The following is a 72,089-nucleotide window of genomic DNA, read 5'->3' as shown; positions in this document are numbered from 1 at the left end:
AAGATCTGCATTTTAATTTAATTTTAAATGAAGCTTCTTAAACGTTTAAAAAAACGTATTTACTTTACATACGACAATAGTTATATAGTCTAGACATATAGAAAGATACCTTCTAAAATCGTTAAAATGTATTACTGGCACACAAAACCTTAAATTAGAGTGAATAAATGTAGACTTGGCACACCACTTCTGAAAGGTTGCTGACCCCTGATTTAGGTCCTTAGCTGCTCTTGGATGTAACAAGTATGGCCAAGTACCTTCTTTTTCCCCTGTGCCTGCCAAGAAGGATGTGGACCTTGTTACAGTCATCCATATCTTTTCCATCCTTGAACCTTAGTAAAAGGTGTCCAACGTGCTGCTACATCTTAAATCCATTTGGAAATATAAAGTGGTGCAGAAGTTATAAACTGGCACACCATTATAGCGTGTGGTGCTTCATACAGAGAGCACAATACACTAGTGTACTGAAATCTGCCCTGGTTCCCAGTTTGCTTCCAGCTGGAGTTTAAAGGGTTGGTTTTGATGCATAAAGCTCAGAATGGTTTAAGACCTGTGTAGTGAAAACTTGCCCCTTCCCTGCATGACACTAACACATTTGTGATGAGAGGATACACTTGAGCTAACAATTTGGTTTTTACAGAAGCTGGCAAAGCAGTATTTTGTTTGCTATCCTGGACTTTGGAATTTACTTCTTCCTCTTGCAACAGTAGGAGAGACCCTGGAATGCTTAACCATTAAAGCTCTTAGAGCGTAGGATAGGCACTACATAGAAATCTAAATAAATCCAGTGTGAATGAGATGGAGTGAGTATGTCAGAGTAGCTGGGCATGCTGGCAGAAGTGTCCAGGAGCTACCTTCCTCTTAGCTCCTGGTTTGTGGCTAACTCTCAAGGCTGATTGGATACAATTTATTTCTGTTTGAGCTGTAGCCTAGTTTGTGTTTCAGCTATGTTTGAATGACTAATCTTCCTGCAATCTATATGTACTTTGTCATGAGGTGAACTAGGGCAGCTAATGTAACTGTGGAAAATGTTCGCAACATAGTTCATTAAATGATGATAAATCAGTTCAGAATTCCTGCACTCCCAAGTTCATTTCAAAATGCCCGCTGAAGCAGCCTCCTTGTGGAGAGAATCAATTTGTAAATGTCTGTCTCCCTATTTCTTGTTGTTTTTGGCGGCCTTCAAGACAAGTTTTAAGTCTTCAGTAGTTCTAGAGCTGTATTAATCCAGAAATGCTTCCATTTCTAAAGCTGCTAAAAGTTTAAAGGGAGTTCCTTGTTTCTGAAGCAATTTGATCGGAACTAAAACATTTTTGTGCTCACATTTCCTAAATCTAATTTACTGTACTCTAAATCATTCTTATCTCTGTTTTCTTCCCTACCTGTTATACCTGTGATTGGTTGCTCATTATCAGATACTTGCTCTATACATCTCAAGCTTTTATATTTATGCATCAGTGTAGTCTCTCTTTTGCTTTTATGTGCATGCATACATACAAGTCCATGGAGAGAGGGAGTTATGATGAAGGACAGTAGGACCTCAGAGTTATGAGCACCAGAGTTATGAACTGACTGGTCAAGTCACCCACCTCATTTGGAACCAGAAGTACACAATCAGGCAGCAGCAGGGACCAAAAAACAAACAAACAAAAAGAATACACAACTGTTAAACATAAACTAATGAAAAAATAAAGGGAAAGTTATTAATTTTTTTTGACAAGGTAAAGAAACTGTTTCTGTGCTTGTTTCATTTAAATTAAGATGGTTAAAAGCAGCATTTTTCTTCTGCATAGTAAAGATTCAAAGTTGTATTTAGTCAATGTTCAGTTTTGTAAACTTTTGAAAGGACAACATCAATGTTTTGTTCAAAGTTACGAACACCCTCCATTTGAGATATTAACTCTGAAGTTCAAATGTAGTGACATAACTGGCATCTCTTCAATTTATGTTAGTAAACAGGAACCATGGGATTTTTTTTCTTGAGCCATTTCAAAGCCTCCAGCTCTGCTGAAATCACCACTTCCATCATTGCCAGATCAGTGCAACTTTTTCATTATGAATGATGGAGACAGACCATCTCCAGGAGGTTTGTGGTTTTATTGTTTGTTTGTTTGGTTTGGTTTTTTTGTGATCAACAGCTGAGATTTAATGTAATCCACAAATACTACATATTTCCTTAGAAGTGAACAACTTTGATTAGCTTTCAAATAACTCTGGATACTGCCCTTTCACTTATCCTCTAGGTGGTATTTGTGGTCATTCAAATTCCTTCAGTCCCAATTGGTAGCTCTAAAGATACAAAGCCTCGAAGTATCATGTTTTGAAGTTGGATTATATCAAGTTACATCCCCTGGACTAGGTTTGCTGGAGGGTCTGAGTCACATACAGCCAGGGCTGGGGCAGAATTTCTGTAAGACACCATAACCTTAACTTGGCCTTAAGTTGCTTCAAAAATTGACAGGGCTGGCCTGGAAGGGGATGCGACTGCGGAGGCTGAGGGGGTGTGCTGATTCAGCCCATCTCCATTGCAGCTGCCACGCACAGTGCTTTTATGGAGGGCAGGTAGCAACCTCAATACCTGCCCTCCTCCTGGTGAATCTCTCTCCATTGCAGCAGGCACAGCAGTGCCGGCAAGAATGAATCTGTGCACCTGCTCTCTCCATCAACAAGTTGCCAAGAATCCAGTTACAATAGCTGGACTTAAATTGCATGTGTAATGCACATTACTGAACTCGAGGCTCGGAATGGGCTCTCTGCGTTAAACAGAGAGCCTTTAGCTAGACAGGGGTGGGGATTGGTCTCAGATACCACACTGCAGGTGAATGCTTCAGTGCCGATTGCAATTATGTTCTCTCTGGCCACCCAGCTGCCAAGACATAAGAAAGCACACATTTTTTTATGAGCAGCTGTAGTCCAGCTGGGAAAATCAATGAAGTTTTTACAGGTAATATCCTGTCCCACAAAACCCCAAAATATAGTTGTGTAAAATGTCTGACTTTCAGACACACTCTTTTTCTCTCCCATTTGATCATACTTAATAGAAGCTAAATGTGAAATGAAAAGCATGTCGTAAGTCTCTGGGACCAGATGAAACATGTATCCTATAAAACAAATACACAGGGAGCAGCTTTTCTTGAACGATTCATCATTAGTGCTCTACTGTTTACATTCTCTCTTTGCATGGCAAAAAACTCAAGTGGAAAAAAGACCTTTGATCACAACTGGGCCCCTAAACTCAGCCTATAAACGTCATTGCTCAAGGTGCGGCTCCACTTCATTCAATGATGTTGGCATCTGTGCAAAAAGGAAGTAGGGCAATCGCTCTTAAAAAAAAAAAAAAAGATTCTACATTAAAGTTCACGTGTCAAATCTATTCTGAAAGCTTACTTTCAGAAGCCCTGCATAAGTTCTGTTTTTTCAGAGCAGGGGTTTCTGTCACAACTTGATCCTGTTATGTTTATCTAGCTTGATGGTTGCTCTAAGGTGAAGGGCAAAAGTTTTCAGGAGCGAGGATTTGGATTTGCTGAATGCTGCTGTCTCTTCCTTGTGCACCTTTCAGAGATCCACTATTTTCACAATAGTCACCAACCAGGGAGGGGGTGCGGAACTCTGCACTTCTCTTGCTCAGCTGCAACTGCGGGGCCTGATTGACCTCTCCCACCAGTTCTGCACTGGTGCTTCTGTGTTGGTGTTAGACCTGCTTTATGTTGAGTGAAGGAGAAGAGAATCAGGCCCACCATCTATTGTATATTCACGGCTTGAATTTTTTGTAGCACTGGGAAGGACACAGCATTTCCTTCCACAAAATATATGTCAAGAACCACAAGAACAATTACAATGCATCTTCACCTTGGGAAACTGCTCAGCAGAACTGCTCTATAGCATTTATGTCTGTATTTATGCTTAATTTCATCTTGCTCATTTCTCAGCTGTTTGCAGGAGAAGATGCTGAGCAGATGACTCAAGAAAAATCCTATAGGAAACAGGTGAATTGCAGCAAGAATACATATATAATGTAGATTTTTTTTTAAAGTGGTTTTGAAAATGAGTTCATCTGTTATAGGGGGCAGTGGAGTAACTGGCCAAATATTGCCCTTATTTAGAAATCTGAATCCTTGTTTGAGTTTGATTTATTTTATTTTGGAGACAACAAGCCAATAATCTTTCTTTTCTTTGCCTATCAGTACTACTATGACTGCTCGCTGAAGACCAACATGTGATTTATAGTGAGTTCTTTTTGGGTGCTGAAAATTCTGTGGATTGTATTTAAAATCTGTCCTAGTTACAGCATGAGCTTCTAGATGACTCCTAGTTCCTCTTGTGTGCATCCTTTTGGGGACAGGTTGCATTATATTCACCTTTCTCTGGGTGGAACCGCATGGTTCTACCACTCAGACTGGATCTCTGGGCTGCAGCCCCCTTGTTTACTAACCATATTAACCTGACCGGTCCAAATGTGTTTGGTGAGCCCTTTTCTTCCAGGAGACTGTGACAGCAACTGGATTTAAGTGACTCAAAACAGCTTCTTCAAAACAAAGCATTATTTATTCAACCAAAGGTATATAGCAAGCAGAGCTAAAGGTAAAAACCAAAAAGACCTGTACAGATGGGTATTAAATACAAGCTTGAAAGGAAAGACCAAAGTGTAAGTTTCCCTTTAGCTCAGTGCCTCCCATCTCTGGCTGGGAGACACTGAGTACCTGCTTGCTGCAGTTTCTTCTTTTCTGTGTGTGTGTCTGTCAGCATCTTCCCTCCTGGGCAATTGCTGGAAATCCACTCCACCTCTTCTTTCCTAGGCCAGCATTTTTTAAGTGTTAGTATTTCCTTTTGATCTCAGGATTGGCCCTGAGAAAGATAATCATGGCCAGCCTTGCTGGAGACATGTAGGGGCTATTCACTAATTAATAGCTTCACTACTGTCGCCTCAAGGAACATTGGTGGCATTTGATGTGTGTTTCTACCAATACAACACCATAAGGATGGCCATACTGGGTCAGACCAAAGGTCCATATAGCCCAGTATTCTATCTTCTGACAGTGGCCAATGCCAGGTGCCCCAGAGGGAATGAACAGAACAGGTAATCATCAAGTGATCCATCCCCTGTCGCCCATTTCCAGCTTCTGGCAAACCGAGACTAGGGACACCATCCCTTCCCCTCCTGGCTAATAGCCATTGATGGACCTATCCTCCGTGAATTTATCTAGTTCTTTTTTGAATCCTGGTATAATCTTGGCCTTCACAATATCCTCTGGCAAGGAGTTCCACAGGTTGACTGAGCATTGTGTGGAAAAAATACTTCCTTTTCTTTGTTTTAAACCTGGTGCCTATTAATTTCATTTGGTGACCTTTAGTTCTTGTGTTCTGAGAAGGAGTAAATAGCACTTCCTTATTTACTTTGTCCACACCGGTCATGATTTTATAGACCTCTATCATATCACCCCTTAGTGGTTTCTTTTCCATGCTGAAAAGTCCCAGTCTTATTAATCTCTCCTCATACGGCAGACCTGCATGCCCCTAATAACTTTTGTTGCTTTTTTCCAATTCCAATATATCTTTTTTGAGATGGAGCAACCACATCTGCATGCAGTATTCAAGATATGGGTGTACCATGGATTTATATAGAGGCAATATGATATTTTCTGTCTGATGATCTATCCCTTTCTTAATGATTCCCAACATTCTGTTTGCTTTTTTGACTGCTGCTGCACATGTTTTCAGAGAACTATCCACAATGACTCCAAGATCTCTTTCCTGAGTGGTAACAGCTAATTTAGGCTCCATCATTTTATATGCATAGTTGGGATTGTTTTCCAATGTGCATTACTTTGCATTTATCAACATTGAATTTCATCTGCCATTTTGTTGCCCAATCACCCAGTTTTGAGAGATCCTTTTGTAGCTCTTAGCAGTCTGCCTGGGACTTAACTATCTTGAGTAGTTTTGTATCATCTGCAAATTTTGCCACTTCACTGTTTACGCCTTTTTCCAGATCATTTATGAATATGTTGAATAGGGCTGGTCCCAGTACAGACCCCTGGGGACACCACTATTTACCTAAAAAGAGAAGGAGTACTTGTGGCACCTTAGAGACTAACCAATTTATTTGAGCATAAGCTTTCGTGAGCTACAGCTCACTTCATCCGATGAAGTGAGCTGTAGCTCACGGAAGTGAGCTGTAGCTCACGAAAGCTTATGCTCAAATAAATTGGTTAGTCTCTAAGGTGCCACAAGTACTCCTTTTCTTTTTGCGAATACAGACTAACATGGCTGTTACTCTGAAACCTGTCACTATTTACCTCTCTCCATTCTGTAAACTGACCATTTATTCCTACCCTTTGTTTCCTATCTTTTAACCAGTTACCAATCCATGAGAGGATCTCCCCTCTTGTCTCATGACTGCTTACTTTGCTTAATAGCCTTTGATGAGGAACCTTGTCAAAGGCTTTCCAAAAATCTAACTATACTATATCCCCCTTGTCCACATGCTTGTTGACCCTCTCAAAGCATTCTAGTAGATTGGTGAGGCATGATTTCCATTTACAAAAACCATGTTGACTCTTCCCCCAACAAATTATGTTCATCTATGTGCCTGATGGTTTTGTTCTTTACTATAGTTTCAACCAGTTTGCCGGTACTGAAGTCAGGTTTACCGGCCTGTAATTGCCAACGTAATCTCTGGAGTCCTTTTTAAAAATTGGCATCACATTAGCTATCCTCAAGTCATTTGATACAGACACTAATTTAAATGATAGGTTACAGACTACAGTTAGTAGTCCTGCAATTTCACATTTGAGTGCCTTCAGAACTCTTGGGTGAATACCATGTGGTCCTGGTGACTTATTACTGTTTAGTTTATCAATTTGTTCCAAAACCTCCTCTGACACCTCAATCTGGAACAGTTCCTCAGATTTGTCACCTAAAAAGAATGGCTCAGGTTTGGGAATCTCCTTCACATCCTCAGCCATGAATACCAATGCAGAGAATTCATTTAGTTTCTCCGCAATGGCCTTATCATCCTTGAGTGCTCCTTTAGGATCTTGATTGTCCAGTGGCCACAGTGGTTGTTTAGCAGGCTTCCTGCTTCTGATGAATATAAAATTTCTTTTGCGATTATGTTTTGAGTCTTTGGCTAGCTGTACTTCAAATTCTTTTTTGGCCCCTAATTATATTTATGCACTTCATTTGCCAGAGTTTGTTCCTTTCTATTTTCCTCACTAGTATTTAACTTCCATTTTTTAAAGGATGTCTTTTTGCATCTCACTGCTTCTTTTACTTTGTTGTTTAGCCACAGTGGCACTTTTTTGGTTCTCTTACTGTTTGTTTGTTTGTTTGTTTTTGTTGGGGGGGGTATACATTTAAGTTGAGCCTCTGTTATGATGTCTTTAAAAAGTTTCCATGCAACTTGCAGGGATTTTATTTTTGGTGCTGTACTTTTTAAATTTCTGTTTAACTAACCTCCTCATTTTTGTGTAGTTTCCCTTTCTGAAATTAAATGTTACAATGTTGGGCTGCTGTGGTGTTTTCCCTGTCACAGGGATGTTCAATTTAATTATATTATAGTCACTATTACCAAGCAGTCCAACTATATTCAGCTCTTGGACTTGATCCTCTGCTCCACTTAGGACTAAATCAAGAATTGCCTCTCCTCTGGTGGGTTCCAGGACCAGCTGCTCCAAGAAGCAGTCATTTAGGGTATCAAGAACTTTATCTCTGCATCCCGTCCTGAGGTGATATGTACCCAGTCAATATGGGGTTAGTTGAAATCCTCCATTATTATTGAGTTTTTTATTTTAACAGCCTCTCTAATTTCCCTGAGCATTTCACAGTCACTATCACCATCCTGTCAGGTGGTTGGTAATATATCCCTAATGCTATATTCTTCTTATTTGAGTATGGAATTACTATCCATAGAGATTCTGTAGTACAGTTTGGTTCATTTAAGATTTTTATGTCATTTGATTCTAGGCTTTCTTTCGCATATAGTGCCACTCCCCCATCAGCGCGACCTGTTCTGTCCTTCCGATATATTTTGTACCCTGGTATTACTGTGTCCCATGGATTATCCTCATTTCACCAAGTTTCTGTGATGCCTATTATATCAATATCCTCATTTAATATGAGGCACTCTAGTTCATCCATCTTATTAATTAGACTTCTAGCATTCGTATATAAGCACTTTAAAAACTTGTCACTTTTTCGCTTTACCTTTTTATCCTTTGGTTTAACTCAATGCAATTAGGCTGGATAATATCAAACAGATAAACTGAGTTACATATGATAAAAATAATACACCACTCTCTCATACGCCACAATATGTTACACTTTGCAATCAAGATATCAGACCATTAGTCTTATGTAAGATACTAAATGTTTTGTGCAGGGATTGAAAATGTTCAGCCAAGAGACTAAAAATGGTTGACCCCATTTTGCTGACCCCGTTAGCAAAACTGTAGAAAATAGGAAAGAAACAAAGAAATAAAGTTGAGTCCAGTTGGTGGATTTGGATGTGGATTTGTCAAATGGAAAAGGTCAGAACTAGCAAAAGAGAGAATGTATCTTCAGGCACCGACTACTTGATCAGTTTGTTTTTGTTTATTTGTTTGTTTTTAATATTGGACAAGTTAACCTTTTAGAAAAGATACATATCTATACAGGTTATTACAATATTCTAGTACTGCCCTATAACCCAGACTCACTATTCAAATCAAGAATCTCAAAACGCTTTACAAATGGTTAGTAAAGCCACACAGTACCCCTGAGAGTCAGGTGAGTAATACCTATGTGGACACCTGTTTTTCTGCTGAGAGAGGACTGAGATTAATAGCTTCTCTGTTGATCAACCTGTTTCACAATGATCACTGAATAGCATGGCAATAACTTTTGGTCATTCCTCACCTGGGTCCAATTTTGTGACTGAGACCTGGAGGTAAAAAGGCTAGAAATAGCCAACTCCCAGTATTCCATATTTTACTTTATCACGTTCAACATTTTTGTACTCCACAGAAAACAATTCTTAAGGACTAGGGTTTTCCTTCCTATGGCCTTTAATTCAGCTCACCGTACAGGCTTGTAAACTTGGCAGACTTTCTAAAATGAGTCTCCATCCAAGCTGTGATGAAGATGATTTCCCGGATCTTAAACGGGACTTCATGCAACCAGAGTAGAACTGGAGACCAGTTTGAAATTCAGTTGCTGTATCTGCGGTACAGTAATTGTCATGATAATTGCTTTGATAATTAAGGATATATTTTCTTCCTCTGGGATATACATAAAGTGGTAATTAGAACTAACGATTACTGTTAGAGTTCCTAAATCTGTCTTTTTATAAATAGATATTCTATCTACTCCCACAATTTAGCTCCATAAATATCTTTATAGTAGGTTTGTATACTGTGTGTACTTAAAGAAGAAATCATTTCTTTTATGGGGAATAAAAGGAATGATAAAAAAATTCTAATGCATGCATGGGGCCTAACATCCCAAAGTGGCTGCTTAAATTGTATTCATACATCCACTATGTGTGCAAAAAGATTTAGGCACGTATAATATTGCTTGTGCTATGTACTTATGGACCCATCTGTAGGAACAAATGTAGGATTTCCATATGGAGTTTAAGGGGCCAAAAATTGGGCCCCTTGTTATAAACTTCCCCTTAAAAGGAATTCTTAGACTCAGATGGTTTGTAACTTAAAAAATATACTAAGGGCCAAATTCTTCTCTGATATGGCCATTGATAATTAAGGCCTCTGCAAACAGAATTTGCCCATTTAAAAAAACAAAACAATATTGTCATTACTTCCCCCCCCCCATTATGCCCTTTCTAAACTCTATTCAAGAACTTCACTATTGACCCTCACTTTATTCCCTTTGTTGCCTGCTTGCAGTTATAATGGCTGCTGTCTAATTCTGCCCAGATGTAAACTGTAGTCCTTTCCACTGAATTCGGACATGTCAGGGCAGAGTTTAGACACTAGATAAACTTCTTATTAGAAGTGCAAATGCCCATGGGGCTATTATGAGCAGATATTGTACTGAATTGAACAATTCACTACTCTCTTTGGTGTGTGTTCCCTGTTTATAGACCATTTTGTAAGCTATCTTTACTGAAAAGAACAAGGAGTACTTGTGGCACCTTCGAGACTAACAAATTTATTTGAGCATAAGCTTTTGTGGGCTACAGCTCACTTCATTGAATGCATAGAATGGAATATATAGTAAGAAGATATATATACACACACACACACACACACCCCATGAAAAGGTGGAAGTAGCCATACCAGCTGTAAGAGGCTAATTAATTAAGATGCGCTATTATGAGCAGGAGAGAAAAACTTTTGTAGTGATAATCAAGATGGCCCATTTAGACAGTTGACAAGAAGGTGTGAGGAGTACATTATATGTAAGAAGGCCTATAAGCTTTCTAATCAAAGTGGAGTTGTGGTAATAAAAGAAAAATATGTTTGTACCACCTTGTACTCACTAGATCTCATGAGCTTTGAATCCTACCAGCTTCATTTATTGTTACAAATAACACTTTTTAAAAAAAATACTTTTGTTAGCACTGCAGGGTTGTTGAGCTGTATTCTATTTCTTATGTACTATCAAAAGCATTGTGTCTAGATTCTACTGTTCGAAGTAAATGACAAAACTCCCATTGTGACATTAAAGGGGCAAGACTGGACCCTAAATTTCAGCTTCCAGGCCAAGTTGTGCTCTCTGTTACAATCCCATTGAGGACTAAAGGATTGCACAGTTGAAACTGAGGACAAATTTAGCCACAGACTCTTTATTAGTACTGGTGATGCATAATCGCAAAGAAAATCCTTCAAATCCCTAAAAAATCACATTTTCGGTGTACTGTGAATTCGTGTGAATGTTGCGCATTGAGACACAACACTCCATAATGTTAATTTTCCAAATTCACTTTTGGTCATAGAACCTCACTTTAGACTACTCTTGTGTGTACCCTACATCGGAAGGTAAGGTGTTAGCAGTGTATAACAAGTGAAAAAAAGACTCTTCTGTTTTTGGGAAGTATTTGTTTTACTGTCACAAATTATTAATTGTGCTCAAAACATAATATCAATTTCAGGTAAAGATTTTTATGACACAAACCTCATATTATTCTCTGCTTTCTTTGGCTGAATCAAGGTGAATAATGACTCACATTTTTGTAACTGAAGAATTTGATTTTTACTCTATTTTTTTTACTCTAGAGCTCTACAGTTTGACACTATCTTTTTTAGTAAGTCAATAATTTACTGAGTAGAAATAAATAACAGTTGCTTCATTCATGAGTATAATTTGAATGATTTAATTATGTGGATGGAAAATTTTAGTTTTTCAACTTTGCTGTTTACTTCCTTTTTGAATTATTTAAAGATTATCAATCTATCATCTTTTTGGCAACTGAGGAACGAACAAACAGAGCTTGTTAACATGGGGATGCTCACGAAAATTAATCCAAATTAATTAAATTCACAACTTTAAAGAGGATTAGTTTAGTTGCATGAAATCTCCTGTGTGGCCTTTCTCAATCAGAATTAAAGTGGCTTTAATTTAATTTAGCTGAATGTACTTTAAAAAAAATGACAGAAGTGAAGCCTTATACTTCACTACACATCAACTGGTCATGAAGCCGTGAGTGCTCCCTGCTACCCTTATGTGTTGTGACAGTGAAAAGTTATATTGCATGCATGTATGTTCTTGATTGTCCCTGGATAGACAAACCCTCTGTCTTTCTCACCAATCTACTTACTTTGAAATCCAAAAATTTGCTGGGTTTATGCTTATCCTGGCACAAAGGAGGTGAATCCAAGGGTTCTCAGAGTGCGGCCACCAACTCTTGCTGGTGGCCGTTCTCACACATATTCCTAAAACACTTAATTCACTCTAGGAAAAACAAATAAATATTCACACAGACATGTCCAAATCATTGTAATTTATTTATTGCTAGTCTGTTGTGAAAAGTGATATTAACAAACATACAAGTATCACTTTTCACAGCAGACTTATTCAGCCCTCCCAAGCCTGGGGACAAATAAAACCCTGGATGAGGGTTGGGAGAGGTAGCAGGGGGCTGATATGATGGGGGAGAGGCAGCGGGGTGCTGGAACCTGAAGCCCTACAGCCCGAGGACAGAGGAGAAGCCATGCAGATGGAGCCTGGGGCTGGAGCCTGAAGCCCCATGTCCAGAGTCTGCCACCCCAGGGCTAAAGCCCAAAGTCTGAGACCCACCAGCCCTGGGAAGGTGAGGAACTAACTAGTTGCCTGCTCCTCCAGTGTTGTACCCCAGGTGGCTCCAGAGGGGTCAGGGCCAAACCCCTGCTGATGCCCCAGCAACCAACACCAAGGTGGTGCATCTAGGAGGATGTAGGGGCAGGGAGGAGTACTACCAGGGAGGAGTAGGGGCAAAAAAGTCCCTGGTGGCCGCATTGAGAAACGCTGGACTAGAACACACACATAGTACTAGGACAGACTCTCTTATTGCCAGTCCTGGAAGCCATTTCGACCATCTGACTATTTTCATTGTTGTAAGTTGGCATAATACCACAAATATTTTTGGGATTTACCCTTTCCTAATGATATTGTTAGTGCCCTTGGGTTTTTTATAGCTCAATAGAGCATGTTATGAAACTATACAGCACAGAGGGAACTTTTTTCTCCTTTCTTGGGGAGTCATCTTTTCTCTGTTGGAAGAACACATATCCCTTGAGGTTCAGTGCAAGAAGAAAGGCCTTATGTCTCACTGCACAGCAATCCATCTTCAAGCCCTGAGTGCCTCCCCCCCCCCAATTACTTGTATGTTATAACACTTAACTTTTATTTTTTTAAAATTCAAGCATAATCTAGGACCAGTAGTGTACATTTTTGGGTGCCCAGAAATAAGAAACTCTTTACTTTTAGGCATTTTAATCTGTATATGTGGTACAGACAAATTAAATGTATTACACTGTTGTAACCCCTTGTATATGCATAGGTTCATATGCATCATGATGACTTAGTGGGTAAGGTGCTAACCCGGGACATGGGAGACTCCACTTCAATTCCTTGCTTTTCCACGGGCTTCCTGTGTGACCTTAGGCAAATCACATAGTCTCTCTGTGCCTTGGTTTGCTATCTCCAAAAATGAGGATAATAGCACTTCCCTACCTCATGGGTACAGTCAGGATAAATACATTACAAATTGTGAGGCACTCAGATATTATGGTAATGGAGGCTCACCCCTGCATCTTCTCATTATTCCCCAGAAGATGCAAGTAATCTTCATACACAATCTTTTAAAAACACCATTAATGTTGTTTGTAGGCCACATCTTTGAGAATAGCCTATCTTTTACTTTCCAGAAAAGATCCAAATATTTTCTGTATCCTACATCTTTAGACAAAGAGCATTGAACAACCTAAATAGTACTATGGGATCATTAGAGTGTTTTACACTCCCTTTGATTTTAACTATTTATTAATTAAACTAATGAATAAATAATAGCGAAAGCCTTCCAAGGAAGAAAAGTTTGAGAGAAATGCCAGACCCACAGTAATTTCTACTTTGAATTCCTCGGGATCTGATTGTGTGTGTGTGTGTGTAAGTCTGACACGAAGGTTGACAAAGTACAAATTAATAAGAAATGAAGCATAGTCTATCCAGTAGAGGCCACAAAAGACTCACTTCTAGAGGTAGGCTGATATTCCTTTCAATTAGCCAGTCCTTGGCTGTTGCTTGATGAATAGATACATTAGCGAATATTTGCTAAAAGTGGAATTGCTTTCCAGGCCAGAGGAGTGGAAGCAGGTGCCTTTTCCAAGCTGCTCTAAAACAGAGTGCATGCACAGTCAAAAACTCACCACTTTCCAGGACATTAACTTTATTAACAAAGAAAAGAACAATAGCATAAATTTCAGTTCAAGATTTCTCACCAGTTCACTTCCTGGGTATAGCTCAGTCCACACTCAAAGACCTCTTTCTCTAGACAATCACTCTGATCTTCCTTATATCTGGATAGAGTAGCAAGCCACCTGCTTTAATAAGTCAGCAGAACTCACAAGAACCTCCCCCAAGAGAATGAACATTTATTAGCAGGTTAGGGTGTTTCAGCGAAACACTGCCAGACTTTTACAACACCCATCCATTGGGTATTTACAACTGGAGTACGCAAAGGGCTAAAATATGTAATAATGTAGAGAATAATCCTGCATGGACATGGTGCCATAACAGATGACCCAAGTAGGTCTTTTCCTTTATTTCTTTAAATGTTTGTAGAGACTTGCCTGAACTAATATGCCAGATTGCAACACCAGAAAGCTGGCATAGTTATCTTACGTGGGATGCCTGCTGGTATACAGAAGAAATGATACCTCACACAGTGGCTTCCCCCTTCTATGAGACAGGTGGAGCACAATTCCCACTTAACATCTACTCATAGGATTCCTTGGACCTGGGGAAGGAAGGCTGAGGGAAACGTAGAGGCACTCTTTGACGTGGTTCTATGATCCAAGGAACAGTTGCACTAGACCGGGGTGCCTTCTGATCACTTAAGGAGACAAAATGTTCTCTCTATTCACGTGTAGCATCTCTTTATCCTAAAGATTCACAAATGTATCTGCCCGTAACAGGAAACACTCCATATGCTACTGAAATGGAGCCCCTTCTGGAGCAATGTGACAGCTATTTAACAATGCACAGTAGCAGTTTGGGACACAACTGAAGAGCATCTTGTCCAATTGAAACAGCAAAGATAATGTGGTAGTTAATCTGAGTAGTTAGATCCTGGAGTTGTCCAGACACCAGTACCAATATTCCTACTCTTCTCAAAAGTGCTACAGGATTTTTAATTGCCACGAGGATTTCTACTTTCCACCTTATACTGATCATCTGCACAAGCCATTACCTCCCATGAAGGAAGGAAAAGAAAGCAATAAGTCTTGATTTGACTGGTCCCCTGGGGGTACAGCTCAGCATTTGGAACTTTCCTTTCACCAGTCTTTTGATAAGAACAGGTTTAGAACATGAAACAATTGAAATCAGGATTGGAGCTCATTCATCCGGTTCCCATTGCTTAAATGCTGAGGTGTCCCAAAGTCTCTGGTTTCCATGGTAAACAAAGCTGCAGTGTTTTTCTTTTGTTCCGGTTCAGTGCAAATATTTGCACACTGGGAAATGTTCAGCTCCACAAACCTATACATCAGCCAGCTGCTTATAAAAGCCAACACCCTTTTTGCTCAGAGACGGATATAGGGGAGTACTTCGTTCCGTCAGTTTCCTAATTCCTAGGCCTCAGTTCTTTGACTTTTAATGAACTTGGACTTTTAAACCTTCCCTATTCAAATTACAGCTGATAAGTCCAGAAAGGAAAATGTGTGAGAGGCAATAGAGGCTGCTGTCACAATGAAGCAAGTCTGTAGCAGAGCTAGAAGAATGCCAATGATGTAGATGTGTCCTCTTACACAGCCTTATAATATACATGTACACTCTTTCTATATATATATACAATAAGCCTGTATAAAAGGACACGTCTACATCATTGGCCTTCCTGAATGCTAGCTCTGCTATACTGCTATTACAAACTGGATTCAATGTAAGAAAAAAAAAAAAGGCAGCTTTTATTACCTCTTTCTCGCTCTCTCTCTCACACTCTCTCTGTTTTTCCTTCCTGGCCTTCTCAGCTGTAGTCTAAACAGGGGAGACCAAACAAACCTGGACTTTCTTATGTCAGTGAATTGTGGTGTAGGAATAAGGAACTTGAAGGAACAGGATCCCCCCCCATATCACAAGAGAAGGAAATAATAAGAACATTGATAAATCGTTGTCTGCAACAAATACAATGAATAAGTAGAAGACGGGTTGGTAGAGCAGCAGCCAAGAGAGGGGAGGAGAAAGGAGGGAGCTTTGTCCCACTTCTAACTATTCCATCCCTATCTTTTCAGGGCAGCATCAGGGGGGGAGGAAAAAGGAGGAGGAAGACACTGCTGGTCATGTCATGGACTACCATGTTGTTTAGCTTAAAATACACATCACTGAGAAACGACATAAATCTGAGATTTCAGCTTCATGTTACAGCACCAAGTACATGGAAAAGTAAGTCTCAAGGGGGGAGAGGGACAGGTCAACTGTTAATTTAAAACTGAAGAGAGAGGAACACATTGAACTCTACAAATACACAGTGTGTTTGTTCTCTTAATACATAGCTCCACCCAATGGCCTGCCTCTGAAATCTCATTATCTTAAGGCTCCTGAAGTCTTTTCTTTTATGCCACCATTTCAGGTCTCTAAATCCTCTCTTTCTTTTTCTACTGCTATGCTCCCTCCTAGACCCTCTAAGTCAGAAGTTAAAGAAGTATGGGCTGGATGAATGCACTATAAGGTGGGTAGATTGTCGGGCTCAATGGGTAGTGATCAATGGCTCCATGTCTAGTTGGCAGCCGGTGTCAAGTGGAGTGCCCCAGGGGTCGGTCCTGGGGCCGGTTTTGTTCAATATCTTCATAAATGATCTGGAGGATGGTGTGGATTGCATTCTCAGCAAATTTGCGGATGATACTAAACTAGGAGGAGTGGTAGATACGCTGGAGGGCAGGGATAGGATACAGAGGGACCTAGACAAATTGGAGGATTGGGCCAAAAGAAATCTGATGAGGTTCAATAAGGATAAGTGCAGGGTCCTGCACTTAGGACGGAAGAACCCAATGCACAGCTACAGACTAGGGACCGAATGGCTAGGCAGCAGTTCTGCGGAAAAGGACCTAGGGGTGACAGTGGACGAGAAGCTGGATATGAGTCAGCAGTGTGCCCTTGTTGCCAAGAAGGCCAATGGCACTTTGGGATGTATAAGTAGGGGCATAGCGAGCAGATCGAGGGACGTGATCGTTCCCCTCTATTCGACATTGGTGAGGCCTCATCTGGAGTACTGTGTCCAGTTTTGGGCCCCACACTACAAGAAGGATGTGGAAAAATTGGAGAAAGTCCATAGAAGGGCAACAAAAATGATTAGGGGCCTGGAACACATGACTTATGAGGAGAGGCTGAGGGAACTGGGATTGTTTAGTCTGCAGAAGAGAAGAATGAAGGGCGATTTGATAGATGCTGTCAAGGTTCCTCCCCCACTCTGAACTCTAGGGTACAGATGTGGGGACCTGCATGAAAAAACCCCCTAAGCTTATCTTTACCAGCTTAGGTCAAAACTTCCCCAAGGTACAAAATATTACACCCGTTATCCTTGGAATGGCCGCTACCACCACCAAACTAATACTGGTTACTGGGGAAGAGCTGTTTGGACGCGTCTTTCCCCCCAAAATACTTCCCAAAACCTTGCACCCCACTTCCTGGACAAGGTTTGGTAAAAAGCCTCACCAATTTGCCTAGGTGACTACAGACCCAGACCCTTGGATCTTAAGAACAATGAACAATCCTCCCAACACTTGCACCCCCCCTTTCCTGGGAAATGTTGGATAAAAAGCCTCACCAATTTGCATAGGTGACCACAGACCCAAACCCTTGGATCTGAGAACAATGAAAAGCATTCAGTTTTTACAAGAAGACTTTTAATAAAAAATAGAAGTAAATAGAAATAAAGAAATCCCCCCTGTAAAATCAGGATGGTAGATATCTTACAGGGTAATTAGATTCAAAAACATAGAGAACCCCTCTAGGCAAAACCTTAAGTTACAAAAAAGATGCACAGACAGAAATAGTTATTCTATTCAGCACAATGCTTTTCTCAGCCATTTAAAGGAATCATAATCTAACACATACCTAGCTAGATTACTTACTAAAAGTTCTAAGACTCCATTCCTGTTCTGTCTCTGGCAAGAGCAGCATACAGACAGACACAGACCCTTTGTTCCTCTCCCTCCTCCCAGCTTTTTGAAAGTATCTTGTCTCCTCATTGGTCATTTTGGTCAGGTGCCAGCGAGGTTACCTTTAGCTTCTTAACCCTTTACAGGTGAGAGGAGCTTTCCCCTGGCCAGGAGGGATTTCAAAGGGATTTCAAAGGGATGCCCTTCCCTTTATATTTATGACAGATGCTTTCAACTACCTGAGAGGTGGTTCCAGAGAGGATGGTTCTAAACTATTCTCTGTGGTAGAAGAGGACAGGACAAGGAGTAATGGTCTCAAGTTGCAGTGGGGGAGGTTTAGGTTGGATATTAGGAAAAACTTTTTCACTAGGAGGGTGGTGAAACACTGGAATGCGTTACCTAGGGAGGTGGTAGAATCTCCTTCCTTAGAAGTTTTTAAGGTCAGGCTTGACAAAGCCCTGGCTGGGATGATTTAATTGGGGATTGGTCCTGCTTTGAGCAGGGGGTTGGACTAGATGACCTCCTGAGGTCCCTTCCAACCCTGATATTCTATGATTCTATGATTTTGATCTACTTGTGTTAATATTTGTGGCATATGATCTGATTCTTATCCACTTTGTTTTCATTAGGGTGACCAGACAGCAAGTGTGAAAAATTGGGACGGGGGTGGGGGGTAATAGGAGCCTATATAAGAAAAAGACCCAAAAATCGGGACTGTCCCTGTAAAATCAGGACATCTGGTCACCCTAGTTTTCATGTCCAAGGATGCTAAATTATCAGCAGTGACCATATTTGTGATACTGCCTACTTCTCCACCATAGACTGCTGTGCTGGTGATTTGTTTGGATTTATGCTGAGTTTTAATTTTCATATTCAAACTGTTCAGAGCAGAGAGTATGCATTCTTATATCTTACACCATTTAGCAGATATGCAGGTGTTGCTGTAATATGAATATTTATAATAGCCCAAAATCTTGCTTCCTGTGTAAAGTAGTCCCATTACATATAGCTGACAAATTTTAATGGACATCTAGTCTCATGTCATCAATACATGATAGAATTAAAGATCAAATTCTGTCCTTGGCTGAAGTTAATGAGCTTGCAAGGCTACAACAGAGGGCAGAATTGAACCCAATACTTAGGACTGAAGAAATGAGAGAAGGAAGAAGGTGAAATCAGAGTGGGATCTTCAAGCTAGTAGGCGCAATAAAGCTAATCAGATACAGAACTAAAAAGTTAAAAAATGCTTCATTTTGTGTTGATCAAACCAAAAAGTGTTATTTTAATTTTTTTTAATAAAAGCAAGGGACACCCCAAAATTAACAGTCTTTCCAAAATAAGACATCAGAACCTTTTCTTTCCTTCAACATGTCTTTTTTTTCTTTTCCTTTTTCTGCAAAAAAAGTTAATCAAAATGGACTCGAAATCATGAATTGCTTTGGTTAACCTGAATCTGTATTTTTCTGCTAAAAAGTTTTCAGATGAAAAGTTTTGTCTAGCTCTAATAAAGACTTATTTCAGTTGGGTGAAGTAGGGCTGAGAGAAGGGGTTAGGGAATTTGAAGAGTTATTCAGAAAGGGAGGAATGGCTTTATACCTAATGAGATGCACCTATAACAAAAATAATCTGTTTCATAAAGTGCTTTTAAAATACAACAGTAGGGGTTGCAAGGCACCCTAACCTGCAACATGAGTGGTTATTGTTTTAATAATCATGGACTGGGAATAGATGAGCTTGTTAAAGCTCAGGAAGCCCCTCTCCTGTGTCATGACCCTCGAAAAGGCCAGTCTCACTAGGATTTTTTGCATTCAGGGAGCATAGTCTCTGCACAGCTGCCATCACTAGTAGCACTAGCCTTCGTAAAACGGGTGGATCATGTCCGTGTCCCACTCCCCCAAACTGGCCAAGAGCACTGGCTTGGAATAGAGGGGAGCAGAGATTGCATCGTTTCCAGTGGTGGTGCACTGTCTCCTGGAGAAGAACCTGCTTTAAGCCCAGCCCCTGCTAATGCTCCTTGTGAGTCACCTGACCTCCTCCCCCACTTCCAGCATGGGGCTGTTACTATAGTCCATAAACCAGTCCGAGGGCTGTGCAGCTGAAATTTGTACAAAAATATGTGTAACAGCAAATGTTAAGCACTTGGCTGCATTGCATGTTTGTGCTATTAGGAAAAACCTTGCTGTGACTAGTTCCATTCTTAAATTATAATATAAAACATACAAGGTGTGGAACGTAGCTGAGTTAACAATACAAGTGGAGTCTTAATTGGTGCAATTATTCTTGAAACTGTCCAACCTTAATGTTGCATGAATTCCTTCGTGTATGCATTGGATTTGGGCCCCAAATGTTTGCTGGCAAAAGGACAGATGTAGTCACAGTGTCCAGAGCTAATGCATATTTTTAGGGTAAAATTATACAGATCCCTGTCTCTAAACATTCCATGTATGCCCCAATGGAACGTTTCTTCCCTGCTGCGGAGTGCTCCAGCTACGGGTGCCTGACTGAAATGACGTGTTTATGGTTGACTAGAGCACTGAAGGTGTCGGGGAGGGTTGTTTTTGATGGTGTTGTAGCAGTGTTGGTCCCAGGATATAAGAGGGACAAGGTTGGTGAAGTAATATTTTTTATCGAATCGGCTTCTGTTGGTGGAGCGGACAAGGGGAGCATTAGTAGTCAAAGGATTCATGTTGCAAGGTCTTTGATCTTTGACTATTTGTGGGGGGGGGGGGGGAGCTTTCTGTTTTTTAGTGCTAGCTGTTGTAGCTTCAGCCCTTGAGAATGAAGCTGGCAATGCCATTCAGTTTGTATTTAATGGCTCCAAGTACTTGCCCTATAGGACACATAGTTATAAAAATGTTACCAAAGATGAAAAAAAAAAATTGCCTTGTTTCGACTTAACATCCTTGTATTCTTAAAACGGGCTTTTAATGTAGAACCCGAGGAAATCCCTTTTCTCAGGATTCTGTTTTCGTTTTGGAATTATGCAAAATTCAGTATGCACCAGGTAGGCCTGATTCTCCTTTGACTGAAAGTGGTGATTTGTATTTTAACTCATGGCAGAGTTGCTTAGAGCCAGATAGGCACTTTAAAAAAAATTCTTTATAAATTAAAATAAATAACACCATTGACTTCAGTGGAGTTAGTCCCTGAGGAAAAAGTGAATAGATAAGTGTCATCTACCCTTTCCCACAATAGAAAAAAACAGGGTTCACCTGATGAAATTAATAGGCATCAGGTTTAATGCAAACAAGAGGAAGCACTTTTTCACACAACTTACCTGTTGAACTCATTGCTATGGGATGGTGTGGACCAGAAGTATAACAGGGTTCAAAAAAGAACTAGATACATTGCTGGAGGATAGGTCCATCAATGGCTATTAACCAAGATGATCAGGGATGCAACCCCATTCTAAGGGCAACCCTAAACCTCTCACTGCCAGAAGCAGGGAGGGGAAGACAGGGGTAGATCATCCAGCTGCCCTGTTCTGTACACTCCCACTGAAGCTCTGGTTCTGGTCACCATCAGAGACAGGATACTAGGCTAGATAGACCATTGGTCTGAGGCAGCTTGGCACTTATTATGTTCTTATATTCTGAGTAACACTGGTGTGACCAAATTCAGGTTCTTTGGTTTTCTTCTTTTAAGTTACACCATTATAACATTTGGTGGAGATGTCTGGGTTTATTTTCAACATACATGTGTTTTGTATTTTTTCCAGCAAAAGGCCCGGAATAGAAGGTTCATACATTGTATAAACTCGAAGCAGTCTTGCAGCTCAGTGTAGCTGTTTCCTTTATATTACTGTATGTATGATGAATGCCCTTTCCTTACTACAAGTTTTATGCAGTGTCTGAATACGTAGAGTACAAGATGAATGTATGAGTCTTTTATGACCAGCCCTGTCACCCTTACATGTTATATATACCAGCTTAAGGGTAGGCAAGGAAATAAGATTTCTTTTGTTCAGACTCTTAAAATGCAATAACATCAAGTCTTCAATACTTGGTTTAAGAAGCTTTTTCATAAGAAGCCATGCTCTTCCATTTATTTCATTCACAGCCTTTCACTGTATTTCCAGTCACTGAGGGAATGGAAATCATGATGATTGCTAGGCATATTTCTTGAAGTCCTCTGGAATGGTAGGTGGCTTTTTGGACTTGACCAGAAAATGTAGAGTATTGTTCTGCACTGAGAAGTCAGTCCTTGATACATGAAGGACACCAGGACTCACAGCTAGGGTTGATTAAAAAATAAATTATTATAGATTGAAAATTTTCAATGAAATTTCAAGTTTTCACCAGGGGGACCCACCCTCCCCCCGTTCTGACCAGGTCTAATCATGACACTTGAAAATGACAGCAAAGTAATACCACTTTAGACCCTCGTATTCTGGCTGTTCTCTGGATTTTCTATGCTTCACACAGAATTTGAATTGTGTATCAAATGAGTAAAACCAAACAGGGTTAGGAGGGACATATTTGACAGTTTTATTTTATTTTCAACATCTTCCTACAGGTACAAAATTCATTTCTCTGGTTGTCAAGATAATATACTATTAGTGGCTGAAGTAAGAAATTGAATTTTCTTTAAGCATACAGATCATTTCTCTCCAAGTCTCTCTCAAACTCTGTTATAACAGCAAATCTCCTTATGAACAACATTTTACTTTATAGCTAGGAGTAACTTAATTACTTCTTAACAAATGACTCTGTGACAGCATTCAAAAAAGAACTAGATAAGTTCATGGAGCCATTGGGCAGGGATGGTGTCCCTAGCTTTTGTATGCCAGAAGCTGGGAATGGGCGAAAGGGATGAATCACCAGATGAATATCATTCCCTCTGGGGCACCTGGTATTGGCTACTGTCGGAAGACAGGATACTGGGCTAGATGGACCTTTGGTCTGACCCGGTATGGCCATTCTTATGTCTGGGTGTCATGGCCCTGAAGTTTATGTTGAAGCTGAGAATTCCTTCCTTCTACCCCATTGCATTAGTGTATTTTCCTCAAAGTCAAAGGCCTTTTATTTAGGTTTTGCTGAATTTTACTTGACGGAGCCCATACTGTGCACTTAGCTGCATTCGTTGTATATTCAGCATCAAAGTATATGTTCTGCTTTTAACAATCACAGAGTCGTACAGAAGAATGCTGGACACAAAGACGAGCCACTCCTACACTGCTAACTGACCTTCTCTTGAAAAGTTACAATGAACATATTATCCTTTTCTGCTCCAGCCTCTCTAAGCAATGTCTTCTGATCTGATCCTCTCATCAGAGGTTATTAACTGGTGCAGGCTACCAAGCAGTCACCAGATGGAATGGGTTACAATTTCTAGTCAAGCTTTCCTGGACCAGATTTGAATCAGTGACCTAGAATTCAAAGATTTTTTTGCATCTTTTTACCATTCCCCTGAATTTATCTCTGCAGCTAAGGTTTTACATGTTTTAAATATTTCCGTTCATCCTTTCTAAACATTTATTTCACTTTCAAAAGGGTTATATATACCTGGAAATATATTTTTTTCATATGAAATTCTGTGTACCACAATTGATTGCTATAAGGTTTAAATGCTAATACAGACAAATCAGCTAATGAGTATATTTCAGATGTGGAGGGGTTTCTTGTACCACTTCACCTCGTAGAGGTTATGGTGATTTCACTGCCACAAGTTACAGTTCGGTCTGAATGAGGCGTAATGCTTTCTTCATGTTCTCTATCACTGAAAGAAGAATAAACCGCAAATTAAAAAATATTTGAAGTACATTTCTATCTGAAAATAAAATCTCAATTTATTAAAATGTTTCGCCTATGAATTAATTGATGTATATTGGGGCACAAAATATATTGTAGATCTTCTATTGTGGGATTTTTGGCACCCTTTACTGAAACTGAGGGTGTAGCGTTTCATAGTTCATCACTACTAAGAACTTGATAAGCTCCAGTTCATCACTTTTCACTTCCTTTCATTTTTCATATTTTAAAACTGATACTCAACAGTAAATCTTATAATCATATATGAAGAGCTAACACACAAATCAATGGTCTTCATTACATTTAATATTCTATTGGGGTAAGAAAAATGCATTCTGATAGATGTTGTGACATGAAAGGGACAAGGTCAACTCGAAAAATTACTTTTCTGTCTGACAATGAATAATCCTAGGTTGTACCTAAGTAACTCTAAATTTAAAAAGTTGGTAGAAAAATATTTTCTCAATTTTTTCCCTAGGTTGTTTACTTTGTGCATTTGACAGCCCTTTTGTGGGTAGTAATTTTCACTGTTTCAGTTACACCCTGGTCCTGTAAACTTTTGCGCACATACTTAACTTGACTCACATGAGTAGTCCTACTAATTTCAGTGGGAGTATTTGCGTACTTAAGTGCTTTGCTGGATCAGGACCATAGTGTTCGACCTCTTGTAGGATCAAGCGCATAATCATATTTTTATAGACTCTTTTAAAGAATTTCCCTAGGTATTTTTGGGGTGGGGAGCAGGAAGGACAATGAAATGCTGTCTGATCTTCAAGCACAAGTCAATGGGTAGGGTATGTCTCATTGGTCACAGTGTGAAACGCAAAACATTCACAATGTGGATACTTACACAATGGTATGTCTTGTGGTTCATAAGTATAGAGTCGATTAGAGTATCTTCCCGTGATATCAGCTCTTACTGTGAGAGAGGGGTCTGAAAAAGGAGACATATTATACAATTATCCCATTGCATTCGCAGTAACAGCATCTTCAATATCTACTGATTGTGAATATGAGGCTGAGTCAACTTAAATATGATTTTGGAGGATACTAATTTAGAGCAAATGGAATAATGACATTGTTTTCCACCCAGAGTTCTAATTACACTGATACTTACTGAACGAGTGAGATATTTATTTTAAGTATTATGTATTAATTGTTAAATAGGGCTATATGTTATGTTCACCAGCATGTATATTCTATTGCATGTTTAAAGGAAAATATCACAAAAGGAGGCTAATTTGACTGAATGTATATTCAGTAGGGCTGTCAAGTAATTAAAAAAGCAATAGCGATTAATCATGTGATTAAAAAAATTGTCATTAATCGCACAATTAATCACATGTTAATAATAGAATACCATTTATTTAAATAATTGTGGATGTTTTCTACATTTTAAAACATATTCATTTCAGTTACAACATAGAATACAAACAAGTTGGTTTACATTTGCAGGAGATAATGCTGCCCGCTTCTTGTTTACAATGTCACTTGAAAGTGAGAACAGGTGTTTGCTTGGCACTATCGTAGCCGGTGTTGTAAGATATTTACATGCTGGATGTGCTAAAGATTCATATGTTCCTTCATGCTTCAGCCATCGTTCCAGAGGACATTGGTCCATGCTGATGACGGGTTCTGCTCGATAACATTCCAAAGCAGACCGACACATGTTCATTTTCATCATCTGAGTCAGATGCCACCAGCAGAAGGTTGATTTTCTTTTTCGGTGGTTTGGGTTCTGTAGTTTCCACATTGGAGTGTTGCTCTTTTAAGACTTCTGAAAGCATGCTCCATCCCTCTCAGATTTTGGCACTTCAGAGTCTTAAACTTTAGGAGAGTGCTGTAGCTATCTTTAGAAATCTCACATTGGTACCTTCTTTGTGTTTTGTCAAATCTGCGGTGAAAGTGTTCTTAAAATGAACAACACATGCTGGGTCATCATCCAAGACTGCTATAACATGAAATATATGGCAGAATGTGGGTGAAACAGAACAGGAGACCTCCAATTCTCCCCCAAGGAGTACAGTCACAAATGTAATTAACACATTATTTTTGTAACGAGTGTTGTCATCATGGAAGCATGTCCTCTGAAATGGTGGCTGAAGCATAAAGGGGCATATGAATGTTTAGTATATCTGGCACGTAAATACCTTGCAACGCCGGCTACAAAAGTGCCATGCAAAAGCCTGTTCTCACTTTCAGGAGACATTGTAAATAAGAAGAGGGCAGCATTATCTCCTGCAAATGTAAACAAACTCATTTATCTTAGTGATTGGCTGAACAAAAAGTAGGACTGAGTAGTCCTGTAGGCTCTAAAGTTTTACATTGTTTTGTTTTTGAGTGCACTTATGTAACCAAAAAAAAAAAAATCTACATTTTTAAGTTCAACTTTCGTGATAAAGAGATTGCACTATAGTACTTGTTTGAAGTGGATTGAAAAAATACTATTTCTTATCATTTTTACAGTGCAAATATTTGTAATAAAAATAATATAAAATGAGCACTGTACACTTTGAATTATGTGTTGTAAATGGAATCAATATATTTGTAAATGTAGAAAAACATCCAAAATATTTAATAAATTTCAACTGGTATTCTATTGATTAACAGTTTGATTAAAACTGCAATTAATCGCAATTAATTTTTTTGAGGTAATTGCATGAGTTAACTGCGATTAATCAACAGCCCTAATATTCAGTATGTAAAACTATGCACATACTTTTGGTAAGGCATTCATATAATTTATGTGGAGCTTTCAGAGCCAGAATAATGTATTACTGTGATTCTCAGACTTTTAGTTTCTGAGGGCCAACTTTTATTATCCTCTCTTTGGCTCATTTCCCTTCTCAAGCTTTCTGGCGAAGATTCTCATAACTTGACTTTTATGGCCCCATCACCATAGTATCTGAGCATCTCACAATCTTTAATGCATTCATCCTTCCCAGAAAAGTAGGGAAATACTATTATCCTCATTTTACAATAGGGGAACTAAGCCATAGAAAAACAGTGATTTGCCTAAGTCACTTAAGGAGTCTATGATGGAGGAGGGATTTGAACTCAGGTCTCCACAGTCAAAGTTAGGGCTATAGCCACTGCACCATTTTGAGACTTGAAAATTATTCATTCTGAAGACCACCAAGAAGAACACTTTGGATTCCTGGCGGTCTACATATCAGGGGTCTAAGAGCCACACTGAGCTCGTCCATCATTGATCCTACATGATTTCTCCCTCTTTGTGACAGTTTAAAAAAAATGAAAATTCCACATTTGCCATGAAGATACAACACTGTGTGTTTGTAACTGTTGGTTTATATCCCCTCATTGGTCCTTTCCTGAAGGAGGCAACTTGTTTGAAAATAATGACTATCGGGACCTGTCAACAATACCTCTCATCCCCCATCTCTCATCCCCCGCATGGGCCTTACAGCGGCTGTAAGGGCTGGCACTTAGAAAGAGAGGGACCAGGATTGATGCGGGTGTGTGTGTGTGTGTGTGTGAAACACTCACTTACATAATTTCCCCATTTACAACCGCTTCTACTTGAGCAGCCCTGGGATTGCATTGTAGCTTCAGAGCATCCCTGCCCCCATGTGGCATTGGATTCAATTCTTTTTGGGATCAGCTGGCCTGGTGCAAATCTGAGTTATATTGCAGGCTGACATATCCCTTTTTTACCAGCCTAGTGACCAGTGCATTAAAAATACACACTGCACCCACCATGAGACTATTTGCAGGGACATACTATTGCAATGCTGTATGAACAATTTATTAGACATTCGTGGAGATGTCTTTCCAGTTAGGCAACTCAGTAAACTCCTCCTCTTGCTACACTTGCCAATAGCTGAGACTCTGCTTGGTTTTGGAGGGTCAGGGGACTATGTATATAGCATTGATTTCTTTTGTAGACAGATCTGTGGCGAGCTGCCTTGGTAGACTGATTTTAAATCCGAGTTGATTAAATCATTTTTTTCCCCCATAGCTTGTGGATTCCTGCCCCCGCTGCAACATCTGCCAGTGCTGCACCTTTCATTTATTATCCCCTTTACCGTATGTGGAACCATTGGCTCCTGCCATCTCCCTCAACCCAGGGGCCCAAGGATTCTACACGAAGTGGCGATGTTTTGACAATGTCACACCATGTTCAAGCTCAAGCCAGGAGTGGGAAGAGCCTATGGGAATGGAATTCTAAGATTGAAGGGGGGACTCAAACCCAAACTACTTTCACATACACTTCACCCCCAACTCTCACCTATCCCTTGCTCCTCTAGTCTGCTGGAGGAGATGAGCCTTGTTCTCTCTGTGTGCATGTGCGTATCTGTCTGTCCGTGCTGTCCCCTGCTAGAGGGGATATTTAGTTTAGAGAAGGGAAGAATGAGGGAGTATCTAATAAGTCTTCAGATATGTAAAAGGCTGTTATAAAGAGGAAGAGGATCTGTTTTTCTCCATGTCCGCTGAAGGTAGGACAAGAAGTAATGGGCTTAGTCTGCAGCAAGAGAGATTTAGATATTAAGGAAAGCGTTCTAACTATGAGGGTAGTCAAGCTCTGTAATAGGCTTCCAAGGAAGGTTGTGGAGTCCCCATCATTGGAGTTTTTAAAGAACAGGTTAGACAAACACCTGTCAGGGATGATCTCGGCATATGTAATCCTGCCTCAGCGCAGGTGGATGGACTAGGTGATTTCTCAAGATCCCTTCCAGCCCTACATTTTTATGGTTCTGTTTGATGCCTGTATGTCCTTGAAGAAGCAAGGGTTTGGTAAATACCATTCTAACTCAAAAATTAGCAAATAAAAATGTTAAATATCTTGTATATCATGAGGGAGAAAATTCCTATAACACATACATACTATTGAAATGAGGTTTCATTTTTAAAGAAGAAGATACATTTTGTGCATACCTACAAACATGATTCGAGGTACATATTGCCCATCAGGTGACAAGTTCTTATCAGTGGTTTCATGCTGGCAGGAAAATTAAAAGCAAATTATTAAATATTCATTCGCACTTTGTGAAACTAGCATCTGTGCTTGAAATATATGATAGGAGCATATGAAGCCATGGTAGATAATGCTAAAATGACAACATATGCTGAAAAGCATCGATTTAAAATGTGCAATATATATCACCTTACCATGAGATTTAGCATGATGAAGTTATTTTGAGCCATTTCTTGTATTTCCTCATTTTCTGAAAAAACCTTCTTCAGTGCTAGAAAAGATGTGATGGTTTTAAAAGCTGCTCTCAATCACTGTTTCCAAAATCTGTTTTTCCTTCTACACTGTGGCAACATATGCATGAGACTTTCATGCTTTGCTTTCTCCACATTTTTAATGAGACAGGTCACAGATCTATCACCACTTTTTGGTTTTGTCCTGTGTCGTGACAACCTTCAGCTATACAAATGGAAGCTTTCTCCTGTTATTCCTGAAGCCTTTCATTTCAATGGGTATCAAGCCAGAGCTTGACAAAAGTGTATTATTCTCTGTAAATTCTTCTTCGGTCAATTTCAGCAGTCATGCCCTAGTCTCCTTCTCTGATTACCCGTTCAGGAGGAAAGAACAATATTAAATCTGTTCAATGAGTGAGGAGTAAATTCATGCATCTTAATTTAAACCATCTAATGCTGCGTCAGGCTTTGCAGAACAGCTTTGTAAGGTATTTTTTCATGTTCTCTGTTGTAAAAGGTGAGGTTTGTAAGCAGCCTGTTTTCATTATGTACTTTTTGGAGATACTTTCTATTGAATATGTAGCACATCTGAGAAAGTGTTACAGATAACTATGGTAACGGGCCATGTAACAATCTAGATATTGGCGCATATATGTTCCAAAAATCCTCAAATTAATTTAACAATCAGACAATTGAAATTACCTTGGCAGTATTGACAGTCCTCCAGATGATGAATGACCATCAGTGGTTTGTTACTTTAATAACAATAAAAAATTACATAATTAGATCATCTGATGAGTATTCAAGTGACTCTAATTTTACAAACAGGCCCGGATATGCAACTGCTGTTGTATATTATGTTACACCAAACTAATAACTAGACTGAGGCATTGGGAAGAATGGAGCATATTTCTGAGCTTAGGGACAAGAGTTTCATGTAACTCCTTCATAAAAAGGAATGCAACAAAATAGAGGAGCAAGATATATTCTAAACTAAGAAAAGGAGTACTTGTGGCACCTTAGAGACTAACCAATTTATTTGAGCATGAGCTTTCGTGAGAGTTGTAGCTCATGAAAGCTCATGCTCAAATAAATTGGTTAGTCTCTAAGGTGCCACAAGTACTCCTTTTCTTTTTGCGAATACAGACTAACATGGCTGTTACTCTGAAACCTGTCTAAACTAAGAGGTTCTCAGCTTGGAGACTGCAGAGAATCATCTTTTTATTATTGCTTAATATATAGTTCCAGAAAGGCTTACAAAGAGAATCTTTCTCCAGTCCTGTAGCCCAATCTTGTGGACACTTACAACTGAGTAGAGCTAGTCAAAATGTCCTGGATCTGGTTTACTACAAGTTTTTTTTCTTCTTCAAAAAAATCTATATTTGATTAAACTGCCCTTCCCTTGAAAATTGTCTATGAAAAGTTTCACTGAAAAATTGGGGTGTGATGGGGGCGGGGGTGAGTGTGTGTTGAGCAGCTGTGGAATTGGCTTACATTTTTCTCCAAATGAAAACTGTTGATGACATTTAAAAATTTAGATAAATTTTCAACATTTTTGGGGAAAACGGAAAAAATAATTAAAAAACCCAAATCTGTGAGACACTTTTAAAAAAAATTTTTTTGACCACTTCTCATGCTCAGCACAGCGCTTATAACTATGTGTTTTGCCACTGCAGTCAATGGTAGGATTTTTCTCCTTGCTTTCACAAGGTATGCATCAGATTAGTTGCCCCTTCTTTTAAAACTGAGTTGGTAGGTTGGCCTGGGACTGTGCTCTGTTGATGTAGAAAGAAGTGGGTTTGGAGGAGCGATTTGGAGGAGAGTGAGGTTATGAGGTGTAGAGGAATCCTCAAGTGGACTTCCTGCTGAATCTCAAAGTGATGCTTATTCAAGAACTCATTCTGGATGAGTTGTGAACAGTGGGGAACTGCCCATGTATTTAATACTATAAGCCAAAGGGGAAAGCACTGAGATAACAGTTAATGCAATAGAGTATTGCCCGAGGCTCTATCACTGGCTCATACTGTTGTGGTGAAGATGAGGAATTCATCATCATAAAAAGTCTGTTTACTTTCTGATAAGATATTTATCCTGTGGCAATTTTCTATTCCATAGCACATGCATAAATGCCAACATTTTGTCGAACAGTGCTTGATGCAGTAAGCCACAGCATGATTACCAAAAAGATGTTGCTTTTATTTATAGAATTACATTTTTGTTTTGTTACAAGATGCTTTCTAGATTAGCTAGAGTGGGATTTTTTATTTTGCTTTGTTTCTTTACAGTACTTTGACTAGATAGTTCAGCTGACTTGACAATTTTATTTTTTCTAAATGTTCTTTACCTTTTTCTTGCTTGAAAAAGCCCTTCTTCATAAGTTTGCACCCAAGTAATATCATCTCCCCAGCCTGTAATCACAATGGAGGGATTAACCAACAGAGTCTTGAAAATAATTTATGTTTTGGGCATTTATCAAAATCTTGCACAGAGATAGGATTTTTTTATCCAATGCCTTCAAAACTCCATATAGATATTAAGTCTCTCAACTTTTGAGTATTACACTAATTTTACAGATAAGTAAACTTAGGCACAGAGGACAAGGGAACAGGTTTACAAAAGTATTCAAGTTTCTAAAGGGGCCGATAGACACAAAGTTGGAATTTCAAAAACGCCTAGGCAGGTTAGTTGCCAAACTTAAGCACTTCGTAAATTCCACTTGGTGCCTGCCTATCTTCATCTGTTCCCAAGTCCCTGAGTCTGACTGATCTGCATTTGGTGAAGAACCTGAAGTCAGAGGGCAAAAGTAGGATGAAAAAAGAGTTCCCAACCCTCATAGTTGTAGAGAAAAGTTTGAAAATGGGACCCCCTAAAATTTCAAATACCAGAAGACAAAAGGATTCCAAAATCAATATTTAGATTAAAAATTATGAGTTGTTTTTAATCTCATAATTTTTGGCCCTGAATCATGATTTTTGAACATTAGGAGTTGGCAACACTATGTCTGTACATGCGGTCTTTAACAAGAATTAATATTAAAAATATTTCCAGATGAATTACCAGCCTCTCCACTCATCCCCACCGTGTCACTTTCTGGTTTTGAGGAGGGTATTGTCAAATTGATTCATGTGCCCAGTCAGATCACCAGTGTGTAGGTTCTTGTTTAATAGGTTCAGACTCCTTAACAATGTTACTTCCCTGCTAAGGCTGCAGTGGGAGCACTATTGCTGCCAGGGTTGAACACCAATTGAGAAGGCATTTGGAGCCAGCTGAAGATCCTGCCTGATTCTTCTCTGCTGAGTATCTTGGTCAATATCAACCATGTAGGATCTTGTAGTAAAGCTCCACCTAGTGACAACAGCCAATATTGTTCAATCTCTTTCCTTATCCAGTCTTGTCAGTACTTATCTTCAGTGAGATTCGGGCTGCATTCTCTTGGGTTAAAGAGGAAAGCCTGAGACGTTTTAAATCTGGTATCTCTTGGCCTCCTATCATTTATAAGGAGGACCATTTAGGATAACAATGCATCTCTCAGGTTGGTAATATTATTCTGATCTGTTTGACCAAGAAGCAGCTGAGCTTGGCTTGATTCAGTGACTGAGGTAGGGGGTTGTCTTATAGCTCAGAAGAGCTAATATGAGGCCTTTTTATTGCAGGAGAGATTTCTTAGCAATCTGGACTGCTGGAAAGAGCAATATATTCCCTTATGAGTTCTGGGGGCTGCAAGTTACGTGCTTAAACTTATACTGTGTTTCAGAAGCTTAGAATTCAGAGCAAGCAAGCTGTTGACATGCTGTCCATGGCTATTTTGTCCACATTTCGTCCAAAATAAGGAACGATGCCTTATGCTGCAAAACTCAAATGATTCTAGCTTTCATTTTCAATCCTGTCCTATGCTGGAGTGACATATTAGGGCTTAGTCCTGGCACTTTTTTAAAGCCTTGCTGGTCAAGGACTGCAGGACTTCAGTATGAAGAAGGCCAATGGCATTTTGGGCTCTATAAGTAGGGGCATTGCCAGCAGATCGAGGGATGTGATCGTTCCCCTCTATTCGACATTGGTGAGGCCTCATCTGGAGTACTGTGTCCAGTTTTGGGCCCCACGCTACAAGAAGGATGTGAAAAAATTGGAAAGCATCCAGCGGAGGCTAACAAAAATGATTAGGGGCCTGGAACACATGACTTATGAGGAGAGGCTGAGGGAACTGGGATTGTTTAGTCTGCAGAAGAGAAGAATGAGGGGGGATTTGATAGCTGCTTTCAACTACCTGAAAGAGGGTTCCAAAGAGGATGGATCTAGACTGTTCTCAGTGGTAGCAGAGGACAGAACAAGGAGTAATGGTCTCAAGTTGCAATGGGAAAGATTTAGATTGGATATTAGGAAAAAAACTTTTTCACGAGGAGGGCGGTGAAGCACTGGAATGTGTTACCTAGGGAGGTGGTGGAATCTCCTTCCTTTAGAGTTTTTAAGGTCAGGCTTGAGAAAGCCCTGGCTGGGATGATTTAATTGGGGATTGGTGCTGCTTTGAGCAGGGGGTTGGACTAGATGACCTCCTGAGGTCCCTTCCAACCCTGATATTCTATGATTCTATGATTGCAATAGGTTATCAGACCTTCAGCTACAGGGAGTTCCCCTCTCTTTGCATGGAAGGATGTTCAGCCCTCAGGGGTAATTAGGATTAGATGGGAATTACGTGGTGCATATGCCTTGTGCTAATTTTCTTTGTGTGGGATGAATTTTGCCAAGTGTGAGTTATGGGTAATTGAGGACTACAGAGTTCTTAAACATTACGTGATAGGGAGAGGCAGGGGAAGTAGCTGGAGATTATGCAAAGCAAGTCATATTATCCAAATTCCACAAATGGAGATGGAGAAGTGGCAAGGACCTTGCAGAACTCCTAAACTACTCCTGTGCCCATATTCTTAAGGGAATTAATACAGAGAAAATCATTACATGTAAAGTTAAAGACTGGTTAACATTAAGGTTGAAAATGTTGCATAACAAGGAACTTCTTAAAAGTGTGAAAATGAACAGCTAAGGGACAGGAGATAGATATGTGAGCATCCTCATTGGTCAGTCTCTAAATGTGCTTCTGTTCTTTAAAAATAATTAAGCAAAAATTGTTTGTTAGTGTGTGTGTGCGTGTGTGAAGTCTATGTGATTTCCATGTCAAATGTGTCAAGTTGGGTTATTTATTTCTACTACATCATTATTAGTAACAAGTTCTGCAGGCCAAATGAGGCTGTGATGTGCCACACAAGGCAGGGCAGGTTGAGTGAATTAACCTGATAGGCTGCAACTGAGGGAGAGACAGAGCTTGAAAGGCTGATTGAAGGTGGAACCAGCTGAGAAGGAATAGGCAGGCAGGGCTGGTATAAAGCCAGGAAGTTCACAGCCAAAAGCTGCTGCAGGGGAAGTGGTTTGCAGTCACTCCCTGGGAGAAGGAAGTTTGGGCTGATACACCTAGGGAGTGGGGAGGCTAGAGGATGAGAGCAAAGAAATAGGAAGGAGGCCAGGGATACGGCAGCAGGGTCTGGATGCAAACAGACCATAGGTGCTGGACATAGACTGCCTGACCTGGCACCTGGAGTAGTAGGTCGGCTCAGGTTCCTCTACCAGCCACTGGGATAGTAGCATAAACTGGGCAGTGGAGCCAAAGGCTCCCTGGGACAGATGCCCAAAGGGACTCTGATACCCTGGAATGGGAAGACTGTCCAGGAACCTGGCTGGAGGGCTAAATCATGAGAAGGAATACCCTGAATTCCAGACAGAGACCATGGGGTGAGGAAAGGTACGCCAGACCAGAGTGGAGCTAATTCCCAGAGCAGTCAGGAGGAGTCGCCCTAGTGGTGAGTGGACTCTGTGAGAGAGGCCCTCTGTGCTGTCTGTACAACTCCATTGTTTCATTGGTTTGTGCAGGCATAACTTATTGGAACTGTGTAAATTATTTCACTGCACAAGACAAAACAGAGCCCTGCTCACCGTTAGGTCTGCTGGTTTTGCAGAGCTGAAAGGACTAAAAATCAGTAAGGGTGAGGGGCAAGAAAGAAAACTGATATGAGTGAATGCACACAAGGGGTAGATCAGTTGAATAACAAAGTGTTCTTTTTACATAGTCCCTTTCAGAGAAAATAAACACACTTAAAATAAACATCATATTCTATCAAATGTCTTAAAATAGAAGATTATATTAAATTTAAACATGTGGGTGCATTTTATATTAACTAAACAATTAAATAAAGTGAACATACTGCACCTCTCGACAGTGTCTGGGGAGCTCTTTTTTCCTTTTTGATTGCCATCGCGAGGTTGGAAGAGACTGCGATTAGCAGCAGTGACAAAGCCAATGCTGAATGCATCATTATTTCTTTAAGAAAGCCCCTTTCAATGCAGCCGTGAAACTGGAAAATGAAGCAACCTTGTTAGTTGGGTGGGTTCATTACAAGTTGCCATCTGGAAGATGATTTTAATAGCATTCTAATAATCTACACCAGAATGACTGTTTTGTTTGTTTCTGGAAACAGTGGACTTGCTTGATGACAATAGTCCAGAGTCCAGGTGGCCTACCCTAGATATGTAAACATACTGCAAATTTGTCAGAAATATATCTGGAGAATAATATAGAGTTACTACTATCGTTTTGAACAGTGAAAAATGAATCAGTTTCACTTTAATTTCTAGTCAATTTCACATTCCAGTTGTCATGCACTAGTCCAATATTATAATTATTGGGTTGAAAACATGGAAGGATAATGCTTCTGAGGTTGTGTTTTCCTTTCCCCAAACTGTGTTGTTGGAATTAATAATAATAATAATAATAATTAATAAAACCTAATGGCATGGGAACATTTCTACTGACAGTAGGTTTTCTGCTCCAACTTTTGTTGATGATGTCCCTTCCAAAAAAGTTAGGGAAAATTACAAAAAGTTTGTCTTCTGGTAGATTCCAGTGTAACAAGACACACTGGAGAAACATCAGGAAGGGATTTCCCAGAAAACAATTTAAAATTACAAAGTGAAAAACACATTTATAACTACATTTTTAAAAAATTGCTTTTAATAATGAGAAAACATCAGTGCATTGATGTATTTGAAAAGTTTTTGAAAGTTTGAGTGTTAGTCTGACCTTTGTCCAAAATATCTGAATATCTTAACTCAGAAAATGTCATGGAAATTGCTGTATTCTAGGGGTACGTGTGTGTATTCAGGGCAAAACTTGTATGAGAATAGCCACTCCTGAAACATTATGATTTCTGCTTCTGATTAGAAGTGAGAAGAGCAAAATCTGTGCAAACAGGAATTTTTTTTTAAATCAAACACTTTTGAACTTAGTTAGAATTTCTGTTTTTAAAAAATGGTACTTTCCCCCCTCTGGTCTGGTTGTTGGATCATATTAAAGAAGTTCTGTATTAAAATCACAAATGAGTTTGATTCCCCATAGTTTAAATTCCAGGGTATTACTAATTAAGAGGTCTCTTGGTTTTTGGTACTGTTTCTCTCCCTCTATGTGTGAAACTTGCAAGCTGCTAATTGCGTTAGTACATTCTAAGACAGAGTCTGTTCTCAAAGCAATTCACACAGAGAGAGACTCAAAGCAATACTCTGTAACAACAGAAACAGCACCCAGAGACTCCCCGCCCTTTTGTTGTATTAACAATTGTGATTAAAATAGAGATAGAGGATGTATGTGGATGGATGCTTGGTGTGGATAATAACTGAATGATCAGGGAGGTGCCAGCCTAAGAATCCAGTGTCCATCGGCTGAAGAAGGCATAAGTGGAAATAACCAGAGGACCCCCGGAGGGCAGACTGGAATCCACCCAACAGCCTCAAGAATGGGAGAACCAAAGAACAAGATAACATCTGGCAGCACGGAGCCGTCTGGAATGTGCTATCTGCTGATTGATTCAGCAACAGCATGATGAAGCAATTCCAACAGACTGGCATAGGAAGAAATTCCTATAAAAATGGACTCTGGAAAGTGAGAACTTTGAGGGGTCTGATTCTGCAAACCAAATTCCAGGAGCATCAGATGAGCATCTGACAAGGCCCTGCTCCCTCCTCATGTCCAGGCCACCATGAGCAACTCTAAGGCCGGTAACTATGATAGCAACCTTGCAGAACCTGTGTGTGTGTGTGTGTGTGTGTGAATGAATGTGTGACTAAATATGAGATTGAATGGAATGTTATAGCTATAACTAACTGCTTACTATGATTCTTTCTGTATTCACAATAAATGTGGAATTTTGCCTTTTCCCCTTTAATAAGATCCTGCTGGTTTTTATTTTATTGGTATAACATGGTCCAGTCATTGCTATATATTGTATCTCCAAAGTCCTATGTGTTGTTTGAATGTTATTGGCAAAGTATGCAGTGTCATGGAACTGCATGCTGCAGAAGAGAAAATTGAATCTCTGTATTGGCTCACTATCGCTTGTGATGCTAATTTTAGTGGCAGTCCTTTATGCATAATAACACAATCTGTTGAGAATAATAATAAACTAAATTTTTCCCGTTCCCACTATAAATCCAGTTCCCACTATAAATAAATCAGAGGGCTAACTCCTCCCCACCCTGGTATTTATTTTTAAGTTAAACACCAACGTTGACACAAGAATTAATGGATATAAACTGGTCATCAATACGCTTAGGCTTGAAATTACACAAAGGTTTCTAACCATCAGAGGAGTGAAGTTCTGGAACCAGCCTTCCAAGGGGAGCAGTGGGAGAAAAAACCCTAACTGGCTAGAAGACTGAGCTTGATACGTTTATGTGGGGGGGATGGTATGATGAGACTCCCTACAATGGCATGTAGCCGATCTGCGATTGCTAGTACAAGTATCTCCAAAGGCCAGGGATGGAATACAAGATGGAGAGGACTCTGAATTATAACAGAGAATTCATTACTATGCATCTGACTCCTGGGTCTTGCCCACATGCTCAGGGTCTAACTGATTGCCATATTTGCAGTTGGGAAGGAATTTTCCCCTGGATCAGATTGGCAGAAACCCTGGGGGATTTCTGCCTTTCTCTACAGGATGGGGCATGGGTCACTTGTAGTTTTAAACTAGTGTAAATGGTGAATTCTCTGTAACTTGAAGTCTTTAATTCAAGATTTGAGGACTTCAGTAATTCAGCCGGAGTTTTACTGGAATGGGTGGGCAAGATTCTGTGGCCTGCAATGTGCAGGAGGTCAGAGTAGATGATGGTCCCTTCTGGCCTTAAAGTCTATGAGAGAGGCCTCTGACTAAAAATTAAAAAAACAACAACAAGGATTAAGCCTGTTGTAATGGAGAATACTTTAAATTTGAACTCAGTAGCACATTCATTGTGGAATTTCACCAGGACCAACTCAGACTGAATGTTATTAGTGTAATAGCTACAGCACCATCTCAGGATGGGCAGTCATGAAAAGTTTTGGGGGCGTTTACACTGTCTATATGCAAGCCCTCCAATGCCACATGTATCACTGTTACCAACTCCAGTTCTGGCAGGTGCATTCCAGTACTAGTTCTCCTACACCTTTCAGTCTCAACTCAAAAAACAGATTCTCTTCAAAGGGGCCACAATAGAATTTGCTGCTTAGAACAAAAAAAAAAAAAAAAAAAAAGAAAAGAAAATTAATCCTTGCAAGTATTATCCTCTCCTAAGGATTCCATAACTATTAAGAGACTCCTCTAGGTTTCTAAAACAATCAGTAAAGTCACCATAATATTTTCCATCCCAACTCTAGTCCATAGTGGTTCACTTTGTTTCTTCTGGGGCTTTAAGAAGCCTACATTTTTTTCTTTGTTTTACATACCCCACCCTGTGTGTTATGTGTAGCAGATACCCTCCCTCCATTCAGGAATGGATGAGAACACCTTTGGAGCTCTTTAGCTTGCTGAAGGGCTTGAAGTTGAGTGCTGAGAAATGGGAGGTCTCCCATTGTTCCACAAAGAGGGAATAAGACTACTGCTTTAACCCTGGGACTGAAAAATTACTGGGAACAGAAAATCAATCCCAAATTCTCTTTGGGGCTGTGCAGATCACTATCCATGGCCATTAAAATTATAGGTTGTAATTTACAGTATTAGCTCAACAAAAATATTCCTTGTAGCCATTGCATGTGGGGGTTAATAATCTTTAGCATTAGGTAGGTTTTAGCACTAATCTTTGATAGGTCTGTCACTTATATTTTGTTTTATATTTCCAAAATGTGAAAACATTAATAGTTAGGGCTTGGTGAAATAGTCTCAGATTTCTGATGATATAACACCTATGAAACATACAAATCAGTAATTTCCTTCAAGATAAATAAGATACTTCTTACTGTCAAGAAATCTTAGGAAATAAACACAGTTTTCTAGCTCAAGGCCAACAGAAATATTTTTCTCACAGTTAAATAACTTTTTTTTCAGAAAATCATCATAACGAAAGCCCAGGATGGCTGCTATGAAAGATAATTGCCACCATTGTTGATGGATGAAGCTTTAAAGTCCATTTTTGATCTTATGAGATCCAATGCCAGTGTGCTGGTTTAAACGATGCATTTGTTATAGGACACACCCTTGAAATCAGCCCCGCTTCTGTTACATATTCCCCTTTAGAAGAATTTTTTTTTGCCAGTTAACCTTTTTTTCTTATTCTTCCCCAACAGCACGCACATTATAGGTAGATTATATACATTATAGATAACATAGATTCACTACTAAATAAATACATGTAAATGCTGAAAACTGTTTGCTCACCTTAGCTGATCAGGTCTGCTGATAAAAGTTCCTTTCTGGAGGTGGCTAGTTTAAAAATGGGTGTGATTTATCCACACAAAAATATCTGACCTGAACAGTTCTAGGAGCATAGCAACAAGAGTGTATTCACCTGCAAAAACAACAGGAACCAGTTAGTCTGAAACCAAGAATTTTTTTTCTTCCCACACCCCTTTTGCCCTCCCCTTTAACTTTTTACTCTTGTGAATTCTCATGCTTGTACACTAAATACTCAGATTTCTCTCCATCTTGGCTTGTATCAGGTGTCATCATATTGGGACTCAAAATAAATAGTGACTTGTGTGTGTCTGTGACTTTTCCCCCCAAATAGTTTGGGTCTGGCCTCAGTCCAGTGAAAAAAGAAACGGTCAGTGAAAGATGAAACTGTATGTGCTATTGTTCCCAATGAATAGCTGGGTTCACTGGTGCTGGCAGATTAGATATGAAGTTAATAGGAAGACACAAAAGTTACTTTGTATGGAGGAATGTAATTAACAAATGAAGGAAACTTGTTTCTTTAAATTTAGGAGGATAACAGAATGCTACTTTAAAGATCATGAATCTAAGGATTATATTGTTTCTTTAAGTTAAAGTTTAAAGATAGGAGGTTTTTTAGACATGATGCCTAATATAGTTCTGACCCAGCTTGACAAACATAGAAGTGCTTCATTGTCCTTGGATAGAACAGGAATTACCTAGGTTATCTTTGTCTGCTCTGGTGCAGCTTTTGCACAGAAATTCAGATAAATCAGAAACAATCTCTCTAATACAACTGGATTCTTTCTCTGACATTTTATATTAATGAGATCTATATTGTAGTAACTGGTGTAAGATCATGTGTCTTAAACCAAAATGATTTCCCCCAGTTCTCTCTCAACTGAATTTTGGCTCCAGCTTTAAGCTCTGCTACTTTGGCCCATCCCTGGTTATAGCTCATTGATGTTTGAAATTATCACATGAGGACTTCCATATATGATCAAAAAAAGCTCTGGAAAAATTACAGCTTTGTTTTACAGAATTTCCTTTCGGAAAGTTTGCTTTCTAGTTGGTATTGCCGCACAGGCATTTTCTCCTTATTTGCAGTTGCAGTGAAACAACTAAGCTATGAAAATGTGATGTATCATTGTGTATACAAAAGCCATCTTTAATATTTGTAACTGAGTGCACAGAAGTTTGTATTTCAAGTATTTTTGCATTTAATTACACAATATTTTCACTACCTTAAGGATCAAATACAAAGAGAAAGTGGACTGGTTAGAAAATTGGACGCAAACCCTTGTTTTAAAACAAATAGCTTTATTTTATGTGTTCATTTAGATTTTGGTCTAAAGAACCTTCACACCAAAAGGCATCCATCCAAAGCTCTGAGCTATCTTGGCTTCCACTTTAAAAGTGTAATCACCCAGGAATGCCAAACATAAAATCATACAAAGCCTCAGTATGTCTTACTCTCCACCTTACTACAAATTGCTTAGTAATTAAAGAACTATTTGGAGAAAAATAGGACTGAAAAATATTGTAAGTGCATTTAAGTATGTTGCTGGATAGATTTGACAGGATTGTTCCTCACCTCTGGCAGGTACTCTAATGTTGCTGGGATTCAAGGCATAGTAGTTCAGTCAGATAGAATTATAACTGGAGATGGACTCAATGCAAAGCTGCTTAAATTATCAGGCATCTGCTCTGCCAGATATCTTCTGTGCTCCTGCCTATATATCCTACACAATCAGGCCTGTTTCTCATGCACAACCAGTAAGTACAGGCCCAGGAGCACAGAAGATAAATATCTATATTTTTGGCATATAGCTAACATGATTATGATCAGTCAGGAGCTGGAAGTACTTGCTAACCTTATTCACCTTTTGGCTTCTCCTTATCTCCCTCCACCCACTTGGTCTACTTGCATGGCACAGGCACAATTCTATTGCTCTATAACACTTCTGCTCTTTTAACACCTTTCATCTGAGGATCCTGAAGCACTTTAGAACTATTGAATTAATTCAGTGTCTCCTCACTTCTGCGGGGTAAATATCGTTTTCTCCATTTCACAGATGGGAAAACTGAGGCAGAGAGGCTCCATGACTTGCCCTATGGCACAAAAGTTCATGGTAGAGCCAGGAGCAGAACCAATATTTCTTGGCTCTGAATCCCATTCTCTAGCCACAAGCTTCTGATGCTGCTATGCTTTCAACAGGCTTTAAAAGCTCTTGCTTGGGTACAGCTTTAGTAGTCTGATTGCTGATTCCAATAGGATGGGGAAATGTCAACAGGCATAGTCAGATGTAGAAAGACCTGTCAAAAGGATGTCACTGTCATAATGGAGGAGTTGGAATTGACTTGAATTTTATAGAGAGTCATGCTAGATGCCTTAAGTTTCTAAATCCAGTCACTGCTCATGAGGTAGAACCCTCCAACCTGCTACTGTTTCATATATGCAGCATTCAGGTCCATGTGAGTTTGCAAAGGGAGCCAGCAGATCATAGAATCATAGAATATAAGGGTTGGAAGGGACCCCAGAAGGTCATCTAGTCCAACCCCCTGCTCAAAGCAGGACCAATTCCCAGTTAAATCATCCCAGCCAGGGCTTTGTCAAGCCTGACCTTAAAAACCTCTAAGGAAGGAGATTCTACCACCTCCCTAGGTAACGCATTCCAGTGTTTCACCACCCTCTTAGTGAAAAAGTTTTTCCTAATATCCAATCTAAACCTCCCCCACTGCAGCTTGAGACCATTACTCCTCGTTCTGTCATCTGCTACCATTGAGAACAGTCTAGAGCCATCCTCTTTGGAACCCCCTTTCAGGTAGTTGAAAGCAGCTATCAAATCCCCCCTCATTCTTCTCTTCTGCAGGCTAAACAATCCCAGCTCCCTCAGCCTCTCCTCATAACTCATGTGTTCCAGACCCCTAATAATTTTTGATGCCCTTCGCTGGACTCTCTCCAATTTATCCACATCCTTCTTGAAGTGTGGGGCCCAAAACTGGACACAGTACTCCAGATGAGGCCTCACCAGTGTCGAATAGAGGGGAACGATCACGTCCCTCGATCTGCTCGCTATGCCCCTACTTATACATCCCAAAATGCCATTGGCCTTCTTGGCAACAAGGGCACACTGCTGACTCATATCCAGCTTCTCGTCCACTGTCACCCCTAGGTCCTTTTCCGCAGAACTGCTGCCTAGCCATTCGGTCCCTAGTCTGTAGTTGTGCATTGGGTTCTTCCGTCCTAAGTGCAGGACCCTGCACTTATCCTTATTGAACCTCATCAGATTTCTTTTGGCCCAATCCTCCAATTTGTCTAGGTCCTTCTGTATCCTATCCCTCCCCTCCAGCGTATCTACCACTCCTCCCAGTTTAGTATCATCCGCAAATTTGCTGAGAGTGCAATCCACACCATCCTCCAGATCATTTATGAAGATATTGAACAAAACCGGCCCCAGAACCGACCCTTGGGGCACTCCACTTGATACCGGCTGCCAACTAGACATGGAGCCATTGATAACTACCCGTTGAGCCCGACAATCTAGCCAGCTTTCTACCCACCTTATAGTGCATTCTTCCAGCCCAGATCCAGCCTTCCATCACAGCTTGCCAGCTGGACTTATCTAAATATCAAACAATGACTAGTATAGGTGCAGCAGCAATTACCTGCCAGATATCAACTCCTTACACTGAACATGTACTTGTGCGGACTGCTGTGTAGGGACTTGGGCTTTTAACTACTTATGCTGGATAGTAGATGTAAGCAGTGTCAGGATGAGCTCCACCCTGACATCTGGTGGTGAGGTGTGGCAAGCTGTGGAAAAGAACTTCAGGGGCCGATCTCATTTGCATAGGCACACCCACCCCGCCTAGAATGAGGCCATAGCTGCCCAAATGGTCACTCTGGCTGCTGTGGGATCCCCAGTGTCTCTGTTATTGGGGCAGGAAGAATAAATTGTTATTACCCTGATTATGGGAACTGTGCTTGGAACTGTACTTGGCCTTTTGTTATGATGGAGGGACTCACCATCAACTAAGTAGCACTCGCTAGGCAAGGGTCATGGGTTCCAAAACTCTGTGAATTGAGAGAGGCTGGGGACAAGTATTAATACTTGGTGGTATGGGCCCCTTGGTGAGGGCCTTACATGCTAATTGCACTTCCTCCTCTCTCCACTGTGGAATATCAGAGCTAATTTTGATTTCATTAGAAGTATGGTTACAGGCTGCTGAGCTCACTTTGGGCTAATGATGCACCAGCACTGAGGCTCCCCTACTACAAGCTGAATTCACTGAAGAGCTGAACTGACTAAGAGCTGAAATCACTGAGTGGTGTGTTAAGTAGTGGGGGAGCCTGAAGATATATTGTGGAGCAGTTCGTAGGATGGCGGGAGCTGCTGGTGGGACGCGGAGCGGAGCTGAGCGAAGGAGTTCGTGGGGCAGCTGGCGGAGCGAAGGCCTATGGAGCTGTGGGGCGGTCAGCTTCAGATCATGTAAAGTGCCTCTTACCCCCGTCCTATCTCCACCCAGGTTGGGAGGTAAAGCTCCGCAGATAAACTTTCGAACTCTGGGGCTGCCCTGACCAGGGACAGAGACTTTTGGGTCATTGGACTTTTGGGACTTTGGGTGATTTGGGGTTGCTGGACTCAAGAACCAAAGGGAAAGGGCATGCCCCAATTTGCTTGGGGTGGGTTTTTTTTTTTGCTCATGGGTTGTGTTATGAATCCTGTTGGTGGTGTTTCCCCAACATAATGCCACATTGTTTCTCTCTGTTATTAAAAGGCTTTCTGCTACACTCAGACTATGTGCTTGCGAGAGGGGAAGTATTGCCTCTTGGAGGCGCCCAGCGGGGTGGTATATATTTGTCCCAGGTCACTGGGTGGGGGCTCGAGCCGGTTTGCATTGTGTTATTGGAATGGATCCCCTAGATATTGAATCCGGCCCTTGTTGCTGCCAACTCTGACGGGCAGAAGGGTTACATATACATATAAGGTGAAGTGGAAGGAGAGGTATTTTGCACAGTTTCTCCCCCTGCCTTAAAGGACTTGTTTCTGAAGTAGCTGCTAACTAGTAGTATAAATATACGAATGCTGCACCTATCCAGTTCTAAAATCAGAATACACGTGAATACGTTCTATGGGAACTAAGCCATAACTAGGCTGTAAATAAGTTTGAATAAGGCACACATAGAGGGTAGTCTGTTAGGAAGAGGAGAGTTGCTTGAAAGTTACCAGAAAATAGAACTACTATACATTGTCTGAGTAACAATTTAAGGAAGGTTTAGATGACTATGGATCCATCTAAGAAATTCCTTGTGAAATGCTATCTTAAAAAGTGACGTTTTAATTGAATTTTGTCATTTGATATAGTGAGAGAATGAACCTAATGTTTATGTAGAGCTTCACATGTTCAAAACCCTGTCCAGACATTAGCTGATTATGATTCACAAAACCTCTAATGCAGGAGATGGGTAAGTGGTCCTATCCCCATTTTACAGTTAGGGAAAGTGAAACAGAAAAGTGAAGTGACTTGCCCCAGGCCACACAGTGAGGCAATGACACCGCTAAAATGAGAGCTCAGCATTTCTCAACTCCCATCTTGGCTCATTCTGAAGTCCCTTGGCTCCTTGGTTAGGCTGTATACAGTTCTAGAGTCATAGGGTTTAAAGCCAGAAGTTACCATTATGATCATCCCATTTGACCTCCTTCAGAACACAGACCAAAGACCCTCTCCTAGTAATGTCTGCATTAAGCCCATGCCATTAAACTGCCATGCCATGCACAGTTGAGTTGTGTAACTTTTATTCTTGTGCTGTTTCACTTAGTTAATTCACATTACAAAGTCAGGGTACCAAACAACTTCTGGAAAACCCTCCCCCACAAAACCTGATGATTTCTCTCTGCTGTGTGCTGTTTCGTCATATGCCATTGCTTATCTTTTTAATGCCAAATATATGATCCCTCTGTCACCTTCAGTTATGGCTGCTAGATATCTGAACATCTACTGTTACAAGGAAGAGAGATCACATTTGATTAAAATGATACCAGAAGTCTCTTATTCTGTTTGTGCATAGTAAAGCACTCCACCCTTGTATTTTCCATGCCTAATTGAAAAATTCACCTCTGATCCCTGCTTTTACTTTTATAGGATATCACAGAGATTAGGCTCTTTATAAATACCTAACTAGATAGTGTAAACCATGGAGATGAACAGGGTGTGTAGTACAGTAGCACTAAACTAATATAAAGGGACATCACTGTTTTTAAAACAGTTTTTAATGTTGGTATTCTATGATTTTGAATATCTTTCAAACATTTCTTATCTCATAACTGATGTGCTTTTCAACTTGCCAAAATGATTTTTATTTCTTCCTGTTTCTTACTGGATTTTGTTCAAGCCATAGCTGAGGGCTCATTTCTTAAGTACTTTAACTTAAAAAGAAAGAGTTAGGGGAGAAGAAGTGGTGAATTTGTTGCTAAATGAGATCAATGATTTCATTACTTAAGTGGATAGCGCCCTCTGCTGATACAGTAGAACCATGCAAACAATCAGAAGCCATGAGAAACTTTCAGTGGAGTCTGGCTAAAAACTGACTGCATTTTTTTAACAGCTGAAAAACAACTGCTTAGCCCATCGTTTTGTAAATAGGTCATAATGGGCTTCCTCAATGATGTTTAAAAGAAATCAGCTTTAAGAAGGGAAAAGAAAATGCATTACAATAAGATGGAGGGAAGAGAAGGGAATGATCAATTCCTGGTTCCACTGATATGTAACTCCCATGTGAAGCTTTTTCTTCTGCTTCTCACTTCTGAGTTGTCCCAGAAAGATAATTTCATTGATTCCAATGTATGCCATTGCTCATTTTAGCATGGGAATGAAATCCTGGTCCTAATGAAGTTAATGGGAGTTTTGCCATTGATGTCAATGGGGCCAAGATTTCACCCTGGATTTTCAAAAACTCCTAATGGAGTTATGCCCCCAACTTCCATTGACTTTCAATGGTATTTGAGTTCCCAGTTTGCTATGTATCACTTAGCCCTAGTACATTGTGAACTCTACTGTAACCCTAGTAAGAATACACAGGTATGGCAATGTACACCTAACATACGATACTTACCAATGTTTATCAACCTTGGGCTGGCTGACTGCCCCAAGAAGACTAGGGAAGGAGCAGAATAGAATCAGGGGCTTCAATTACAAATTGTCCAAGTTACATGGGCTGTGCAAGTAGAGAGGCTGCTTGCACCCCCTGTGCCCTGCTCACAGCCTTTTGCACTCAAGGGCCAGTTACAGCTAAGTGAACCTCCGACTTCAGCAGCTCATTGACCCAGATGGAAGACATGTCTGAACGTATTCTCAGAGAGAAAGTAGTAATAATAGAAAACGGCATGTACAAAGAGGGCATTGTTCTTCCCCTGCCCAGCAAACCATGCAGCATGGTCTTTAGCACCAAACAAAGTGCTAAAAACAACCCCCAAGCCAAATTATCCCTCTCATCCACCTGCTGAGAAACCCACTGGAAAAAACGTGTAGAGCTAGACAGGAAATACCTTTGTTTAATTTACTGAGTCAGAAAGTAACACAGACTGTAGTGTTCATTTGTAACATACACCTGTTATAGTGCTCCTAAAAATTGAGTAGGGTCGTCTCTTGAGAATTAGGGTTGCACACGCAGTTATGGGAATAGTTTTGCAATGTGTTTAAATGACAAGTACTGACATTATGTTTTGGTATTTGTTTTTCCTGTTCTTTTACTTTAGAAGGTTGAAATCTAAACTCAAATGATTAGTGGTCTTGTAAGAAATCAGAGGCTTTGGTCTTATTTACAAAGACTGAAGTCAAATGTCTTTGGGCTTTCAATCTGTGTAAAGTTAAACTGAGTGCAGTTTTAGTTTCCGAATCTGTTTTTTGTATATTTAGTTTTCAATTTAAATCAAGCTCAGGACATTCTTAACATAATGGAGTAAGTGGAAAGTTTCAGGAGTATCACTTTTCAAAGTCTTTTGAAAAAAGAAGGCATAAATATGATCCTCAAAAATAAATAACAAATACCAAAAAATGATCTTGTTACTGTGACTATTTATACAACATTAGAGAAGACCAGACTTACTTTTGGTGGTTACTAAACTTCTCTAGTGAAAACCGCAGAAATGAACGTTTGTGAAATCATTTAATCACTGCTAAATAACATCTACTAAAGCTCTTATTAGTGGATATCACAATGTGGTGTATTAGTCTTCCATGGAGAAAGGTCTATTTCCTTTGGTACCATTCAGATGTGAATATAACCAAAAGTGTTCTATTTCCACTTGACATCCTGTGAGTCCAATCTCTGAATATTCTTTTCCTGCTGTTGCTCTGTTCCTCATCTCATTGCTAGAAGACCATCATAAATACTAGAGAACACACTGACCTGTGTGCTCCAGCTACTCTGTGCTACTCTGCTGGTACAAAGCAACTATGAACTTGACTTAAGTGGCTGGTTACACTGAGCTTATAGTGGTTTTGCCTCACTGGAGGAGTCCAAAGCAGCCAAGTCTATGAGTGAATCTGGCCTTGGATTTACTAACAGTGGAACTGAACTGCAGTAAATTTTTCTGGGGCAGGGACCATCTTATTGTTCTGTGTCTGTACAGAGCCTAGCACAGTGAGGTCCTGATCCATGGCTAGGCCCCCCAGGAGCTATAACTGTATAAAACTGAGAATTGGATATGGGCTAAGGAGGATTTGGGGGACGGTGAATGAGGGTCCGTCAGACTATGGAGGTGAAAACTGGAAGCAGAATATTTCCCTGCACACGTCACTATTCTTCCAAATGCACAGCACGACTTGCATCTGTATTGTAGTTTCCAAAGGCCAATCCACTGAGCTATAGAACTGAAGATGCTAAGCTACTAACACAGTCATATTAACTTTGTACGCTAATAATGTTATGGCCTGGTGCTCAGCTTTATCCATAGGAAGACAAGTATTTTAGAGCCACATGTGAATAATTAACAGATAACAGATATTTCATTTCCATCTCTTACTTCTGTAATCTTTAAACACTTGCACATTTATAGCTTCTCACTGAAGTGATGATACTGTAATTCTGCACTTTCTTAAATCGCTTTTCATGTGCAAGGGTCTGGCAAGTTGATATAGACAAACTATACACAAGGACTACTTTGCTTTGTCAGTGAAATGCATCTGCATCTGTGGGGAAACGCATCAGTGGCTGAACAGCACCAAGCCGTACTACAGAACAGTTTGGGACAGCAAGTAAGTGAAGATGAATATTATTTTGCATTGAAATGACTGTCGAGTACTTCAGTGGTTGGTAGCTGACTATCCAAGTAGTAGTTCAGTAAAGGCACAAAGATTAACACTACTGTCCTTACAGTATGTGCTGTATTGACCACAAGTGGAGAGGAAGGTCCTGGCTTTGTCTTATCTGAAAGATGGCACCTCCAACAGGACAGTGTCTCCTACAATCTTGGCTAAGTATTGTCTGGGAGCTGATTCTATGATTCGGCTGGCAGCACTCACTATTCAAACCCTATTTTGTGCTTCACCCAGAAAGGTAACAAATCAGGCCAATCATGCTTAGATTGTGGGAGGTGAGGAACTCTGAGCCCAGCTGGAGTAGAAGCAGTAACTCAAAACTGCTCTCTCAAAATCTCTATATACTTCTACACAGGGATCCAAAATATTTTAATAACTCCCAACATATATATGCATTTTAAAAGGTATTTGAGATACCTTAGTTAGATAACTAGACTATGGAGCACAATGCCCAGACAGATTATACACTGAACAGGATGAGAATACTTCCTAGAACATTTACGGCCTGATTTCCTGAGAGATGCTGAGCACTCACAGCACCCACTGATGGCAGGTGGTAACAGCAGGCGCACATCATCTCTTGGCATCAGGCAATTAATAACATCGTAATCGGGTAAAATGTATTTTAAAACAACACAGTGGAGGATCAGATTTCAGAACAACCCAAGAATACTGCACACTAACTTGCAGGGTTTTTCCATCCATTCATCAGTGAAAGAATGTACTTGCCTTAGGGTTCTGAACGACAACCAGAAAATCTGATTCATCTCAATAAAGTAGTTGAATGAAAACTAGATATCATATGCTCTCTCCCCACCCCCGCCCCGCCATTCCTCCAAGGGCCCATTCACCATTGTGGAAACTCCACTTCTGGCATTACAAGATGATTCACAACAGATGTGAACTATTTTTTTTTAAAAAAGCATGCTTCAGGTGATGCTAGATTGATTAAAATATAAGTTTTGCTAGTTCTGAGCCACAGTGGTTTTGTTCCTACTGAATAACTGTTCTTTGTTGGGTTTATGTTCTTGTTACTTTCCATAACAATTATTTACAGTAAGCCTAGCTTCATAACTGGAAGAACACTTATTGAATTGCTCTTCTCAGTGGTTTATATTGGCTGTAAACTTGACTCTGTTTCCCAGCCTAATGCCTAAGCTCCCCTGGCTCACATCTTAGCCTTCATCTTGTTCCAGTACTGTCATCTCCTACCCTCTCCAGTCTGTCTGCTGCTTTGGGTCACTCTGACTCTCCCATCTTCTGAACTATCCTGCAGTGTAGCCCTGGCAACCCTTGCTTCCTTAATCTCCCCAGAGTTACTTTCTGCTTCTTTCTCAGACGCTCTGAAGTTCTAAGGTTCCCTGACTCACTGCCATCTTTCCATCTGCTTCCCTTTGCCCAGTAAGATTATTTCCCACTCACTTTAGGTCTCCCAAAGCTCCTTTTACAGATACTTGGGATGGATGAATATGAGGAAAAAATGGAACACATTACTGAAAATGTGTATTGATGGATAGGATCAGATCATCTATGGCTGTGGTTGACTAACTCTTTAAGCATAAAAAAGACAAGTTGCCAGATACTGTATTTAATATTACTTGAGCAGCTCTAATAGATACAGCCAGTGCTCATTGTCTGTAGCCAGAGCTTTCTAGGATGTTGGACTTTCACATATCACTGTAACATAATCCTGTAAAATATCACTAAGGGAGGGGCAAATTTATTTAGATTGGGTTTAATATTCTTAGGACTAGATCATGCTAATATCACTGAGCAGTACTAAGGAGTGGCATGGGGCAGCACTGCTCCAGGGGAGCACTAGGGGGCATTCTGTCCCCTTCCCCATCTCTCTGGTGTGCATGAGAACACACACTGTAAGGCACACTAACACACATCTCTCTGGTGTGCATGAGAACACACACTGTAAGGACAGCAGCTGCAGACCAGTAAAGGGTTCGGTCATCACCTGTGTTCCAACTCTGGGTGCTCACAGCCCTGACTCCAACAGCCAGCATCCAAACATGCAGGTCTCAATCTGGCTTTCACCACAAAGAGTAACATCTTTCTGCAGTGTCCACTCCCTCTCACTTGAACACTCACGCAACTGTATTAAGTTCTCTACTCCTTTGAAAGAGCTGGTACACGACAGGCTTACTGAGTTGATAAACCCTCTGCTCAAAGCACCAAGTTGGTTTATGGTAAAAGTAAAATAACTTTATTAAGAAATGGACATAGGTGTAAGTGATATCAAGTATAAGGAATAAGGATAGAAATGGTTACAAACAAAGCAAAAGTAAAAAAATACATGTCTAAGACTAAAACTCAACTGAACAAATAGTCTTTCATTCCAAGAAGTTTTGCTCACCATCGTCATTCTTCCAACATGACCGGCCTGTTCTTTAGCAAGGACCAAACACACTGGAGTCCTCAGGTAAAGGATAACGTAGGGGTTCTCTCCCTTTCTTTTTATGGTCCAATAAATTTTGAAATGTGTTCTTTGAAAAAGTAAGCCCGGATGGAACTTCTCTCTCTCCTGCTAGGATACAGATGCCATGCTATCTTCTTCCCTCACTTATTAGCTTAAGTGCTTTGTCTACCTTACATGTAAACTTACCTTCATTGTCTCGGCCTGATGGCCAGGCTGGTCAGACAAGCAAATACGCATTCCTTTGTCTAGAATGGACCGGTCTTATGCATTTGCTTGCCAAGCACGTACATATATATAATATATAATTTTTTACACACCCCCTACATCAGTGGTGGGCAATGGCCCATCAGGGTAATCCTCTGTCATGTAAGGTATTATATACAAACTGTTAACATGCAGTTCCCAAAAATAATTGTGTTGTGTATGTAGGGCAGTGGTGGGCAACCTGCAGTCCATCAGGGTAATCCTCTGGCGGGCCACCAAACCAATTTGTTTACATTTGCACAGCCGCCCGCAGCTCCCAGTGGCCGCGGTTCGCAGTTCCCAGCCAATGGGAGCTGCAGAAAGTGGTGCGGGCTTGGCCACCGCTTCCCGCAGCTCTCATTGGCCGGGAATGATGAACCATGGCCACTGGGAGCTGCGGGTGGCCATGCAAATGTAAACAAATTGGTTTGGTGGCCCGCCAGAGGATTACCCTGATGGACTGCAGGTTGCCCACCACTGCCCTACATACACAACACAATTATTTTTGGGAACTGCATGTTAACAGTTTGTATATAATACCTTACATGACACCTTTTAAATACAGATTATGCCAACAGTGCATGAGGTGTAGTTAGTGTGCCAGGCCTGACAAGAGTTGCTGACACAGGATAGTGAACCTCCAATAGACTTCTGTCATCCCATGGTAAACCAGCTCTGGTGGCTGGTGTGAGGGTGAATGGATGGTGCTATAATTCCACCTGCTTCCTTTGGGCCATTACGCTTTCTGGAGGGAAAAGTTAGGAAGCAGCCCTTGTATTATCTAAGTTCAGTGGTTGAAATTAGACCCTTAAGTAGGCCATATATGGCTTTATTTCCCCCACATTGAGCTGCTATGTAATGGTGAGCCACAATCTAGTCCACTGGAATACGACTACAAAACCTAGGAGCATTGATCATGCTGAATCTATTCTAATGCAATGATACAGTAAGTTTGTATCAGAGTAACAGCCGTGTTAGTCTGTATTCACAAAAAGAAAAGGAGTACTTGTGGCACCTTAGAGACTAACCAATTTATTTGAGCATAAGCTTTCGTGAGCTACAGCTCACTTCATTGGATGCATACCGTGGAAAGTTTAGAAGATCTTATTATGTACACACAAAGCATGAAAAAATACCTCCTCCCACCCCACTCTCCTGCTGGTAATAGCTTATCTAAAATGATCACTCTCCTTACAATGTGTATGATAATCAAGGTGGGCCATTTCCAGCACAACTCCAGGTTTGGGGGGGGGGGGTGAGAAAACCTGGATTTGTGCTGGAAATGGCCCAACTTGATTATCATACACACTGTAAGGAGAGTGATCACTTTAGATAAGCTATTACCAGCAGGAGAGTGGGGTGGGAGGAGGTATTGTTTCATGCTTTGTGTGTATATAGTAAGTTTGTATAAATCGGAGAATCAAATGCAGCAAGGTGATTATTAAACCCCTTTCTTTTTGGGTATATGTTGTCTGTATCCAATTCCTTATATTTCCAGTTTAAAAGTGAGCTACTTACCTTTTTCGCAAGGGTGCTTGCGGGTATCGCCTAAGGTTTGTACTTGGAAGACATAAAGCATTGCTCGAGTGGGTTTTGTTCTAATCCTGTAGCCATCCTGCCTGTGGAACGTCTGCAGGATTGGGCCGAATATATGAGGCGTTTGAATAGATTACGAATGGTTTGAACTGTGAATACACCAGGGCTGGGTGGAGGCTCCAGTACGTCATCCAAGGAGTGTGTTGTTTCTCCACAAGCTATTTAATGCTTTAGTGACTCTCGCAGGAGGCAGAAAATAACACCGTCTTGTGGTGGTATTTGCATTTCTAGATGGTGGAAATATTGAGTGAATAACAGAATTCGTGGTGTTTCTACTCCATATATGACTTATTGAGGCAACAAAAGTCTATAGAAAAACAAAGGGAAGCACCAATATACTTGGGAGTTTGGTGGGTTGGCATTCCCGTCGAGCAAATATGGAATTTCCATATTTATATCTTTACAAACCCTCAAAGAAGACTGATGTGGTCCGTGAGACAAGAATTTGATAGATACAAGCTCCTCTAGTTGGCAGTGTTGCATTGTTAATAGTTAAAAGATTGATGTTTTTGTTTCAACTTCTTTGGAGCCTCATAATGTTTTCAGGACAAAAACTTTAAACAAAAAACAACTACATGTAAATATTCACAAAGCTACAGGAAAAAGTTAAAAATGCATTTAAATAATAATGATTTTAGGGGTTTTTTGTATTCATTTTTTGTGTGCATACAGTAATTTGAAGCAGGACAGGAGCAGAAACTCGGACCAGATTTTAGGGAAGAGAGCCAGGAAATTCAGCATGTGTTTGGAAGAGACTGAGAGCTCAGAAATATTCAATGAAATTTTCTGACTGCCACAAGAAATGAAAAGCGGCTGCATTCCCCTACAGTCAAAGTGTCCTATTAAAGACTTCACAAGCAAGATTGCTCTCCAGAAACAGATTGGAATACTTTGCTGCAGCTGTGAAAGTGAGTCAACCAGGCATCTGTTGAAAGAGATGTCTGTTGCTTCAGTATTTTTATGATGATTTTCTGCAGTGACATCACTCTCTGCTTTAAAATGTAAAACTATATAAATAAAAAACACTGTAAAGGGAAAGTATTTGGATCTTAAGTACAGGCATTCCTTTACCTATTATTATAACTAAGGGTCCATCCTAGGGCTTAAGCCCCATGAAGCATTGACTCAGGAGGACATGAGAACAACTCAGTATGGCTTAGCATTGGGCTCCTTTTAGACCATTATTCTTCAACCAAACCTTCTTAAGGCTTGATCCTGCAAGCTGCTGAGAATGTATTTACCTTTAAGCAACCCCTCTGATGTTAATAAGACAATTCATGTGCTTAAAGTGTGCCGGGTCAGGGTCAGATGGTGCAGGATCAAATGCTTAGCAGTTATGAATGCAGCACTCACACTATGAGCTGAAGCAGCCTTTTCTGTCCCGGTTGGTGTCTGGCTGTTAGGAAGATCTAAAAAACCAATCAATCTAAAAAACCAAGGAGCTTCATTGAGGTCTAGATTCCAGCTTTGATTGTTGAATTATGGAGGGAATTCTAAATATGATAACTTCAGTGTGACAGAGCCTTGAGGTCACTGCATGGGCCTTGTTTCTGATATACAAAAACTAGAGTAAGTTTGAGTTCTTTCTGTACAATTCCATGAAGTAAACATTCATCATCAATCAGTTATGATAGCATAAAGTATTTTAACTCAAGCAGAGAAGGACAAAATATCAATGAATTTCTACTCTCTCTTCAAAAAGAGCCTGTTTTCACATAGTTATTCTCTGTAATGTAGACTAAATGAAATTCAGAAAGCAATCTAGAAGAAAATCTTTCAAAACAGATTTTTCCCCAAAGGTTTTTGAGGAGTCATGGTCTCTCTAATTATACTTCATGTGTTGGAAGCAAGACAAAGATATTAATGTCTAAGTGAAGACAACACCACAGTGTTGGGCAGCAAGAGGACACTTTAAAGATAGGAATATCCAGGAAAGTGGACAAATTCACTGGCATCAGTTTATTCTTGTGGTCTTCAAAATTCTGTGAAACAGGAAGATCAGACTCCAGCATCTATTGCCTAAAACCTTAGCTCTATAGTTACTTCCTATTCCTACTCTAGACTCAGTGTAATTTTTTCTGCTTTTTTATACTGAAAGCCAACATGCCTGACAGAAGCCACTCCAGAACTAAAACTGTTTCTCTATGTGGCTACACCATTTTAAAAAAATTAAGCCAAGGACTAATAAGAGGTAGATAATGACTTAACCCAATGCTCAGTATTACCATAAGTGAGGTCTGGGTCAACCTAGGATGCACAAAGATGATCCATCATGTATTGCACTGAAATCACTTGGACTTTCCTATTTCATTTCTAAATTACCTTCACATATTGGATGCTGCCTCGATACAGATGTTAGTAGTAACTTACGACCTTGAAAACACAAGAGGAAACTCTCTTTTTGAGCTTAAATGGGCTGAGGTGATTTGAATAAGAGCATTGTAGAGCAGCATTAGCAGGAAGAGTGCTGTATAGTCAGTGGAGCTGGGCCTCCAAATTTAATTAGCCAGGATGTAGTTATCTCACGAGCAACTGCTCCACAAAGTTGTCATATAAATACATGTAATTTTGTAAGTGGTCTGAATATGTGAAAAACACAGTGAAACTAGATGCTTTTGGCACCTACGCTGCAATACCCTGTTACTATAATAATATTGGTCAATGAAGGGTTTCAACTTTTTTTTTAAGGTTAACTCACTGACTCTCTCTATCCTATATTGGTCTTAGACTAAAGAATAAGCTTCATTGCTTTACACTGTTATTGCATTTGAACAGAGCATTTTCAGATTGTTCAAACACTGTAAGATGACATCTTCATTATTTAATCTGTCTCTGCTTCTCTTGGCAGCACAACACACAAAAGCCTCTTCCAATTAATTGCCATTTCTCTGTTTAGTAAAATATCAGCACATTAATAATGCCACATTTCTGGTTTTGAACACGATTCCAGGAAATACATCACAGATGTTTCTGTCAGGGAAGTGATACTTTGGGAATGGTGGGATAACAACAGGGGATATGATTTAGAGTGTTATCCCATCATATTACTGCTGATCGTGAAAGCTTTGACACCGAAGTATCAAGAAGAGAGCTCAGACTTGGCAGGAGATGTGCACGAATAAGCACGAAAGGGAATAGGTGAACAAGGGTTATAATATTCTCAAATGCAAACCCATTTCTCTTGGATTGGATACAGAATAATGGCTGAATTTTCTCATGTGTTGGGGACAGTTTACTCAAAGCTCTGTATATTTCAACATATGGTTAAATACCATAACCACATTACTGAAACATAAATTAATCTTACTAAACCCCTAAATCTATGACACTGGTTAGAAATGACCAGCAGGATACACCTGCTCTGATGATTATTATTTCATGACCCTGATTGTAATAGCTTCCAGATAGTACAAGAAGCATGCACTTGGCTCTTCATAAATGGTTTTCCAGAATAAGGGATATTCTTGCAATGGAGCAAGTGAGACACCTCAGAAAAAGACATTTATAGATTCAGGCTGTAAACTTGGCTGCTGTTGATTTATTATGATGAACATTCAGTTGTTGTAGAGAAACCAGAATGTTTCTTCTTCCTTTCCCTGATGTTATGAAGGATGCATCATTGTTTTATACAGATCTAGCTCTCTGCAATTGTAATGCATATTGCTCGAACAGTTGTATCCCTGGCCCCTCCTTTTTTTGACACTGCCTTAGAAAGAACTATTTTGTGGTTAGGGTATGGGCCTACTGGCTGAGACAGCTGGGTTCTGCCACAAATTTCTACATTGAGCTTGAGCAAATTATTGAACATCCTCTGTTTCTACAAAAGGAATGATTGCCATTTTGCAATCTAATAGGGATATCTTGAGATCTTGAAAGCTCTATAGAATTGCAAAGTATTACTGTCAAAACTGAAACAAATATGGATCATTTTAAAACATTTGTCTTCTATACTTATATCAAGTACCTCTCCTAACCTTAAATTACCAAGAGTCTGAATCTATTTTCCAGGCCTTTCCCTCACATAAATAAAAAGGGTGAAACCCTGGCAAACCTCCCACTGACATCAACAGAGCCAGTATTTCACCCAACGTAGTCATCTTTTTAGCACATTATAGTAACATGGGTAATCAAAATAGAGCAATGGCAACCAATTACAACTGCAATTTTGTCCTGGAAAGTGGTTCCCTTCTTATGAGTCTATGTGATGATACCAAGTCTGAGTATTCAAATTCTAGATTCAAAGCCGGAGTCAATTTCTTGACTGCTTATCCACAAAGTTTCCTACCGATTCATGATCCCAAAACAAATAACCTTTGCTTCTGTTGGGCCTATATTACTACTGGACATAATGAAGTTGATTTGTAAATCCTCTCTTGTAATGCTTTTTCTATTGGATAGAAGACTCTCTTATTATGACCTAGGTGAGGTTCCCAGGACTGGGAAAACAAAATTTCTGTTTCCTTGACCTTTGTATAAAATGATTCCCCTTTTCCTAGGTTACCAATATTCCACTCCCTTCCCACCTCCTCTCACCTCCCCCCCACCAAATATAGGCCTCCTAGATTTCATTTGGCTTCAAGCAGTTTCCATGCAATCTGGGTTTTACTAATACACTTACTTTATGTCTTTAGAATGTAACTCTTTTTTCTTAATTATTCCTACCTACTTAGTTCCAGTGATTCAGGGCTCCATTTTATAAAGAAAACAGTTGAGGCTCTTGGTCCAGAAGCTAGAAAGAGTTTCAGTTGGTGGTTAAGGTCTTCTCTTCACAATCTCTAAGCAGCTGTGCAGTAACTTATTATTATTCATAGACATGTTTTCCACTAAAATATGATTCCACACTGAAAAATGACTGTACAATTAGCATCTTTTTTAATGCTTATGTGTATTCAGTTAGGTCACAGATATTCTCTTTTTATACTCTTCTTTGCACTAAAGATCCAGTAGAGCTATGGGAAAAGTGAGTGTGATTCTGGCAACATATGTGGTCTGGCAACAATTGTGCTTACTTTGGGCTTGTGTACACAGGTACAGCCAGTAAATTAATCTGAACTAACTAATGGTGTGAATTTGAAGTGGATTAGTTTAAACTGCATTAAACCCTGATGTGAACATCCTTATTCAGAATTAAAGTGGCCTTAATTCAGTTTAGCTTAATTCACTTTGGAATTGAATTAAATTAGCAAAATTAAGGCACTTTAATTCTGTGTATGTCTACAATGCACGAAAACAAAACACAACCTTCCCCCCACCCCCAAAGTACAATAGCCAGTCTCTGAGCCAGGGTTAACTGACTTGGGCTTGTGCTATGGGGCTAAAAATAGCAGGGTAGATGTTCCCGGTCAATCTGGAGCATGTGCTCTGAAATCCACCTCCCTTGTTGGGTTTCAGAGACAGGGCTCCAGCCAGAATGGGAACATCTATACTGCTGTTTTTAGCCCTATAGCGCAACCCCAAGTAAGATGACCTGGGCTCTGAGAATAGCTGTCACAGTCTCTCTCTCTCTTTTCAATGTAGATGTATGATCTGATGCTCCATACAGGGATTTAATGTGGTTTAAGTAATCCACTTCAAATTCACAACCTTAGTTCATTCAGATTAATTTTACTAGATGTCTGTCTGTAAACAAGACTTACATTTTAGAGTTAGAACCAAATTCTTCCCTCAGTTATACTTGTACAACCCCCACTGAAGACAGAAGGAGCCTATTTCTTCTCCAGGTTATATGGGAACAACTCTCACTGCAGTAATGAGTCTTGCAGCCATGCAACTGAGGGAATTGTTTGTCTTGCAGAGTATTTTAGTGGTGATCTGAGAGCCAGAATGAACACAACCTGATTTTCAGATTGAGGTTGTGTTGACAGGGCTGGCAGTTGGAGGAGTGTGGGGGGACATTTTCACTTGCAAAGTGAGCTACCGATGTACAGTGTCACCATTTGAGAGGCATAGAAAACTTGCACTTTTACTTTGACATTCCTTGAGTGGGGCAGGGGAGAGGAAAGGGAAATTATTTAGCTTCCATCAGTGGTTATAGGATTAGAGTGATGAGACTATGAAATGAAAATAACAGTTGCCAATGACTGAGTTCACTTACCCATGTTGACAGAGTATAGAATTCCAGGAAAGGCAAGTTCAAATAAATAAATAAAAAACCCAACAACCTTTAGTTGCAAGATCTAATTAGGGTAGGAAAATCCAACACAAATGACACAGCTGTGGTCAATGGAAAACGCTCTGGCAAGAACAACTGTAGCATGTTGTTAGTGAACATGAATTAGAGCGTGTACTAAGTTCACAGTGAAACATTACAACATTAGCTGGTAAGATCAGGTTATGGGGTGGGAATTGGACTGGTAAGGAGACTGTTTGTGGGGTATGAAGACTTTGAACTTCTTGAGGTCCTTGTCTGGAATTCAGCTCAGGCTGGCAGTGACAAAAAGCAGCATATGTGAAATGAGATTAGTCTCAGTGCATTTCGTCATGGACAGACACTAGACCCACTGCTGCAGCAGCTATTCAGTGGGTGTGACATGGATACTGTACATGTCATGGCTAGTGCATTCAGCACAGGATTAAGACAGTGTGGAGACAAGTACATCCATACTCTACCTGCTTTGTGGCTAAAAAGCTGACCACAGTCTCCCCTTTGGCAGCATCCTATTCAATGTGTGTGTGTGTGTGTGAAATAGGAGTAAGATATGAGTCACAGAATTAATATCAGACATCAGTTGGTTGTTGTACCATTCTCTGACCTAAATGGTGTATTGAGTTCTGTTCATCATGTGGGAAAAACAAAACCTTTCCCTGGTGAGTTCTGTTATGTGTGGTGAATTACTCACCATGCTGGGATAATGCTGAGATAGGGGTAGTCTGAAAACCAGTTATTTATTTCCTGTTTTTTTATTAATACATTTATTTTGCAAACAGTTTGCACTGCTTTGACTTGTTTCGGTGCTTGCTTTTCAGAATTAAGGAACCAAGTTTTTTAATTGTTCTAAGAGAAGTTTGGTTCCTGGTTCCTAACTGAGCCAGTTTGTGTTGATCTATAAAAATAATTATATAAAGGCAGGGTTACAACAAATTAATATAATTCCTCACCACATTCAAACAACAAACAAAGCAGAGAGGATTAGAATAGGATGACGCCACATAGTATGACTCAGAAATTGAAAACAGTCATTGACCTAAAAGGTCTGGGTGGTTTAACAGTTCACAACTAGAGCTGTAATTACCTATCTTAGTTTGTTGCCTTATGTATAGCATCAATCTCTTTCAGCAACTAGGCCCTGTAGGGTGGGCAAATAGTTCAGGAGTAAAACTGATCTTTTGCCCATACTGCCATATGTAAGTCAGCTTTTTAACTATATTTTATCATAAGTATTTGTGTATGCCTCTGCACTTCATGGAAACTATGTGTGGAAGTGGAAGTATTACAATATCACCAAGAGGTGATTCTCAAAGTATTTCCAATTTGGCCAGACAGGGGAAGTACTAGAAAAGATCACCCATCAGGCATCACTGAAATTGATTGTCACCGGGGGAATTCTAATGCCCAGGGGTTAATGTATATAGAAGGGAAAGGAAGAAAGAGAGGAAGGAAGGAAAGAAAAAGATATTTCTTCTAGGAAGTAGTGGTGGTTAATCACTGACACTACTTAGGTATATTTACATAATTATCTTTATTGTACCTTGTCTTCCATCCTACCTGGGCCCTGTTCCATCGGAATTCATTTTAGCAGAAATCTAACCAATGAGCTCTTTGGTGAGGGGACTGTCTGAGTTACACTCATTTGTAAAATGCCCAACACAATGGGGCCTGGTCCCTGACTGGAGCGTCTATTCATTACCATTGGGTGAATAACAAATAACAGTTGCAAAACAATTGAGCAACTGTACCAGTAAGGGGAGTGGCAAAACTTGGAGGAGGCTACACAAACATGAAAATAAAAGAGGAGCTGCAGAGAGCAGGTTTTGGCAATGGAGGAGAATGAGAACAGAAATACCCTACATTATAATCAAGTTTAGGATCACAAGCTGATTCACTGATGTGGTGTTTTAACTACCCTGCAGGTAAGTATGGATCATCGCAGACACTCCGAAGTAGTGCAGAAGGCAGTCGGGATACTAAAATTAAACTAAAATCCAACTAAAGGAGAACCTGTCCCAGGCCTACTCCATATCAACAAGGAGAAATTAATTAATGCTAGGCCTCCTAGACTACAATGCTTGAATTCACCATATCCCAAAGTTATGCCTGGGAATGGGGAGAGAAGTCAATATATCCAGACCCTTGGGTCAGCCAACATGCACAAAAAAAAGTCAGCCTGTGGTGTGCAAAAGGGGTTTTAAAGCTTTCCTTTGCACTGCCCTGATTCTGGTGGTTTTACATACCATTCCCCTAACTCACACCAGTCTGTAATGCCATGGAGGACTGAAAATGTTGCCCCAAATTGGCATCTTGTGAGCCTGACCATGCCTCCTTTTTTCTAGCCATGTTCCTTCCTCCCCAGGAAGGATCAGACCTGCATTAGTGAAGTGTATGGAACTTCTAGAATAGGGCTTACCTCCATAAACTGGAGGTAAAGAGTGTGTGATTATATAAGCCCTTATGTCAGCTCAGTGCCATTTCAGGGTCACTGAGGTGAACCACCCTGAGCTAGCTCGGCTGCATTTATGGTTTACGCACAACAAAAGTACAGCCTCAACACACCCACGGACCTGGCCCCATATTTCCGCTGTCTCTGAAGTTCATAAACCAGAACATGGTTTATAAAAACCATCATCCAGATGTCCCAGAAATATCCTTCAGAGGAAAAGTTTTACAACCAATAAAGCTCCACAGTACAAAGACTGAGAGGTATTGCCTCACTGTCAAAACTACTGTACGTTTCTGGAAAAATGTTTTATAGTGTAGCACGAAGGGAAAAGGACATTTCTTTCGATTTGGAGATGGGAACACCTGGGAGCTACATAAAAACAGACACCAATGAAGCAAAATATTATTCTGTGAGTATGAGGACTATCTTGTGGACTTCTTCCCTGATTATTGGTACTAGAAAGAGGTACCTGTCTTACATGATTATTAGGACTAGAAAGATACATCTACCTGAGTGATTCGGGGTTGGAACTTTCCCACTGTGGCTTATATGCTCTTGGTCTACTTGATCTTGGAAGAGAAAACAGACAAGACCCCTGAAAGAGGTCACTCTAGATGAGAGAGATCAAAGGTAATCTGAATTAGAATGTGAGGGTGGAAGCAAGGATGAAAATTCAGCAGAAGACTGTCAATGGGGAGGCACTAAACAGAGAACCTCCAATGGACCAATATGGACCAATAATGGCCCATAGTCAGTGAAATAATCCAGGAATTAGGGTTCTACTGGGTTCTACCTGCTGGCTAAAATATGGGAATAAAGAAACAGAGCTGGGTAAGAACTGGATTTTCTGTTTCATGGGAAATTCTAAAGTTTCAGTATTTTTTTTCTATTCCCAAAATGGAACAAAACCAAAAAATCTTGTGCAAAATGAAATTTGGGGAAAAAATCACTTTGGGTCCATCAGAATGTCGAGTTTCAATTAAAACTGAAATGATTCATTCTGATTTTGGCTTTGTTTATAAATTTTAAAGTGGCAGTCATTTTGAAATGGAAAACCAAAATGTTTTCATTCTGAAAAGGTCAAAATGGAACACTTTGACTTTATTGAAATGCTTAATTCTGGTTTTGTTTCTCAGGGTACGTCTACAGCATGAAATTATTTTGAAATTATTATATTCGAATTTTCGGAAGCGATTTTATACATTCGGTCTTGTGTGTCCCCACTAAGCGTGTGAATTCGGTGGACTGCATCCACAGTACCAAGACTAGCATCGAATGTCGGAGTGGTGCATTGTGGGTAGCTATCCCACAGTTCCCGCAGTCCCCGCCACCCATTGGAATTCTGGGATAAGCTCCCAGTGCATGATGGGACAAAAACATTCTCGCAGGTGTTTCTGAGTGTGTGCAGTCAGTCGCTCTTCCCTCTGTGAAAGCTACGGCAGACAATAGATTCACGCCTTTTTGGCGTGCAGACGCCATACTGCTTTCAGCAGACGGTGCAGTACAGTGCACCGCTGCTCTCCTGCTACTATGAATCCACCTCGCATTTCTTCTCATCTTCCTATGTAATCTCTATAATATCTATTCTTTCTCTTCCTCGTCGACCTCTTCCACTGCCAACTCTGCTCGGCCATCGTGAACCGAGCAGCACAGCTTCCACCACCAACTCTGCTCTCCCGCTCTTGCCACACTACTGAGCCTCTCCATGTTGTCTGCCATGGGCTCCCGCCTCCTTGAAAGCTACAGAAGACAACGATTTCCCACCTTTTCTTGGCTATCGTGAACCGAACAGAACCTCTTCCGCTGCCACTTTGTTCTCTTACGTTCTGTACCCTTTTTCCAGGATTACCCATGCAGGCACCATAGTGTGGCAAGCATGGAGTCCGTTCACATCTCTGCTGCAGTTTTCACCATTGTAAATACCTCACGCATTATCCAGCAGTACGTGCAGTACCTGCAAAAGCGGGGGAGGAAGCGACCACAGCGGGATTACGATACTGATGAGGACATGGACACAGGCATTCCTAGAAGCAGAGCATGTGGAGATTGGGAGATCATGGTGGCGTTGGGCCACGTTCATACAGTGGAACACTGATTCTGGGCCCAGGAAACAAGCACTGACTGGTGGGACCAAATAGTGTTGCAGGCGTGGGATGATTCCAAGTGGCTGCAAAACTTTCGTACGTGTAGGGCCACTTTCATGGAACTTTGTGACTTGCTGTCCCCTGCCTTGAAGCGCAAAGACACCAAAATGAGAGCAGCCCTCACAGCTGAGAAGTGAGTGGCCATAGCCCTGTGGAAGCTTGCAACGCCTGACAGCTACTGGTCAGTCGCAAATCAGTTTGGAGTGGGCAAATATACTGTGCGGGCTGCTGTTCTGCAAGTAGCCAACGAAATCATTGACCGGCTGCAATCAAGGGTAGTGACTATGGGAAATGTGCAGATCACTGTGGATGGCTTTAGTGTGCTGGGGTTCCCTAACTGTGGCGGGGTGATAGATGGAACGCATATCCCTATCTTGGCCCCGGCACACCGGGGCAGCCAATACGTAAACTGCAAGGGATACTTTTCCATGGTGCTGCAAGCACTGGTGGTTCACAAGGGATGTTTCACCGACATCAATGTGGGATGGCCGGGAAAGGTGCATGATGCTTGCATCTTCAGGAACTCTGGTCTGTTTGAACAGCTGCAGGAAGGGACTTATTTCCCAGACCAGAAAATTACTTTTGGGGATCTAGAAATGCCTATAATTAGCCTCGGGGACCCAGCCTACCCCTTAATGCCATGGCTCATGAAGCCATACACAGGCACCCTGGACAGTAGTAAGGAGCAGTTCAGCTATAGGCTGAGCAAGTGCAGAATGGTGGTAGAATGTGCTTTTGGTCGTTTACTGTCTCGGATAGATCCCAGCACAACCTATATTCCAATTGTAATTGCTGCTTGTTGTGTGCTCCACCATATCTGTGAGAGTAAGGGGGAGACGTTTATGGCAGGATGGGAGGTTGAGGCAACTCGCCTGGAGGCCAATTTCGCACAGCCAGAAAACAGGGCGATTAGAAGAGTGCAGCAGGGCGTGCTGCGCATCAGAGAAGCTTTGAAAGCCAGTTTCATGACTGGCCAGGGAACAGTGTGACAGTTGTGTTTATTTCCCTTGAAGTTAGCCACCCCCTATATATATATATGAAAGGAAATAAAGTCACAATTGTTTAAAAACCATTCTTTATTATTTGTTGCACAACACATTGAGAGAAATCAGAAGGTAGACCGGAGGGGGGTGGGTATTGGGTTAGGGGGGTGGAGGAGGAGGGAAGGACAAGTCCAGAAACCAAACCAAAATTTTGGATATGCCAGCTTTCAGCTGCTTGTGCAATCCTCTGGGGTTAACTGTGTGGGTCCCCGTAGCCTCCCCCGCATGTGTTCTTGGGTGTCTGGGTGAGGAGGCTATGGAACTTGGGGAGGAGGGAGGGCGGTTATTCAGGGGCTGCAGCGTCAGTCTGTGGTCTTGCTGCCCTTCCCGCATTAGATCCACCATACAGTGGAGCATGTCAGTTTGCTCCCCCATGAGCTTGAGCATAGCATCTTGCCTGCTCTCATCGCGCACATCCCTCCTCTCTTCGTATTCATTGAACGCTTTACGGGACACCGCAATTGTTTGTGTCCACACATTCAGCTGGGCCCTATCAGTGCGGGAGCACTGCATGAGCTTGGCGAACATGTCGTCCCAAGTTCTTTTTTTCTGCCTTCTAATCTGGATTAGCCTCTGGGATGGAGTTGACAGGGGCCGTTTTGAAACATTTGCACCTGTGGGAGGAGAAAAAGGGAGGGTAGTATTTTAAAAGATACATTTTAGAGAACAAAGGGGACACTCTTTCTCAGTGAAATAGGCAATTCATGGTACACAGCACATGTTCTTTCTGTACAAAGTTGCATTTTGCCTCTTATACTGAAGTGCCTGCCACTTTGGTGTGAGTAAGCCATCACATGCAGCCAGGGAACAGAATTCAGCTTGCAGGCAGCCATGGCAAGCCCGAGGGGCACGCGGGGTTCTGCTTCTTCCACATTCATTTCAATGCTTTCAAACTGCCGGGCCCCCTTTTGTATAGCAAGCAATGCCTGGTGGGTTTGCCATATAAAAGGAGGGCCTGTGGGCTCTCTGGGATGATCGCTTCACACAACCCCCTCAGCCCCGCACCCAACGCGTGGCTCCGATGAGGCTCTGAGCAGGGATAAGCCCTTTAAACTAAACATGAACAGCCCAGCACAGCTGGGCTTCCCCACCCCCCACCGTATGACTCCGGTCAGGCTATCACTCACCAGAAGTGCCTTCTCCAGGGTCATGGTCCAGGAGCCCACCTTAGGAGTGGGGGGAGGCTATTGGCTCTAGTGTTATGAATAGTTCCTGGCTAGGGGGAAAATGGATTCTCCACTTGCCGCCTAAGCACTGTCCTCCTCCTCCTCCTCTTTGTCCTCCAATAACTCATCCTCCTCACTCTGTGGAACTCCCCCCTTACAGGTGTCCATGGACAGTGGTGGGGTAGTGGTGGTGTCACCCCCTATAATTGCATGAGCTCACTGTAGAAGCGGCATGTATGGGGCTGTGACCCAGAGTGCCCATTCACCTCCCTGGCTTTTTGGTACACTTGCCTGAGCTCCTTGATTTTTGTACAACACTGCTCTATGTCCCTGGAGTAGCCTCTTTCCATCATGGCCCTGGAAACTTTAGCGTACGTATTTGCATTTCTTTTTTTGGAACATAGTTCTGCCATAACAGATTCATCTCCCCAAGATGCGATGAGATCCAGTACCTCCCGTTCGGACCATGCTGGAGTTCATCTGTGAATCCGGGACTGTCATAAATATAAAGGGAAGGGTAAACACCTTTAAATCCCTCCTGGCCAGAGGAAAAACCCTTTCACCTGTAAAGGGTTAAGAAGCTAAGACAACCTCACTGGCACCTGACCAAAATGACCAGTGAGGAGACAAGATAGTTTCCAAGCTGGAGGGGCGGGGGAAACAAAGGGTTCTCTCTGTCTGTGTTGCTTTTGCCAGGACCAGAGCAGGAATGCAGGTCAGAACTCCTGTAAAGAGTCAGTAAGCAATCTAGTTAGATCTGCGTTAGATTCTGTTTTGTTTAAATGGCTGATAAAATAAGTTGTGCTGAATGGAATGTATATTCCTGTTTTTGTGTCTTTTTGTAACTTAAGGTTTAGCCTGGAGGGATTCTCTATGTTTTGAATCCGATTACCGTGTAAGGTATTTACCATCCTGATTTTACAGAGGTTTTTCTTTTACTTTTTCTTTAATTAAAATTCTTCTTTTAAGAACCTGATTGCTTTTTCATTGTTCTTAAGATCCAAGGGTTTGGGTCTGTGTTCACCGATGCAAACTGGTGAGGATTTTTATCAAGCCTTTCCCAGGAAAGGGGGTGTAGGGCTTGGAGGGGGGATTTGGGAGGGAAAGACGTTTCCAAGTGGGCTCTTTCCCTGTTATATTTGTTAGACGCTTGGTGGTGGCAGCAAAAAAGTCTAGGGACAAAAGGTAAAATAGTTTGTACCTTGGGGAAGTTTTAACCTAAGCTGGTAAAAATAAACTTAGGGGGTTTTTCATGCAGGTCCCCACATCTGTACCCTAGAGTTCAGAGTGTGGAAGGAACCTTGACAGGGACTGTGATGGTGGACTCTGCGTGGTCGCCTGTGCTGATGAGCTCGCCATGGTGACCAAACAGGAAATGAAATTCAAAAGTTCCCCAGGGCTTTTACTGCCTACCTGGCTAGTGCATCGGAGTTGAGAGTGTTGTCCAGAGCGGTCACAAGGGAGCATTCTGGGATAGCTCCCGGAGGCCAATAACATCAAATTGCGTCCAAAGTACCTGTAACCCGGAACTGCGATTTTGATTTTAGGGCTACTCCACTTGCCAAGGTGGAGTACAGAAACCGCATTAAAGAGCCCTTTAAATAGAAAAAAACGGTTTGGTCGTGTGGACGGAAGCAGTTTTATTTCGAATTAACTCGGCTAATTCCGAAATAACTGCATACTGTAGACCAGGCCTCAATGAAATTTTATTGAGATCAACGTGTTTCTGCAAAACATTGAACTTTTCACAAATCAACATTTGCCAATGGAAAAACATACATCAAAAATTTCCCGCTCCTACAAAGGAGTGCATGGGAAAACATCTTTTAAAATGATTTTTTTCCTGCCTCTTCTCTTTGGACAGTCTTTGATAATGCCTTATCCTTTTTTATCTTAAAAGTGAAGGTTCACAGTAGATGACTTTCCAACATCCTCTGTAATGAAGACTTGATGCAAAGAAATTATTTAGCTTAATCCCTGGAATGTCCTTATTCTCTTTAATTGCTCACTTTTACTTCTTTGATTTCAGCAGACATGACATTTATCTCACAGTTTTTATCACTTTGGCTTTTTGCTCTTTTAAATTCTCTTTTACATCTCCTTAGGTCCCTCTTACACTTTAACTGCCGTAGTGCTTGCTCCTTCTATTGGCTTAATTTGGGTTAGTTTCCATTTTCTGTTAGATACCAGGTTGGTTTAAATAACCTCTTGCAACTTGAGCTTTAACCAAACCATGTTTTTGTTGCCTTCCTACTGCCTTTATTTGTGAAAAGCCTTGTATGACGCTGTTATGGGGCGTGTTAGTAGTGTTCCTGCTGAGTGTAAGGATTTTAATTTCCCCATTTTTAACTCCTAAGGTCTTTTTGCCTCTTCATGTATGTCCTTGGAAATCCCCATTTCTAAGCGTTTACTATCCCAGTGTTTTTTTGGTATGAGTCCACCCAAAATACATGAATTTTATTCTTATCCGATGGACACTACTATGTAGTAGCTCATTTATAGTTACTTCACTGTGCTAGTAGTGTGTTATCCACCACAGCTGTCACTTACCAGGTTTGGTGGGTGGTTGTGGCATTTTCATAACACTTTCTTGTAGTTCAGTCTCAGGTAAAACCCAACAAATGACTGAAGAAAAAACTGGAAAAAAAATCAGTTATGAATCTACTCTGATCTGGATGATATTTATGACATGTTTTCCTTTTTTTTTTTTTAAATTATTATAGAAGATAGTAACAAACATCCTGTCAGAAATAAGGATCTGCAGTAGAGCCAGTCTCCAGATGGCCTAATGAAAGTAGCTGCCTACTTGGCTACACCATCTGATTGGTGGGAAGAATCAGCAGACCGGCTCAGAATCAGCAGACCAGTTTGGCAGTTTCAAGCTGTCTGGAGGGGCTCAGGAGCATGAGTATCAACCTCAGGGTAGACTGTTATAAACCAGGCACAACCCCCAAACTGGCTGTGCATTCTATATTTAGATTTCACCAACCCAGTATCAAGTGTGAACTCCTCAAGGACTACAACAGCCTTATTATGGAGTCACCGACAGCCCCTTGGGTATTCTGATCTATCTTGACACTCAGACAAGCTTGCCTTTGGGATAGATGGTCCCTTACACTGAACATCACAACAGGACTCAGGTTATTCTCGGTCCCAAAGGATCAGTGACTCACCCCAGATCAATAGCACCTTTGATTCTACACCAAAGACAACACTTGTTGCCAATCCTATCATAAATTAACTGAAGATTTATTTATTAAAAATAAGAAATTAGTTCTTTACAAGGTTAAAGCAGGTAAATGTACACACAAATGCATTATAGTCTTAAGTTCCAAAAGGTAATAGAGGCTACTGTAATATGCAAGTTCTATACGTACTCTAGGGCTAACCCAGGCTAAGCAGTTGGGGATCCCTTACTTATGTTTAGAAAACTTGCCCTCCCAAAGTCCAAGCAGTACAGAGATCCAGCTTCTTATCAGGGATTTTTATTTCCTTCCCGCAGAGTTGAAGCTGATGGGACAAGTCCTAATGCATGTCTTCTCTTCAGGTTGTGGGGAGAGCAATTAACAAAGTCTTTGTTCTCTGATGTTTTACAAAAAGAAAAGGAGTACTTGTGGCACCTTAGAGACTAACCAATTTATTTGAGCATGAGCTTTCGTGAGCTTTTACAATGGCTCATTAAGTTTCAATGGGCCTTCTTGGTGGGCACGATTTAACACCTTTTGTAGGAACCCAGAATTTTACATTGCTGAATGTTCTGTTCCTGTTTGATGACTTACAGTTACTGAGGTTTACAACGCAAACACTCAGTGTAACCTTATAACACGGGGTGCAGATGTTTAAGTGAGATTACTACATGCGGCATCCTACAAGCATTTCATAAAATCTGAATACATTTTCATAAACTTAACACCTATTTTAACAAGGCTAACGCACAGGTGAGCCAGACTGGTTTCCGGCTGCGCATTGGTCAGTGCTCAGTTAAGGCCTAGGGGCCTTGGCATGAGCTGGTGCCTGGTATGCCAGCGTCACAGGTGGCTACTCAAAGCATTCATCCATGGTGGCAATAATGCCTGCCCTTGCCTCGCCTCACTCCAGGTCACCTCACTCCAGGTGACCCTCCTGACTTCTGACTTTGGCTCTGACCCTTGGCTTTGGCCTCTGGCTTTTGACTCCTGTTCTGATCCTCGCTCCCGTTCCTGATTTCTAATGCCTGCTCCCATCACTAGGCACCATCGCTGATGTCCCAGTTTCTGACACAAACTCTTTTCACACACAGAGTTCAGTGTGTCCCACTTACTCCTCTATTTTGAAATCCTAACCTACAATAATGATGCTGTAATAATTTCCATAGCAACTAATTGATATAAAAATGACTCCATACAGGGAATAAGCAACAGGAACAGACAAATTTTTAGGAAACAGTTATATTTTCATGCAGGTAATCAGCAGCACTAAAGAACATGGGACAAAAATTAGAAGATATTACGTTAGCAGAATGGTTTCTAAATAGATTGACATTTCAAAGAAAGCATTGAAAAATAGCGTCCCCTTAAACTTAGAGTGCTGGGACTGCACACACAGTCAGTATTGTTAGCCGTGCATCTCTCCCCTACCAATTTTGTTGTGGCAGAAAATGTACCCACTGAAGTGTTTCATGTTACTTTTTATAACTGCTTCTTTGTTCATCATTTCAGAGAACAGGATGTGCAAGAAAAGGCTGACAAGCCTCTAGCTGGTATAAACCAAACTGCTCATACCACAACACCTAGACCTTTTTTCAGCTATGAATAAAATACAGATCTGGCTAAAAGGGTCTAGACAGGATTTCCTTTATGGAACGCTAGTTGTTTTGTGGTTGGAAAGCAGTAACATAATAGAAACAACCCCTCCCCCCCATCATAGATTGTCCATTTTCATTGGCAATTTTGTAGTCCTGTTAGATTTTTATTGTATTACAAATAGAACATGTTTTAAATGTGACCAGGATCCCCGAAGTTTCAGTTCCAGTATGTAATGCAATCAGTTATTGACAGTGCCAGCTCCAGGCACCAGTGAACCAAGCTGGTGCCTGGGGTGGCAAATGTAAAGGGGCGGCAGGAGGTCGGGCTCTGGGGTGGCAATCCGCCCTCGGCAGTGGTGGGAATTCAGCGGCCGCTCCGTCACAGCACGTTTCGCGCTCAGTGGCAATTTGGCGGCGGGGACGCGATTCATCTTCAGTCGCCGGCAGCAATTCGGTGGCCGCACAATCACTCTGCCTCCGGTGTTCGGTGGCAAGATTTTTTGTTTTGTTTTTTTTTGCCACTTGGGGCAGCAAAAATGCTGGAGCCAGCCCTGGTTATTGGCAATTCCAACCCCCTCTTCTCCCACTGCAGAGGGCTTCTGGCAGTGTGAGGTTTCTGTGCACAAGGGAGGGCAGATTTTGGCTGGCTGCATAAAGGGGCATGTATGTAGGAGCAGGATTTTATATTTGTACTATATGAATTAATGTATGATTTGATCATCCTGCCAGCCACCCTTTTTGAATAGCAGAAAGGAATGACCCTCTGGGACATTGGTAGAAACACATCTGACAGACTGCCAGTGTCTGTACTGATGTTAAGGCAGGGACAGACCAGAACAATCCTTATGGCTGATTATGGTCACCCTCTGTTTTAGGCTTTGTTTTAAGGTTTAGATAGTAAGAGACAGAATCTTGTATTGTGTCTATTGTGACAAAGTTCCTCCTCTGCCTTGGTGGGTCCTGTGCTTATTGGCAGATTTTCTTGCCTCAGAGGTTCACGGCATCCCTCAGGTTGGCCACTTTTGTGGCTCAAATCTGCCGTTCACTCAGTTAGCCTTATCACTGGTCAGCATGGGGAAAGGAAGAAGAACAATCCCTGCAGTCTCTGCTGATCCACGCAGTGGATAGGGGAACAGGCAAGAGACCTTCCCCTCTGGTGGAACCCACAGTCCAGTTCAACTCCTCCGGTATCAAGTAGGGAGTTGGGGGGATGGAGGGATGGGGGGAACCTGGGCCCGCCCTCTACTCCAGGTTCCAGCCCAGGTCCCTGTAGATTGCAGCTGTCTACAGTGGCTCCTGTAACAGCTGCGTGACAGCTACAACTCCCTGGGCTACTTCC

At 40.9% G+C, this 72,089-nt stretch overlaps 1 protein-coding gene across 1 annotated transcript; it reads right to left on the bottom strand.

The window, feature by feature from the left end:
* Window positions 1–22,303: 22,303 nt before the first annotated feature.
* On the bottom strand, window positions 22,304–39,548 carry AGR3 (anterior gradient 3, protein disulphide isomerase family member). The gene is made up of 8 exons (XM_048836969.2): window positions 39,433–39,548; window positions 34,959–35,103; window positions 31,050–31,113; window positions 29,408–29,460; window positions 28,670–28,746; window positions 28,436–28,499; window positions 24,390–24,473; window positions 22,304–23,507 (listed from the first exon to the last, which is right to left on the bottom strand). Exons 2-8 carry the CDS (start codon window positions 35,062–35,064, stop codon window positions 23,458–23,460), a joined length of 498 nt encoding a protein of 165 aa, XP_048692926.1. The 5' UTR covers window positions 35,065–35,103; window positions 39,433–39,548; the 3' UTR covers window positions 22,304–23,457.
* Between the last annotated feature and the right edge of the window lie 32,541 nt (window positions 39,549–72,089).

This window comes from Caretta caretta, chromosome 2, assembly GCF_965140235.1.
Source record: "Caretta caretta isolate rCarCar2 chromosome 2, rCarCar1.hap1, whole genome shotgun sequence".
NCBI classification, from domain to species: domain Eukaryota; kingdom Metazoa; phylum Chordata; order Testudines; family Cheloniidae; genus Caretta; species Caretta caretta.
This window is presented reverse-complemented; position numbering and strand designations above follow the sequence as displayed.

Bases quoted from the DNA above. Each gene is read 5' to 3' on its own strand.
- AGR3 (XM_048836969.2), bottom strand. From the start codon at position 35,064: ATGATGCATTCAGCATTGGCTTTGTCACTGCTGCTAATCGCAGTCTCT. The intron at 31,114-34,958 runs GTGCAGTATGTT...TTGTGATTACAG, and splicing joins TCCCCAGACACTGTCGAGAG to GCTGGGGAGATGATATTACT. The intron at 28,747-29,407 runs GTAATTTCAATT...CATCTTTTCTAG, and splicing joins GGACTGTCAATACTGCCAAG to CACTGAAGAAGGTTTTTTCA.